Raw genomic sequence first — 72,089 nt, 5'->3', positions numbered from 1 at the left:
TACAGCAAAGACTAAACGTTGCAGGTTGTAGGAGTTGTAGTTATTTACTCAAACACCATTGCACACATACAATATTGTTCATACAGGTCTCTGACACGCACTGTTGGCAGGTACTGGTCATGCACCGGCTCCTGAATGTACCTGAACCTGCTCCAGTGTTGGTCAAGTCTGGTCTTGAAAGAGCTCACACTGGGTGCCGTCACAACACTTTCTGGCAGATTGTTCCAAGAGTTCACAACTCTCACTCCGAAAAAGTTTGCCCTCACAGTTTTCTGGACTTTGGCTTCTTCAATCTTGAGCTGTGACCCCTTGTGGGGCGAGCGTCCCCCAGCTCCAAGTAAGGACACTCAACTGAGTAGTGCTCCTTGAGATGCTTATACACCTCAGTTAGGTTGCCCCTTGCTCGTCTGTAGTATAAGCTAGGCAAGTTCAGGCGCTTGAATCTTTCAGGGTAGTTGAGGTGCCGAAGTTCAGACACCAGTCTGGTGGCCCTCCTTTGAACATTTTCAACCAACTGACAGTCCTTAGCATATCTCGAGGACCTGACGGGGTGACAGTACTCCAGATGGGGAAGCACTTCACTCTTGAAGATCGTTACAAGGGACGGATCGTCTAGATATCTGAACGACCTTCATATAACACCCAATAATTTATTTGCCTGATTTACCTTCTTCTCGCAATGGTCCGAGAACTTCAGCTCATTGTCAACATACACACCTAGGTCCTTCTCACATACAGTCTCAAATAGTGCAGTTTCTTCATCCTGTTGGGACATATGATATACTTCCTTACCGTTGATATGCCCCAGGTGCATCCTCTTACACTTGGTGACATTGAATCTCGGCAGCCATTTCTTCGACCATTCTTGCAGCCCACAGAGATCCTTCTGCAGCTCTTCACAGTCCGCTTGGTTCTTGATTTCCCGAAATAACTTGGCGTCATCAGCAAACATTTGTATGGAGGAGTGTACAACGTCAGGCATGTAATTTATGAAACAAACAAACGACAGCGGGCCAAATACACTGCCCTGTGGTACCCCGCCTGTGACAGGTACGGATGATGATTTCGTGCAATTAATCACCACAAACTGCTTGCGGTCATGTAGAAAGTCTTCTATCCATGCTAGGACATTTCCCGAATTCCGTACTCTTCCAGTTTGATTTTCAGCCTTTCGTGAGGTACACTGTCGAAAGCCTTGGCAAAATCTAGGTATACCCTGTATATTGTCGATATTACCACCCCGTTCCAGAATATGGGTCCAAATATCCAATACCTTGAGCAATTGTGTTAAGCGGGAGCGCCCCGGCATAAAACCATATTGGCAATCCTTTACAAGGTTGTTTCGTAGTATATGTTCCATCGCGGCATATCTGATAATACTCTCAAGTACTCTACATATTATGCTGGTCAGGCTCACCAGTCTATAGTTGTTCATGGAGTGATGATCGCCCTTCTTGAAGATAGGACTCACATGAGCCATTTTCCAATCACTGCCACCTTTTGTTCATCCAGGCATTTACAGAACAGGATCCTCAGGGGCTCGGCAAGCTCGTTGCACAAATCTCTTAGCACTATGGGATGCACCATGTCAGGGCTGGGACTCTTATGGACCTTTAGCTTTGACAGTTTATATCTAATACCTTGTTCTGTGAACACAATGTGGGTCAAGTGCTGTGTCAAACCGTCTGTCCTCAAATGCAGGAAAGTTAATCACATCTCTCTTGTGAAAAACGAGGAAAAGAAGCTGTTTAATGCCTCAGCTTTATCCTGGTCAGAATCTGCATAACTACCATCTTCAAACCTCAGGTCTGATACTCCTACTCGCGTTTTTTTACTTCGACTTTGCATAGCGGTAAAACGCCTTTGGATTTGACTTGACCTCGCTTGCAACCAGCCTCTGGAACACTCTTTCAGCCTTTCTACACTCTGCCTTTGCTTGGTTTCTGGCTCTTGCATACATCCTCCTGTCCTACTCATTGTTCGACCCAACCCACATTTTGAATTTCTGGGTTTTCTTCTTAACTTTGTCAATCGCCGCATGGTTAATGTGTAGGGTTCCCCTCATATTTCTAGAGGCACTGGGTTTGGTCTTGAGTATGTATTTATCGATCAAATGGGTCACTCTACCAGTTATGATATTCAGTGTAGTGTCTGCGTTCTTGTGCCTTAATGAGTCAGGCCAGTGGATACCCCTCATCTCTTCCCTCATCCCATTGTAATTTCCCTTGTAATATTTGCAACTTGGCCTGGCCTTATCTTGAACTAGGTAACAGTTAAATCTGAATGACAACATTATATGGTGACTGGTGCCAACTGGGGCAAGGTGTTCCAGTTTGGCCACCATACCCTCCTTGTTTGTTATGATGAGGTCTAGTGGCTTGGGTGTTTGCTCCCCTCTGTAATGTGTCGGGTCTCTAACATGTTGGAACAGAAAATTATATCTCAGTTTCTACAAAAAGAGTAGCAGGGTTATTCAAGTCATTTGGGGTGAACTCGCTTCTCCAGTTGATGTCGCCATAGTTAAAGTCCCCCATGATAAGGAGGTGGCTAGGGTTGAGCATCGCTGCATTGTTTATTAAGGCTCTTTTGAGTTCCTTTGATTTAGTGAGCCACAGTTTGGGGATCTGTAGATACACCTGACAATAAGTAAGTCCCCTCCCTTAAATTAAATTTTATACCACTTGGACCCCTCAAAAACATCCTCTTCCTGTACCCTCGCCTGACTGGCTCTAAGGTCTTGTCTAGCATAGATAACCACACCCCTCTTGAAAGTTTCTTGAGAAATGTTTGTAAATGAGTCATATCCAGCAATGCTGAACTCTCATTCCTCTGGGTCGATTCTCCTGTTCTTGTACAACAGTTCTACAACTTCTACAATATCGGGTTAGTGCACCTTCAGTAGTGTTTCAAACTCCTCTCTCTTATCAAGGAACGTGTCAGTATTAGTGTACATGACATTCAAGCCAGAATTTGTTCTTGGTAACGTCTCTGCTCTTAGTAGTAATTCCGGCCCCCCTCCAATCTCAGAAGCCGCAGCATTTGTTAAGTACACTGTATTTTGCAGGGTGTGGTTAGAAATGCCATTGTTTACACGGCCCTTGCCTCCTCCTGGCTGATAGGTGGAGCTGGTGCCACCTCCCTGGTGGGGGGTAGAGCGTCTGGAGGGTGCGCTGCTGCCCCCTGGCTCTGTGTTGGCACACTTGCATCCACTACCCTCCCCCCTGAATATAACCCATGTACACCCGTCCTCGTTCCTCCTTGACTCCTCCCTCTTCTGCTTCAAGCCCTGCAGGAGCTTCTTGTGCTGTTCCCTCTGCATTACCATGCGATCTGGGTGAATGAATACACTCCGATATGCCTAGCTCCTTGCTAATTTTTTTGCCTGCCGAATAACCTCCCATTTCTCCTCCTCTCACTAGTGTGATCCTGAGGGGGCGAGGATTATCCCCCTGCTTTTGTTCCAGCCTCCTCACATCCTGAGGGGTTGATGGCATCTTCAGAACCTCTGTACAAATATTTGCTGCTCCCTGATACTTGGCACCTCTTGGTATGGACCAATGCATCAAAGCTTGGAGCTAATGAGTGAGCTGCACTAACCTTCAGTATTGAATTCAGGTGTGCATCAGTAAGTTGAGAATGAAGCCGAGATTTGTTAATGTTCATTTACAGAAAAACTGTTCACAAACATGTACTTCCGAACATGGACATAATCTTTGAGGCAAAACACTTAATCCTGGGATAATTTGGTCCCACATATTGATAATATGTGCTAACATCGACTTTCAAACTTGTTCCTCAAAACAGAATCACACTGCAGCTCAGTTAATTTTAACTGAAGATATTCTGGTACCCCATTAACACTGATACAATGGGTTCTGAAAAATGGAAAAATCTTTCTCAAGGTATTTAAAGTGGCAAATCTTTCTTGGAACTCATTCCTTAAGTTGGAAATCTTGATGCGGTACTTTTCTGTGTTGGTATCAGAAGCTCACGTGTGCCTTGCAGGGACTTTAAGGTCAGAAAGAGTGAACGATTACTCTCTGCAAGTTGCCTTTCAAAGAGCTGCAGTTTCATCTCAAAGGCATGAATGCAGTCATAAAACTCTGATACCAATTTATTGCACCAATTTATTGCATCTTTGTGTTCAGGTAATTTAAGTGCTCTGTAATATCCACCATGAAAGCTAGATCTTGAACCCATTCATTATCTTTCAATTCATGCACATCCTTTCCTTTCTCTTCCATAAACATCTGTATTTCACTATGCAATTCATTAAATCGCTTTAATACGACTCCCTGACGTAACCAGCAAATATCAGTGTGATATGGTAGTCTGTGTGTTTTCTCATATTCCTCCAAAAAGCAGTTGAACTGTCGGTGGTTCAGACCTCGTGCTTGTATAAGTTCACTGTCTTTATAACCACATCCATGACTTTATCCATCTTTAATGTTTTACTGCACAACACTTCTTTATGTATTATGTTATACATATTATGAAATTGATGGTTTGGGTTTACAGCGAGTAGTTTTTCCTTTAATTTCGTTGCCACACCAGCTTTTCTACCCATCATTTGCAGTGCTCCATGTGTAGCCAGACTCACAGTTTGTACCCAGTCAACATCCATTTTATCCAGTGCCTCTACCAAACTCATGAAGATGTCATCACCTGTTGTTGTTCCTTTCATTGGTACCTGTTCCACGATCTCTTCTGTAAAAGTGTATTTTCATCCATACCACGTATAAAAACTGCAAGTTGTGCGACATCAGTTATATCAGTACTTTCATCAATTGCAACAGAAAATGCAGTAAAGTGCTTAACTTTGTAATTCATTTATTCTCTCTGCAATTGTATTTCTTGAGAAGCTGATGTTTGCAAATGTTTGACGCTTTTCCTGGCAAATATCTTCTGAAGCCATCAACATACATTTCTTTATAAAGTTCCTTTCAGAAAATGGCTTTGATCACACAGCTATTTCATGGGCAATCCTGTAACTTGGCTTAACTGCAGCATCACTGACTTGATGAACACTTAAATACTGACTGCTGCTTTTTCAATGACTGCTCTAACTGTTTAACTTTGTCTTCACGTAACTTGCCACTTTACTTATACTTCGGAGCATGGGTAGTAGGGTGTGTCATAGGAGGGAAGATCAGCTAAAACTAATGGCCCATCACTTTTTTGGTAGATTTTAGTGTATATAAACAGAAAATAATTTCAGTTTCAATATTTTGCAACCTTTTGCTAGGTAAATTTTAGCGTGAAATTTATCGAAAATCTAACGTACAGCTGCATTAGTGCATTACAATTAAATAGTGAACATTGCTTTCTGACTTCATTCTTTAACAACCCAACTAACAATATTTTTTTCTGTTTCAGATTCTGATGCATTTATAAGTTGATAATATTTGCGATGGCTGCTTGTGTCAGGACGAGGAACCAAAAATCCAGCCATCTCAGTCACTATCTTGGGTCTGGGAGAGAGCTCCTGAAGTCGGAGTTGCCTACATTGAGAGATGCTTTGAGATACGGTGTTTTAATCAGGCAAATCAGTGAAAAGAACCAAAGAACTTACACAAACAAAGACATTGCCAGTGATATGACCAAAGCTGTCTTGGCACAGTACACTCTGCTAGCTCAGTTCAAGCCTCCAGTCATAACAAGTCAGAAGAAGATTAGTGTGAGACTGCTAGCCAGTTGGGAAAGGCAAGAGATATCTATCTTGGGAGAGGAAAACTTGCAGTTAAGGACAGCTTGCCAAGCAACTGGACCAGTTATTTGACATAATTACTTGCAAGTGCCAATTGTTCTCTGTCCTGAGTTTGGATGCGATCGTGACTGTAAATCCGAGGCCCACATCTCCTGTATTTGCAAGCGTGAACTTGAAGATTCTGTGATCGAACTGGCATTTGTCAAAGCACAGAGAGAGAAGACTGGCAGTATAGGGCTCTCATGATTTCTAGCCAAGATATTCCGGAGTCCAAGAGACAGGAGGCTGCCACAGAGAGACAGAAGAGGAGAAGAGTTGCCGAGGAAAAGAGACTTGAGAAGGCCCAGGGTGAGGTAAAAAAGGCCGATGATTGGAGTCAAGCTGATTCAGAGTTTAATGACTTCCCCATGGCTGATCTGAGTGCTGACCAGGAGAATGGTGACTTGTCCCTAACCCAATAATGATCTAAACCTTCCAGGCATAAGATTCGGAAATAGAAAGATATCGAGCATAGCTCTGGCCAGCATGCGACACCACACTGGTCTCAGAGAAACTGCAGAGATAGCAACAGCTGCCTGGATTGACGGTGGTTTGATAACACCTGATGATGTTCACCTGGTGATAGATCATAACAAAGTAAGGAGAGCTCAGGAGGAACTTGTCAGTAATCTAGAAGAGGAGTTTGATATGGGGATAAGAGAAAATGGAATCAATTGTTTGTTCTTTGATGGGAGAAGGGATGACACTAAAGTGTTCATGAAAGTTGGAGATTCTGACAAGTTGTTCCCTGCCATGGTGAAGGAGGAACACTACTCCTGCTGCAGTGAACCAGGAGGGAAATATTTGTGGCATTTCACTCCAGAGAAAGATGACATCAGGAAACCAGCTGAGATAGTGGCAGATAACATTGTGAACTGGCTCAGAGAGAGGAACGTAGACCAGACCCTGCAGGCCATTGGAGGGGACAGCACCAACAGGAACACAGGGTGGCAAGGGGGGGTCATACAGTGGATAGAGCGGAAGATTGGGAGGAAGCTGGTCTGGATTGTTTGTGACCTCCACACCAACGAGTTGCCACTCAGACATCTGATCCCGGAGCTGGTTGGCAAGACTCTTTTCAAACTAGCGGATGGTCTGGTCCTCTTGGCAAGATGCTGGACTCTGCCACTGGAGTTAGAAATATATCGAGCTTTGAAAAAATCACAGTTGGCCCTCACTCGTTGAGCTTGCATACTGTCGTGGCGACCTGAGTGTGACCAGTACTGTGGTTACATATGATTTGCAGTGCCATCAAAACTGGGGTCATGCCTGATAGACTTGCTTACCTGCAGATGGAGTCCAGTCTCACATTCTGGGTGGCTCTACTAGCGGCTCTCAGGTTCTGCAGAATTTGGGTAAGCTCATTATAAACTGAAAGGAACCAGCTTCACAACCTGAGACTTATTGTCCAATTCGCCGTAGTGTCCTACTTGCCAGAATTGGTTCAACACAAGGTCAAGTCATACTACGTTCTCCGAAGGTCCAGGCATAATTTCTCTTCCAGCTTGAGCTCCTGAGGAGTCAGCCAAGGAAGGTTGTTCAGATTGTGGAACAGACTGTGAGGAGATCTTCCTGGTATGCTCATCCCGAGGCAGTTCTGCAGACAATGCTCTGCAGTAAGGATGAGGAGGAGAGAAGAGTGGCAGTCAAAAAGATCTTGGATATGAGACTTATGAGAGGATCTGGGCATGACGAATCAGTTGGTGACGATTCCTTCATGGTCAGGAAGACTCCTGAAGTCAATCTAGGTGCCAAGACCCTCCCACTGATCTCTGAGTCTGGATAACATCAGGCTGGCAGTGAGCCCCCTCTCCTGCAGCCTCACCAATGTTCAAGTCAGAGCTTTCCTGGACAACCCCATGCATGTCCCTGCCTGGCCCTCGCACACCCAGAGTATAGAGCGTTGTGTACAGCAAGTGAGCGAGGCCAGCAGTCACGTGTGCAGCCAGGAGAGGAGGGAAGGCTACATCCGAGCTCATGTGGTCAGCAGGGAGGTGATGAGTAGAAACAGAAGCAAGAAAGACATGTTCTCTATGGTGTGCAGCAACACCGGGTCGTAGTAGTAAAACCGGTTTTTGTATTTGATGTTTTTGTTTTCTAAAGGAATATTAAATTTAATAAATGTGTCAAGATCATTGGTTTCACTATTCTGGATCATTTTCATCCTAATAATTAACCTGATACATTTACTTTACTTTAAATAAGCGCTATTTAGTAGTGTTGGTAGAAAGGGTGGGAATACTGAATTTTCATAAGATTTCAAGTTAAAATTTACCTAGCAAAAAATGAAAACTTTTCAAATCTGAAGATATCACATGATTCTGCACATAGAACTACATCATTAATACCATGGGCCGATTTTTCAAACTCAAAAAAAAAAAATTCGCCTCCGTATGACACACCCTAATGGGTAGTGTCATAAAGCCTTCGAACGTTGTAATCTTTGGCAACAGCTACCTGTTGCTTACAAATCAAACATGTCGGTTTTCCATTCATTTCAACAAAAACGTACCAGATTTTCTACTTTCCTGTACTGTGCCACCCGACGCTCGTCTTTTTTTCTTTTTTTTATAACACGATTATGGGCTCAAAAGTAAAAACAATGTACACTGCATCCGATTTTTGCAATGCTCCAACTACCTTGATCGACTATGCAGGACTAGTACCCGTGTGACTGTCCAAGCGAGAGCCAGCTGCACCAGAGCAATCACGTCTAAGACTGGTACAGTGGGGTATGCTATAACGAACGTAATTGGTTCCAGAACCTCGTTCGTTATAGCATTCGTTCGTTATAGGATTAATCCGTTCCAGGCCCCCAAATACAACCGCTTAACACTGAAAAAATTCTGTGGAAAATGTAAAAAATACGGTACTTTATCTTACCTTAGTGTTATTCAGCATGCAGGTACCCCTAAACACTGGCACATCACTATCACTTCCACTGGGAGTCTTGGCTTTAAGGTCCTCAAACAATTGTTTAGCCTTCTCACAAATTATAGCTTCACTAATGTTACCTCCTGCCATTTCTTTCTCCTTTATCCACACTAAGAGTAAATTTTCCATCTCTTCAATCACATTACACCTTGCTTTGCTAAGTCTAAAGATTCCCTTAGCCACTTGCACAGTTTGTAACTCCTCTTTATTTTTCAAAATCGTACATATAGTCGATTTAGCCATCCCATATTCATCACTAAGTTTCGCAATGCTTCTTCCATTCTCACGTTTCTTTATAATTTCTTTCTTAGTTTCAAGGGTTATTAGCTTTCTCACTCGCTTTGGACGACTCATTGTTACAATTGTATACTTGTATAACAAAATAGTTATACAAATAACGCGAATTTCCACATCAAAAGACGAAATTTCAACAATAACAGTGGTGCACTGGCTACACAATGAGACAAAGATGGTGCCTGACGCTCTTGTTGTGGGTCGCAGTACAACAATATTCATGCGCCAGGCGAAATAGTCCGGTATTCATCCGCGTTCGTTGTAGGAGTTGCGTTCGTTATAGCATTCTCAATTTTATAGGTAAAACCGTTCGTTATAGGAATATTCGTAGTAGGATCCGTTCGTTATAGCATACCCCACTGTACACGGCCAGTGGTCGGCTCATCTCAATTTGTACAGTGGCATGCTTAGAGTCACAATTAACCATTAAAACTATCTCTAATTGCTCTTTCATCGGTGCTGTTGCTCGGAGTATTTTATTCTAGCAAACACCAGATTATTTTATTCAGCTGAGGGAAACCCCAACTAGTCAAAGGGCTAATAATGTATTTAGCAGGCCGTCGCTCTAGCACCAGATACATTACTGGACTGAGATTCACAAAACATCCTACAAGCACTTGCCTTTGAACAGACTCAATAGAATATATAGTCAATAGACTCAAAGAGTATTATCTGATACAAATAGTCTTAACTTTTTACTTCAAGTGCTACTGTCTTAGGCTCTTAGCTGCTCAAGGAGTAGCTGGAGCAACCAGTGAGCCGCAGGCCTCATGTTTGACACCCCTGCTCTAGTATAACTGCAGCTTGAATGAGTGCCGAGTCCAGCCTGTAACAGTGACAAACTCAAGAGCACAGTTTGGTGGAACCCTACAGGCAACTTTATCAGAAGTTTAAATGCCACTGCCAAGCTCTCATTACTGCCTATTGTACACACCAACAATTCAAGGAGAAACCAGTAATGATGAAATCTGCCACTCTGGAGATTGGTGTTGAAGCTGAAGTTGCTTTACAAGTGTCTGCTGTTGATTTTGAAGGCTTTGAATCCAACTAGCCTTCACCCCTTACCTCGGACCCCCATCGTTTCCCACACCTCCACTATTCGGTGGAGAAGGTTAATTATTGCATAATTAACTTCCTTGGATTTCTTAAAATATTTATTTAATAATGTAGAAGCAATTTATGCAATATTATTTGTCATTTTTGGAAGGTTAAGTTGGTTACCCAAAGTCGTTCTAGATTTTAACACGTTAAAGGGCATCGCTTGAGCAGATTTCCGATTCACTAACGTGTACCAGTACAATATACCCACACAAAATGAGACCCCACTCTTATATCCTGTATAATGCTCACCCCAAGTCTATGCACAAAATTAATTTATATTTTATTTACAGCATATAGATGCATATAGCCTGCAGGTAGTTTTAAGAAATATTTGTAATCATTTTCTGTATGAAATGCATAAGATGTTCACTGAAGAATCAGAAAGGTAAGCAATCACTACCGTCTGTTCGGCATCGCCATGACGCCTGTCATACCTTTATTCATTACACAAACATACTTAATCTAGTAAAATTATGATATATCAGTATTAAGTGTATTCTGTGCCATAAGTGGAATGAAATTGATTTGAGCAGTGTATGTAATGAAGCTCGAAAAAAAAATCGGATATCAGATGATTTTATTCAGCTCGGAGGGGAGCCCATACACAAGAGGGTTAAGTAGCCTTTATAAACAATTTCCTCCATCATATCAGGCAAGTGTTAAATTCTATTTAAATAGTACAATCAGCTGTTTGTTACTGCCTGCTGCCATTGTCGTAATTTGTATTTTCCTAACATAATTGTTGTACGCCTTTGCTTCTTTTGATAAATGTACTATAACAATATGACAATCTGTCTGAGTCCACAGAATAATGGTGAATACCAATACCTGTGATCTACTGTACCAACCTTTCCAAAACTAGTGGACTGACACTGCTCACAAACCACAAACTACATGGGTAACAATACCTTTTTTGGGGGACTGTACCTGTGATCAATTACTGTTAGTCAATGAATATGAAAGCTGGACATAAGTACTGGCTGCTACTCAAGACAATACTTTGTAATATATAGGTACTACAGTAGTTATTTTCAAGCTGGCTGGGTAATTTTGGGCGAAGATTCATTTTCAAATGACTAATCATACATGAAGATCTGAGTTGTCATTGATATTTTGCAGTCAGTGATAGGTTGTGTTGCTTGCAGGCACTAGTACAGCTCCATGATCTGCCTTGACTAACACTGGTCAATGCTCTCATTACATTTGATATTCAGAAACTTCGAGGTTTCATTATCTTTTCTGATCAGTTTGGAGTTATAGCTTTGTTCTTTGAAGTAAACTTCATTGGTCAGTCATTGATTAAGCAATTTAGGGGCAAGTCCTCATAAATGTGTATTTGAATCTTTTCTTTCATTTAATGCATCTGGGGGTGAGGCAAATAAGACTTTATCCATATTTTATGTCCTCTGTGGGATGGAAACATCTATTGATAATCTTGTTTGCTAGGTATCTAATGTGAAAAGAAAGGGGAAAAAAAATGTTAACCCCCCCCAGAGTATGTTCTGAAACCCACGACGAAGAATTGGGTAAATAGACAGTGAAGGTCCGAGTGAACAGGAAACTTTACCCAAATTCTTCATCATAGGTTTCAGAACATGGGAAGTGTAAAATGACATTTTTCTTCGACTGTACATGTTTGTTTATGTTTTCTTTCTACTGTTTCAACTAATTTTGTTTAAAAATTTAAAACACAATTAAGTGGTTAATTATAGTACATGGTTTACTTAGTACAGTAAATTGAAAAATGATAAGGTCAGGCATTTTTAAGGCCAAATTTGTGTGTAGAAATGAGAAAAAATAGCAATCCATACAGTACAGTACTTACAACAATGTGAATCAAGATGATTAGAAAATAGGTAAAAAAATTAGTTCAAAGGTCATAAACACAACTGCTTACCAAATTTACAACATTTAACCCTTTTATCCTTAATCAATAAGATTTGGGGGGAGGTAACATGAAAATAATTATTAGGTCACACTTTTTTTTTTTTTTTTATATAGTGGGAATGATGGATATAAGTTTAGTAGCTCAATACTAACAGCCAAATGTGACAAAACAGCATCCAGCACTTATAAAAAGTGAGTATTTAGCATTTGTATAAAAAAATTGGTTAAGTAGCCTGCTTTTAACATTCTGCAAAAATACAATATTCAAGCGTTATGAGAAGCAAGTAATTAGGAGTTGCAATTACTTTAAGGGTTATTATCAAGATTATTTACAAGACTTAAAAAGGTTTCATCCCAGAACTTTAATCAGCACAGCACATTTAGGACCTATATTGAGATTTTGAACATTATCTACTCCAAAGAAAAAAAGTGTCAGTGTAGCCAGGAGCTGCTCCGAGACATAAATCATTTACAATCACACACATACTATTTCTAAAGGAAAGACAGTGGGATACAAGCACATACCAAGTTAGATGAGTGATGTCAAATTGGTCACCTTTCTATCATAAGCAATGTGATTAGTGTTTAAAAATTTCACACCAGGGAATTCTTTCGAATTTCAACATGGGTATCCTTTAACACAAACATGAGTCTTTGTGAGCTAACTATGGTACCAAGCTAGGAAGATGATGAGAACATGCATTTAAAATTTAATTTTGCCGCAAATTTGAGTAACTGGTATGCATTTTCCATGGTGCTGTACACCCTAGTTTTACTTCAGTCGAGTACTTCTTAAATTTTCCGTACAGGTATTTTATGCCATTTTCTTCCTCTTTTTTTCCCTCGTATCTGCACTGTACAGATAATGTTTATTATGTAGTTCCAATTTCAAGTCTGCATTTAAAATTTTAATGTGCACATTAAATATTGATCTTACTGTAGGTTTGTTAAATTAAAAAAAAATCAGTAGTAATTGACTGAGTAAAGAAAAGTTATCTAAATCATTGATATTTTATTTGGTAGTACAGCAAATTTACTGTTGTTTGTGACAGTAATGTATGCAATATGAAAGAACACTTACAGGTATTTAGAAAACCTTTTCAATTGATATATTTTTTCTTTATTTTTACATTGTTTTCCGACCCATTACCCAAATATAAATAAAATCTTCGCTTGTTTGCATCTCCACAATTGTGTTCAGCTAAATATTTCACTCAAGTAGGGATTCATGAATAAACCAGAGCTTAAGAATCCAGTACAATAATGAAACCTTGAAAGTCTATATTAGCTCCGAATCCTTACTTGCATATTTATGATGACATTGAAGAGGTATACAGAAGCTCTTAGTAAACAACTGTGGCAAGCAACAGCACTATGAAAGTTTTGAGGAAAAAATTCCCACTTCAGACACAAGAGAACACCCATCAAAATGGAAGCAGGTTTCCCATACATAGAGTTATGGAGGTGATTATATATAAAAATCAAAACACTATTTGCATATCATTTATAAAAGTATATGCAAGTGGGTACAATAGATATCAATTTCTATATAAAAATCAGAAAGCTTGAAGATTATAAATTATGAGGACAGATCTTAGAAGACTGACAAATGACAACAGATCTTTTGCACTATTTGGCAATTTTCTACATTAACTGTAAGACAGTCATTTTCAAGCATGTTAGAACAAACTAAATCAACTTATAACACGATTGCATTGATACGCCTTTCACAGTTCTAATGTTAAAATTAAGGGAGGAAAATGATTCTACAGAGAACAGTAATGCAATGACTATACAGTGGAGTGGTGTATCTTGCACTGTTCCTCACCCTTGGTTGAGTTGTATGGGTGTGACAGCATTTCTGGAATTATCCATGGCATCTATGTACACAAGAGACCATGTACTTGTTATATGCCCTCAATGCTAAGCACAATCTTCAGACCAAGACAAGCAAGCAAAGGTGAGAATCAGAATTAGGGTGACCAGAGGCACAATAGCATCAACTGAGCATCTTCTCACTAGCACTAGTAATATCAGCTGGAAGTGCCAATTTCATTCAAAGTGTACCTCTTCATTCACAAAATAGTCTTTATTCTCCCTAAACCTCACAAGAATAGATTGCTGGGTTCCATTATAATATAATAGTATATTTGCTGCCAATCATAAATATTATAAAACTTTAGCAGGATAACAATTTTCACGTACTATCAAAATACCAATCGGAGCAATATAGTACATTCCCAGCACAAAATACACTGTGAAGGAAGGGAGTAGTGCACGCTTGGCCACAACACTAGGTTGGTTCTCCACTGGAATCACTCTTCGCACACTGACGAGAATACGCAGATGTCGAAGTTGGTGCAGATGCTGCAACGCACCAGTGGTTCGATGTAGCACACGAACACAGATGCACTCAGGATATCACACAATGATACTTCATTCTTACTGGGTCTTTTCCTTATTTCCAATTGGGAGAGCAGCCTTTACCCTAGAAGATAAAAATATACCTTTTAATATACTTGTACAGTATGGCAGGATACTAAAATAATAAAACCTACTTGCCTGTACTTTCAGCAGATTTGGAAATTACAAATATGAAAACTTTTGCTTTGTATCAATTTTCACCCTTGTCAAATGAACAATCACTTGTATCCATTATCTTTCCTTAAATATCATCTCGACTGCTTCCTTTTAATAATTTTCCACAATTTCCTTGTATTGTAACTATGGTCATATTCGACACTTACAAAATGTCTGTAAACTGAAAACTGTATTCAATATCTTCACTGCCAAATTCTTTCCCATTTACTCAACAATAGCAGTTTCCTTTAATTACTTACATATGAAGCCCTTTCTAAAACTTCTTGTCTGCTACATTAACCACAAATGAATTTATGAAAAATCATCAAAGAATATGTCAGTAGTTGAGCTTGGTGGCCTCAAACAGGTACTGTACTATGCTCTTTTACAGTCAATTACAGGAGTATTTGATAAATGGGCAGACAATCAGCCAAACATTCAAATGATTAATTGTACTTTTACAATCATTGGTTGAAACTTAATTGTAATTGTGTTTTACATTCACAGTTTGTACTAACTACAAACTTAACCCACTAGTCCACATAACATTTAGCATCATAGAGGTCTGTCAATTGTACACCATGCTAACTGTATGGGCCACATGCTCTCCCAACCTTCTCCGTGATACTCATTAAAATATAAATACTACTGTACAGTATATAAATAAATAAAAACAAAGTTATAGGTTCAACTTCAGTCGAGTTATAGCAATCAGAACGAGAGGATGGTGTGTTCACAGGCTGAATGTGTGTTAATTATCAAACATTAATTTGCATCCAAATTGTTTGCTGCTGTGTGAAGCATTTCATTAATGCTTATCCCAAGAGACAAGTGTCAAATAACACAACATTATAAAGGCTGGCATAAAAATTTCTTTGAGGTACAGGTAGTGTTTGTGAAAGGAAACATGCCTGGTGCCAATCAGTTTTGACAGATTGTGCACTGCTCAAAATTCAAGAAACACTGCAGCAATCACCAAAGAATTCTTTTAAAAAATTGTCTCGGCAAAGTGTTCATCGCTTGACAAAATTGCTGAAATTGCGGCCATATTAATTTCAAGCAGTGCATCAGCTGTTCAGGATGCGTTTTAAATGGTACACCCTATTGTGATTGGATTTCAATGACATATGCAGCCAGTATTTTTTTTATGAAGAGTGGGTTTGAATTTCCAATGTGGGAGTGATATGACACTGCTATCTCATATGAACCAGTCTCAGGAACATGATTTAAAATCCCATCACATACACACAATATCAAATAGGAGTCAAATTTTTTTTTCAAACAATAAGTACAATTTGGCATCATACAGGCATACATCTCACAGCAATGACCATTGAGAATTGCATGTTATTTACAAACTTTAAATATTGAATTCCATTGTATGACACACAGTATAGCTTCTCCCGTAACTCGGGTCACGGATTTAATAAGCCAAAAAACTCGCACTCTCACCGTTCATCCAAAATAAATTCAATAGCCAAGTGTATGGATATTTATATCAATAAAACAATTATTCATCATCAGATTATCCTAAGAATATGAATACTGTATACTGTAATGTATGTCCGTCCAATAATAAAAATTACAAATAATTTACTGGTTAAAATATATAAAACCTGTAACACATTTTAAAATATATACTGTACATCTAAACAGATCCTTACTTGGACATGACATCGTTGACCTGGTTCTTGACAAGGCCCATATATTGATCAACCTGGGTCTTGTTCTGTTCATACACCTTGGGGAGGGTGAAGAGTGCAACTGTAGCCAGGGTGACCAAAGTCAGTCCATTGAACCAAGACCCAACATAAGTCAGACACCACAGGAGGCAGCCAAACTGCAAATAATTTAGTGATTACTACACTACACCAAGAAAGCATGAAAAAATTAATAAATAAACATCATACTGTACAATATATTTAACAAGGGTATTTTTCTCATGAATAATTATTCTCTCTGTGGTTCAAATAGCTCTACCACACCACAGTAAATAAAATTTAAAGTACAAATTAACACTTTCTATTGCAAACCATTTCCTGCTATGCTGTAAGGTATCCATAATCGAACAAAAACATTGGTTTTTTTTTTGCGTCAACTTTTCAATAAACTACTCCCCTAACAATAATACAAACTGCTGCTTCCAGGATGTCCAACCAACTCACCTCTTAGTGTGTCCAACCCATCTTTCCATCTTATTGATCTTCCTCTCCCTCCTACCATCCACTTCTGTATTACACAAACTTTTTGCCAATATTTCACTGCTTATTCCTTCATGTCTATGTCAACTTACTGAGTCCCAATCAGTTCTGTGTGTGTGTATAACACACTCATAATAGCATGTTTAATTTCTGTATTACTTATTCTTTTAATTTATTATTCATCCAACATATTACTCTAAAGCACATGGTTTCTCTCACTTTTCATTTGCTTCTTCCTCTTGCAGCCAGAATCAATGTTATACCTGTACATAGTCATGTCAGCTCAACTGTTCCAATTATCACCAAGTCTCCAACTGTACTTCCATTGCCCAAATTCTCATTCTATTTATACATTTAAATTCAAGAAAAAAATAAATTGGGTAACTGAAAGAAATTCATTGAATACTGGTACCATCAAATACTCGACAAAATTACAAAATACTCTGCAAAACGGTGAAAATATTGTGCCGAGTTCTAATTATAAAACTTTACTTCGATAAATTTTACATGAATAATACATTTGGTGTTTTGTCAATACAATACTGTACATGCTTTTTTATGAGACTGTTGGATGTTTTTCCAACAGTGGCTTTTAGCAGCCAGTGAAAAAATTTCACCACACCCTTGTTAGTACGTATATAAGTAATATCTCCGTTAGCCGGAATCCCTCAAACCCGGAACTCTCCGATAGCCAGAATTGGAATTTTCTCGGAAAATCATTCCCAAAGCTGGATTTTTTTTTGAAAATTAGTGCTTTGGGAACGATTTTCTGGAAAATTCCGAGAAATTTTTCCCAATACCCAGAAAATTCCGGGGATGGGGGAGTTTTCTTCAAGGTTTGAGAGATTAAAATCGGGTGCATTTCCTGGAAATTCCAAGAAAATTTTTCCGGTACCTGGAAAATTCTGGGGATGAGGATTTTTTTTTCCAGCTTTGAAAAGTCATCTCATTACCCAGAAATCTCTCATTCCCGGAAGTGCTCTGCACCAATTGTTCCAGCTAATGGAGATATCACTGTATGTACTGTATTTACCAGTACAGGTATATGAATTGTAATTTTTTATTTAATTTTTAATTAAAATATCAATCTGTAACACAAGGCATAGAAGAATGAGAATGGGTTGGAAAACTCTGCCTGCATGATTCACTTTTTTCAAATTATAATGATGTGAAGGAGGCATACATAAAAGGTGTCCAGTAAAGACCACTGTAACTTTGGAAAAGTGACCTTTATTTAAGCTAAGCCTGCATCATGGATAAGAAAGATTGAGATGCAATATTTAACTGTAATCAACAGTGAATGTTTGCCATACAATTACAGATTTGAAAACTGTGTGGATGGAAAATGAGGTCAGTAGGTTATTCTATAAATGAGAAGTGCAAAGTTGGATTTAAAAATAATGTAAGTTACATAAAATAATAATGAATGGTGTCAGATGGACCCAAGAGTGAATAGGATAATAAATTTAATAACAGTGGCACATTCACCATGGTCATAGTGGTAAAAAATAAAAGCAAGAAACTAATTGCCAGACAACGGAATAAAAAAAGGGGGAAGTGTGGAAGTCTATGTTAAATAAGAAAATGGCTTTTGAACCAGGCCAAAAAGAAATTAATCTACACTTTTTTCTTGGTTTTAACAATAAAAAATATATATATTATTTACAGATGGTTTTGATGATTTAGTTATACTGTAGTAGATTAAAAAAGGAGTATGAAATAGGTGAACAGAAAAGAATTGTTGGAGGTATTACATGTGTATGAGGTAGGAGGAAGGCTGTTACATGCAGTAAAAGCATTCTATATGAGCAGAAGGGTAAGAGTAAATGGTTAAGAATGTGTAACATTTGAAATAAACATAGGTGTTAGACAGGGATGTGTCATGTCCTGTGGTTGTTCAATATAGACATGGATGTGACCTATTATATACTGGTGAAAGTGGTGATAATAAACTTTCTTATAGGACTGTAAACATCTCAAATCCTGATGTAAGGAAGCCAAGTTGCAACTGTTCAGTATAACTGTGTGAGTGGTGACTGCTTCTGTTTATGGTAGGGCTCTGAGCCTCTGATTCTATTGCTCTGCACTAAAATGAATTATTTAAAACTTTCAACTGTAAAAGTAGAATTGCATTTTTATTCATGCATCAAGATGAACTTAAATTTTGTTTTTGCCTTTAAGGATGTAGGACTAGTCTGGATGACCAATCAAAGCTTGTTTTCCAAATCTGGCCTTTTCAGTGATTTTTTAACATGGAAAAGGGTATAAATGATTGCTAAATAATTATGAATGTAAAGTCTTTGATTAATTGCATATTAAACAGTTTTAAAAAAGGGTAAAAATACTTGAAACTTATTAACACCAACATAATACCATTTAACCCCCCCACACACACAAAAAGGGTTTTGCCAACCCTGCTTTTTGTAAGATCATAAAATTGAGTGCTGCTGTAAAAGAAAACAGTTTTTTTGAAGTTTGGTGATATTTTGGACAAGGCAAAAATACGAAATGTTCTTTTTTGGATGCACTCTTTGCAGTGTTAGATATAAAGTTATTCCAAGAGAAGTTATTACAGTATTTTTTCCCATAGATTTTCGGTATTAAGTGGTGGCTGTTGTAATGGGAGTGGTTAATGAGAAGGAGAATGTAAATTTTCATGTTCCAAGAAAAACAGATATTGGAGTTGTACTATTTGGGCTATCTATCAAGACTTGAATGAGTGAGGGGAATAAAGTGGTAAGATAATCATTTGCAGGAGTGTGTTATCAGCAAAGAAATGTGTACTGTTGGAAGTACTGCAGAGGTCATCACAAAAGAGTAGGCATAGCAAGACCTGTGTCTTGATGTCTAGCACTAATGGTAAAGTAACAAAAGTGAAAAATGTCCATAACTGTACAGGAAGACCAAAGGCAATACTGTATAGCAATGAGTTTGAGGTTACATCTTGACAGAGCTTCAGAAATGTCATGGGCAACAAATTTAAATTAACTAGCAAGTCTGCTATAGAACTGCTGGAACAAAAACCAAACTGGATATCAGTGGGGGTATTTGAGCAAATGCTGTGACATTTTAATTTTTAACTTTTCACTTCTACCATTTGTCATCTTAATAGCCATTTGAGTGGTCAGTTTGTTTTTCATGACCTTCATTGTCCAGTATTAGTACAGAAGGAAACTGGAGTACAAGGGGAAAGCCTGTTATTACATTCCAGTACATGTGTGAGGTGCATAAGAATTAAAATCACATTGCACCAAAAATATTTTGTACCCTATACATCATTCTTTTAGTTAATTTTACATGCAAACCTTAATTATATGACACTAAAATATTAGCAAGTGCGTCATACTTACTTTGACAGAGTCAACAAGATCTTCAACAAGGAAAAGTCGCTTGACTTCAGTAAATTTGGGGTTCCACCAGTTCACAAAGGCATCAGAGGCATCGTGTACTTTCTCTAGGGGCAGGTCAGTATCCAATTCCAGGAGGTTCCTGAAAAGATATAATTTACAAAGTTAATATCTATGCATTTACCAATGGTATTTTCTACATGGTTAAATGAAACCAGTGCACCTAATAAAATTTTTAATAAAAGAATGAATGAAACACGAATTGGTGATATTGCACATTTTAATGGGAAAAAACTTTTTTATGGTAGCTATTAATGTAATTTTTTTAAGATTTTTATCAATTCAGTACAATATTGTATTGTAATAATATCATGTTTTTAGAGTACCGTACAGTATTGTGTAGATTAAGCTTGTAGACAATGATTTCATGCCAAGCCAGCCCAAGAGCGTGAGTGTGCACTTAAAGAGTTCATTGATTGAACCTGTCGTGTACCCCCTATGCACAGCAAGATGTGCACTTTTCAAAAATGACAGTCTGGTTTGGGAAGTGGAACAAGAAGGATAGTGTGCATGTCTGTACTTGGTGGATGGCAGACTTGTATGTGTACTGTTGGCATAATTCCTTACAGGGTTGTTTGATTTAAATCATCCATTTAAATGAAAATATTTTTTTTAAATCATAATTCGATTTTTACATGTAAATATAAAGGGAAGGAAGAAAAAAATCAACAAAACTGCTTACATAGCCTACTGTACTGTATTGTTAATCGGACACAAAAAACAGAATGTACTCTCAACACAGAAGTCTATATAATTAACCAAAAGATACGTCCACTTTTGTAATGTTCACTATTCAGTGTTCTCACAACAAAAGTTACAATATTTGCTTTGTAACTGAAACAAACAAATTTCAGAGGAGTATCGTCACTTTTTTTACCTTAGCCTACATGTTCCCATGGATAGTCCTTATGCTCCATACAAATAGGAGTTGTAGGTAAATATTAAAATCACTAATAACTACTTCCCAATTTGCATATAAAAAATAAAGCAAAACCAACTGAATGACAATACTTTTGGATAAAACATATTTAATACATATAAAAATGCATTTGTTACAATGCACAACAATTTCTGACTTGTGCATCTTCATTATCATAACAATGAGCAATGTGTGCATTCGTGGATGATGCAATACTCCTAGGACTTTGATGATGTAATACTGTATACTCATTTTGGACTGGATGGTGACTATCACGGTGCAATAATATTTTAGGGGGGTTCTGGTTAATACAATCTGATTTAAATCAAGTAAATCAGATTTTTTTTTATAAAAGAAAAAAAATTCTTAAAGAGCACTTTGTCAACGAAGTTGAAACATCCATTGGACAATTATAAACAAGTGAAACTAAATTAGTATAAACCCAACTGTATGGAACGGAATCTCGAACACAAATGTGTTAAATAGTGAGTCACGGGTAGCAAGTAACCCATATCTCACACATTTCCTCTATTATTCCAGTTATTACCGTACATTTTCCCCTATTCCTACATTTTGTGTGATGGAATGAATTAGCAAGCAGTAACCCCACTCTTCCATATCATCCCAATACCTCTAGTCATTATCCCCCATTCAGTGGTTAAAAATCGAGCTACCAAAATTCTGGTACAATTTGGAAGCACACATGTCTGTGAAGCAGCTTTCTGGTCAATGGTATTTATATAAAATTATTACCATTACCATATAACTTCAACTTGGAAAATTGTATGCTATGTTGCTTAACCTCTGGCCCAAGGGCCACCTAGGTGTGAATTTGTTTAAAGTGTAGAAACTGTCGCCAACACGACAACCACACCCTAAGTTAACGAGCTGCTTGACCCAGTGTCAAGGAATAGTCCGAGAAGACCGTACAACTCGCCAACTGCACTGGCTAACCATTACCTCGAAATACGATCCGCAAATCGATTAACATCCAGGTTCCCAATTACTGCTGGGTAGACAGAGGCAAATGGCGTCAAGAAACTTGCTCATAGTTTCGCCCTACCCGGGTATGAAATCCAGGTCCGCTCGCTTGCGAGGCGAGCCTGCTGACCATTACACCACAGATGTTTTTCTCTCCTTCCTCATTACAGTAGGGTCAGGATATATCGTGAGATAGGGTCCAAGGATGTTCGCTATATACTAAATCGCAATATGTAATATTACATGTAATAAAAGGGGAAAATAGGGTTAGGTTCTGGAGGCCAATAAAAGTGACTGAACTTGACAAAATGTCACAGACTAAAGTTAGCAGAATATAAATTACATTGCTGGAATCCTTGCAAGACAGCGAATAATTTGAATATAAACGTCATATATTATGCACAAGAGATAAAAATTAATCACCTCTTGATTTATGGGTTCTAGTGTATATGTACATGTACCGGGTATACATATAGTGAATTAGAGCGATTTAGAGGTGTTTCTGACTTTACACGAGGTCCAAGGAACGTAATCCTAGCGTAAGTTGCGAGTCTTCTGTATATATTGGAAAATTTTGATACTTTTGGTTGTAGTGATAAATTTGAAATATTTCCTGCACGATTTCCCCAGCGAAATAAAAAAAATATCGCTATATACTGTATAGGAAAATGTCAATAATTTTGGTAGCTGCGATATAAAATCGTCATATAAAGTCGCTATATATCCCGACCCTACTGTATTAACAGTCACTTACACTGCTTACAAATATCTGTGGCATTTGATCCAGCTCATACCTTGATGTGTATTTGTTTTAAATTACCCAAAACTTCAGATGCATCAAATGCCATTCAGACCATCACCTGATCCTCCCCATCTACCCTTGTTCACTTTCTTGGCTGAGTTCAATATCTCTCAAACTTTTTATAAACTACCCTACTATAATCATAAAGTAGTAAAATACCCACCGAATCATTGTAAAGTCAACAGCAGAAGTTCATCCTGAACTAATCTGGTAATACTATTTGGGGAGGAGTTGACAAATATGCTTTAAAAGGCTAGTTATTTAAGATTTATGAATGGAGTTTGACCAAGAATACATTTCTTGTACAAAACTTAATTAGTATCAATGTGTAAAATGTGAGAAAATAATGTTATTGAGAAATATATGACATTGCTGCGGGATGATTCATAACTGGAGATCCAGATGAATATGATTGTTTGTATTGCTGATGTCAATGAGTATTTTGCATGCTTAATGGAACATTTATTACAAATCATTTTCAGCACTACTGTAAGTCTGAAGCTGTAAGAAAGCACTTGCATAAGATGTCACTTATACACAAAAGTGCAACGATTTCTCTTATATTCAAATCATTAAATATCACAACTACTGTAGAAACTACAAATATCATTATCAGTATGGGAACTACAATGAATTTAATGGATAAAAGGAGAAACTCCGAATTAGTTTTACCTAAAGTTGCTTTTGTAACTTACTATGGTTATGATGGTAAATTTAATCTTTAAAATTATACCTGCAACAACCATAACAAGCAAGAACTACAAACTACCACGTGGAATAATGTCCAGTATTTACAGGTTGAAGCATGTTGACCATCCATATGGACAACATAGCATATAGCCATGACTCAGTTCAAATTTAGGCAGAGGGCAGACGGTTCTATGATAATACTGTACTTCATATTTGGTGTGAGAATAAGTTTCCTAGGGAAGGAAGAGAGGAATGGTGGGGTAGAGAAGGGTAGGGAGGTAGTGACAGAAAGGACATTAGAGATGCACGGATTGTTGTTTAGTTCAGCTTTCACAATTAATATCTATCGACTGTCATGGTCATTAGAGCAAACGTCATTAAAGAAAACATCCTATGAATAAGACCTCACTCACTTTATTGCTCGGTTCCTGGGAGCAAAAGAAGGGAAAGAAGATAGACAATTGGAATGGGGAGGGGGAGGAGTAGTGTTTTAAACACTGACATAATGATGGATATACAGTAGTTGTGTAAGTATTGTAGTAAATTGTGGTTAGAATCTGTGATAGTAAATGGTCATGAATAATGTCTATTAACACTAGTATGATGATGACTTTCAGTTATTCTGGTTAATGACAGACAATTTTATTCAGCTTAGAAATGATATCTCGTAGTGACGGAGTTAAAAACAAACGGATTGAGGGCAGAGTGGAAAGAGGTGGAGGGAGGACAGGATTAAGAGAAATGTAATAGCGGAGAAACGTACACTGCCAATACAGTACAGTACTCTATATATTATTATTTTTTTGTATGTGACATATTATGCAAATGATTTCTTGCAGCTTCAGTTTTTGTGCCGAGATGAATGTGCCATTAAGCATGAAAAATACTTGTTGACATCAGCAGTATGAATAATTATATTCATCTGCATCTCCAGTTATGAATCATCCTGCAAGAATGTCATAATTTTCAATAACATCATTTTCCCCACATTGATATTAATCAAGCTTCACTGAGTATGCAAGAAATGTATTCTTGGGCAATATCTGATCATAAATCTTAAATAACTAGCCATTTAAAGCATATCTGTCAACTTTTCCCCACATAGTATTATACTAGATCACCTGCCTCATATTATGAAGGTTGGTTTGGGACAAACTTCTACTGTTGACTGTACTTTGTACTTACCAGAGATAGTGATAATATAAGGCACAGGTAAACAATCTCAAACAACTCCAAGGAGACTGTTTGGTGCGAGATGGGGACTATTATTTATTTATTTTTTTTTTTTTTTAATGGGGATATGCATTTATAAATCAAGTCTTTTGCCATCTAATTTATATTTTACTTTAACATTGTGTACAAAGAACTTTAATAAAATAAGGGATAAATGTATAATTTCTGTAAATATCTGCCAACATATTGTTGTGGATAAATTTACAGCTCTATTCCCCAGTGGCCCTGGAGGTACAGTACATATAGTATTTCTGAGAGGGTAGACAACCCAAGTGGTTCCAAAGGGATTTGAACTCTGGTTCATAGAAAACTTGTGGACATAGAATACTTATAAGTGGTAATCACCTCAAGTACACTACAACAACAGGTAATTATAAACTTATTTAAACAATATTCAACTACATTACAAAACAATAACTGGAGTAAAACAATTCATTAGGTTACATCACAGCTATATATCTCACAAGCACATTCACCAGGAGTAACTACACCCATCACTCACTCTTAGGAAGAAAATCCAATAAAGCTTACTTGAATGGGTGTCCATCCTGTGACTTCTGAATCGCCTGCATGATGTTCTTATACACTCGGTAGATGATGGTTACAGAGAGGACGGTCAGCGACGTGTAGGACAGCACAGAGATGAAGGACACGTAGGCCAGGGAGATAAACAGTGCCAGGAATCCACCAAACACCACACCAGTCTTCTTGACATCTTTCCAGTAGATCAGGTCAACCACTGCAAAGCACAACCATTTTAATACTATGATGATCATTATGCATGCAGGATTGTTTCCTGTCAAAATACTGTATAGATAAAAAAAATATATACTGTATAGATCTGGTACACTGTATACAAAACACTAGACTTAAATGAATAAGTTACTTCATCATGAATCAATGCTAAGTGCAATTAAATTAAACAGCTGTAAAAACTATTTGCAAAAATTACAATGCAAAAATATTTAAACAATATTTACATACATACTAAACTACATCGCTTGAGTGTAAAAATTTATTAATTTTTATAAATCTTAATAATACTGTCCAACACATTTTTCACAAGAATAATTAACTTTTATCCAAACAACACTTCTGCTGCTTTATAGGAGCCATTTTACAAATACAATATATTCACGATAAAAACATATACAGCTACAGTACGTGTGTTCATTCAAAATACAAAATCACAATCAGCTGTGGTGCATCTCGTGCAACAGCATATGGGAAGCCTTGCAGGACTGAGTACTGTACCATCAATTTTCCACACATTTTACAATAATTCGGAGGACTGTGAGAAGTCAGTCACACACATATGGGTATGATTAACACTTTACTCCTCGAGGAGTTAACCCTATCACGCACCTGGTCCTCGGGTGACAGGTGGTTCTTCTATATCATCTGGACTGTCTCTTCCATTTTTCTCTTTGCTGTTTCTACGACCCATGGCTAATAACGCCAAGTAATTATATTCACAAACAATCTGGTGAGGCTAACAAGGGTGATGGCGGGGCAGTGAGGGTGCTGGTGCACGTACAGTTTGTGATTGGATGAAGTCGGCTGGTGAAATGGAATGGGTCAGGCCTCCCAGCCAGCCATCCACGACCCACCCGGCCACGGGCACATTCACCCGCCACCACTATCAACCTTCACCTCCACACTGGAGCTCTCTACGCTCACAGTACATTTCAACCGGTAACATTAACGCGAACAAACTTAATTTACTCCCAGTTTCATCGAGCTTTGGCAAATTGTAGAATTAATAGCTTTTATTCTCTAACGAGCTACAATGTCCTGAAGAATACCCAGCAATTGCCCAAGTTCCCAAATGTTTTCATCTTTTTTTAACTTGTGACCAAAACTATCTTCTAAAAAGGTATAACTAAGTTTATATTAGAAGCGCTTATATCTTTATAAAACTAAGTTGTGTCTTACAGTAAGTAATTACCAACTTCCGTCAAAAGTATACATCGCTAATTCCATCCTACGTTTTTGTTACTAGTACGCCTCCGTTTTTTGTACTTTCAGTTGGTCAAGTCTCTCCCGGGTGCCCTTCCATAACGAACAGGGACGTACTACACTCTTCCAGCAGGATTAATCCTCAGTCACCCATTACTCGTTAAGTTAAAGAAAGTCTGCTCATAGGTACACATTGTAAGAGGAAAAATAAAGGTGAGGTAGCGAGGTAAGAGATCAAGGCAGACTATCAAACATCACAAGTTTCCTCTGGATACTCCGGTTTCCTTCTGTACTAACACTGGGCAATAAAGGTCACAGTAAAGTAAAAAAGAACATATCAACCGTCATTCGGCTAGTAAGCTGAAATACAAAATAAAAAGTGGCCGACAGAGATCAAACACATCACTACCTCGCCCATTCACTTGACTTTATCCAATAAGAACATACACAAGGATATAAAATATATGAAAAATTAAACCACATCACAAACTGGAGTCTTGTTACTGTGAGTGCATGGTAATGTAAGAGTAACACTGTCGGACCAGCACCCAAATTTCCTTATATACTGATGAGAACACGCATCTAAGAGGCACGTCTAAGCCAAGGTATAGATATATCTTAGCTAGACAAGCTTGGCGGTCAATATGCCGTATAAATTACTGTAGGAGATTTCACAAACGGATATGTCAAAACTGGGGTCGTATATCAAAACTGGGACAGTCAAACCAGGGCGCCAAACGTATTTATTCAAATTCATTACCTAACAGATAATTATCATTAGTCACCAGAGGAGCGCTATTAGTGTCAGGAAGGATGGAGCAACTGAAGGTGTCATCAGAGGCAACGTTTGTGCGAAACAGCTGACGACAGAAAGGTGGCACCCCCCTCCCCCCCTCTATGATAACAAACGAACCACAAAATGACTAACATACACAATGTAGTGATCAAATTCACCGTTTAAAAACGCTTCAATTATTATTTTAGACATTAAAAAAATTGATTGAAGTTGAGACAAGAGGCTGGCTTCTGAGGTGCTCACACTTAAGGTTAGGCCACGTTCTTAAAGGCAACTCCGGCGATGACATCACGAGCACCAAAGTTACATCCGCCCGCTCAAATAAAAACACCAAGGTTTCGTTTCGGCATGAGCAGTGTCACGTGACTAATGTGGTATACAGTATACATAATACTAAGTCAACAAAGTTAAGGGAAGGTCACCGTGGACACTCAAATCAGATTATCACCAACGAAGGATTTACGTAGAGATCATTAAGAAAAATAAACAAATGAACTTAACCAATTACACTATAAGCGCAATACTTAAAACCAACGAGTCAAGCAAGTGTAAGCTTCATGACTAAAATTATACGTAATACTAGGGAAGGGAGAAGCAGTACGGTAGTCATAAAAACAGAGGAACGTGAACCAAGTATATTTGGAAAGATCCACAATAACGCTAATGTCAACTTAGAAATCAAACATACATTAATAAAGAAATTTTTATGAATAGGCTACACACCATGTATATTCTCGTTTAATATAAAGCATTAAAGAAAGTGGTGAAGATTATATACTACGGTGGTGGTGAAGGCTGTGGTATGGTAATGATGAATGTATGGTGGTGCAGGCTGTGGTATAGTGGTGGAGGTATTGGCTGTGGTGTGGTAGTGATGATGAATGTATGGCGGTGGTGCAGACTGTAGTGTGGTGGTGTGAGAATGATGGGGGGGTAGTGAAAATGGTTGGTGTGTGACTTCAGTCGGCGCCACCCTCCCCCTCCCCTCCACACAACTATTTTGGTGCGGCCACAACCTCGTCACCCCCCCACCACCACACACACTTCATAATGATCAACAGAAATACCCAGCAGCGCTATCCTCCCTCGTTCGTTGGGTATCACCTTACCAACTCAAACCTACAAACACCCCCCCCCCCCATTAAATATCAACCGGAATAGCTAAGGTAACTTTCTCTAGTGACTAATCATTACCACTAAAATCACTTATTATTGACAAGTTGTATTTCGGTTACGTTTCCCTTTATCCCCAGGCCAAGGCGCCTTCAAGGTAGGAATTACTCTAAACTTGTTTTTGTGAGTAAAGGTTTTTTAAAATTATTATAATGAAACGTAATATTATAATGTTCATACTTCTGGGTAAATTTCATTTCTTGATCATAAGTCATCAGTATTTTTATCACTACGACTATTACTAATGGTAATATTTTTTGCATTTTATTATTTTCCTTGATAAATTTCCAGAATTAACATGATTTCCATTGCTGGTAATAAATTTATTTTCATTTATACTTGTGAATAAAGTTCCAAAATTAATATTATCACTACCCGGTACCGGTAACGTTATTAACCATATACTTCAGAATATACTGTAGTTCCTCTATTATCACACTTAATATTATTACAAATATCAATATAATTACGAATACCAGTGAATAAAAGTGAATATAGTATGAAAAGTGCTCACAGAAGTAGCAACACTGAGGAAGCTGCAACGCGGGGGATTGCAACACGGTGACTACTTGGCTACATAGCGACGAGGCCCAACTGGCAGTGTGGAGGCTGCTAAGAATACGTACACCTTCACCAGTAACCAAGCAATACTACTGAAAGTGTGAGGGCCCAGGAGCTTAGCACACCACCACCACACTTAACCTAACCAAGCTGTAACTTAATCTAACTAACCAAGCCTATTTAATCTAACCTAACCAGCCAAGCTAAGCTAAATAAACAATTTAAATGAACCTAACCTAACCAACTAAGCTTATTTAACCAAAACAAATATACATACAAAGTGTCTAATCTAAACAACCTACTAATCTAGTATGCGAAATTAACCTACCCAAACTGTTAACTTATGCAACCAATCTAACCAAGAGATCGGCAACCTAAAATCCAAGAGCCCAAATCTTCAAATCTTGTAGAAAAGGCAGTGCTTCTTGAGCCGCAGTGTAAAAAAATAAATAAATAAATGTAAATTGCGAAAGTGTAAAACACTTCTACCACCTTATACAACTGCATAACGTTGAAGCAGCCGTCACCTAGAAAGCCATGGGACTGTAGTGAAGGTGAAGATCTGAACACTGTACTGACAATCAACGTCTTCCAGAAGTTCGCGAAACTGTCTCTGGTTTAAGCCTTTTGCTATTATTTTATTTAACCATTTTCACTACTTATGTGAACTCTGGTGGGAAAGACTGTACAAACCGTACCTCTTGATGAATGTTGCAGAGAATCTTTTTTTTCTTTTTTTAATAGATAAATAAAAGCCTTTTACGTCTCTATCATACTCGGTGTACCACCAGTCGCAACAAAAATAATGTTTCAATGAGCTGCTCTTGAAGCTGCCAAGGACAACTTGCAATAGAAAAGTCCTGGGCTGAATATATTAATGTCCTCAATTTGCCTACTGGTAATATCTTCGGCCAGCTTTAATGTGTGGACAATAGCAGGTCCCCAATTTTCTTAATTATTTCGTCTTTGTTTTGAAATCACTGAACAGATGCTCTGATGCTTTAATGAAACAACGCTTCGTGTATTCACCATCTGTAAACGGCTTCCCTTGTATTATTATCTATTGGCTTCTCACAAAACTGGCTGCAGTTGTGTTACTTGATTTCAGCTGGCATCTCCAGCTGGATACTTCTCAACGAAGGCGCTGTGCTTCCCGTGAAAATGTCTTTCGAGATCAGACTTTTTGTGGTTGGAACAATTCCTCATTACATTTAAGACAGGAAAGAAGCACTCTAGAGCTTTGTATGAATGCAAAACATTCGTTCTAGTCATTTTTTCCCTTTATTCGTCGTCTATTTACAGTCACTGCCAACTTCAATATATTTTTTTTTGACAGTAAACCTTTTTTTTTTTTTTTTTTTAGCAGGCGGCTCTGGAACCGCAGGTTGCCGACCACTCTTCTAACATAACCAACCACTATCAAATTTAACCAACCTATCTACCAAATCTAATCAAAGTATCTACCTAACCATTCAAGCCATTTAACCTAATACAGCCCAGACATCACCACTTACAACATGAGATGGACGGCAGTAGGATAACCGTTACCGGTACCTAATATCAATTAACTGGCTCAGGAAGGGGAACTACCGCTTGAGATAATCTGACGTGGTAAGGTTGTTATTTTTCTGTTATTTGGAATAAGGGATTTTATACGGCAGGAAGTTGCCAGGAAGGAATTTGCATGCTACAAAATAATAATAATAAATAGCTCGGTGCCGTTTTGTCTGTGGACCGAGGCAGTCACCGGGCAGGGCAGCACTGCTAAACGCTCGGAGTCAGCCACATATTCCACACCTGTCTAAAAATGACCACCGATGCCAGCCGCCTTTGTGTCCACACGTGACGGTTGCAACACATGACGGCCCCCCCAACTCCAATCCCCGTATACCCAGTCACGTTGCACACCGAGCAACTCATTACCTACGACCCAACATAAACCTACATCACATACGATATAATAAAAATACACTATAGATACTAGTTAATTATCATTAATCATACGCAGTAGAGACAGCTTAATGCTCCAGTACAATCAAGGTGGTGTGGTCGGGCGGACATCTTGACCCCCTGCTGGAGTAATGGGTCCCATGGCCCACACGTCAGCAGATCAATACACCCGCACGCTGACTTGTGACTAAAGTCTCCGTGGTGCTCTGCTGCTTCCATGCTTGTTACCAGGACAAAAGCGTATTTATATGGAGGTATCAGACCCACCTGAACACCATGAGGATAGTCACACACACGCACCCCCATCCCCTCCCCACACACACACACACACTATAAGAAATACGAGGTGCAGCTAGAGGGCGTACAACCAAACTCACAAGAAAACGCGCACGCCCACACATACAGGATCCGGTACCTGTCTCCAGAGCAATCCAATAATTAGTGGGGACACATGGGAGGCATCTGGTATTTCCCTTTGCTGTCTTCACCTCCGGGATGTCAGGCCTCATCCACCGTCGCCTGCATCACCTCCACACACTGAGTGACGGTCCAGCACACGCAAGCACACTCATCCACACAACCCTGCAGCTCCTATCGACGATCCAAACACTTACCCACACCACACCCCGACTTCTATCCACACCACACACAACCACACCTCTTTCTTGCTATTTACCTTTGAATATTACACCCAAAAAAACGCCTGCCAATCTTAAAGTATTACTATTGTTACACATCTTACTATCGCCGCCACATCAATATAATTAATTAAAAAATAAAAAATAATAATAATCGGTGAATAAATCAGTTAAGCTAATTCACCAAGTGAGCTCATTCCCCCAGTGAGGATATACTTATTTTGACCCATCCGTCAGCTACTTCAGCAACGAAAACGGCTTATAATCGTGAGAGGGGTAGACGAGGCCGTGGAGGTCTTGATCACCACCTAGCCAGTCATACCAGTATTTCTTAATGTTGTAAGATGCTCGAGGAATGCGACGGCAGGGAAGGAGTCACAAGGATGAATTAAGTAGATTTTTAATGATTTCGTTAAGTAACCGATCTCTGCGTGCGTGTGTGAGGAGCAGTTGGAGGAAGCACTGCACGTCATTTGCCTGGCCCGTGTGCTGCAGGAAGCGTCATCACCTAACTAATTTACAGTACCCACTAGCCTCTCTGATCCCATGTTAAAAATCCCACCCCAGTCGTCACTACTGTATGAAGCCCACACACGGTCTAAAACTTACAGGTGTATGGCACAGCAACCGACTACATTATAGCCTAACCTTGTACTCTGACACCACAGATTAACGGGACTTCCCCGCCACAACACACAATGGAGACTGCTGCAGTTCTCTTAAGTTTTTTGTAAAAAAACAGCTGTAGCTGCACCACCGAGATCTGCAGCATCCTAACCAACAGCAGTAACAGCACATGCGTGTCTAGCTAGGAGAGGCAGAGACTTCGGGAGTAAACTGTGCCAGTTGTGGGCAGCACAGAGCAAATGTTGTCATGCACACCACCACTGGCACATACCACCTAAATACCACCACCACCACTAATCATCTCATTACGTCTAACCTACTCGTGTCCCTCCCTTTAACACACACTGACGATATTTAGAAGAACAGCAACAACAACAACAAAAAAGTTAGGCGAGATTTTTGCCAAACACCCTTTCAAGATATTTGGCCACCACCGACCTCGTCCCCGACACAACTCCTCCTCTACACGTAGCTACCTCACAACACCTCCCAGCCTTGCATACTAATCATCACCTTCATTATGGCTGACGCTCCACGCTTGCATATGTTTACTGCCCTCATTCCGGGTCTACATACCTGCTTACCTATGCATAGTGCAATTAAACGATAGGAAATATTAGGTCAGTTCTGGTAATGACAAATTTCGAGTTTAGATCAAGCGCTGAGAGGAGCAGCTGTTAAAGTGAATCGGCAGTTAAGTTTAAATTTATTATCAGCTGATGGGTGAATCAGCCGTTGAGGGAAGTACAGCACGTCAGTTTGGTCTGTAAAGGGACTTGGATAACACAGATGAGGTCTTGAGCTGGTAGAACTTAATTAAACGAAGCTACATCTGGACTTTTGCAAGTGGTACCCGTGTTAGTAGGACTTAAAGGGGATTTGAACAAGTACCTGTGTTAGTGAAACTAGTAACACTGTAACATGAATTAGGATGCTGGTGGGACTAATACTGTACTAGGACTGTATTATTGGGACTCCTTTGAGGTAAGGGGTGTGACCCAGGAGCAGGGCGAACAGGTTGAGGTAAGCGTGAAGGCCGAGAGTGAGAGAGTAGCGTGGGGAGCGTCAACCATCATTAATGCAGGGCTTCAAGGGGACAACTCCAAACATTAGTCTGTAATGACGAGTCTTGCACTCCATTCCTCCCTCACCTCCGTACAGGGCCGCAGTAACACACTTTCATCACTGCACCGCCGCGCTATACTATCTACCTCCTTCATATACCAACTAGAGTACAACCATGTCACAATCATCACTAACCGATAGTTCACCATCACATAATAGGCCGACTCCGTATCATTCATTATAATCCATTGAATGCACTGTTAACATAACCACGTCAACCAACACATCCAACAACCCCTTCATCCATCCATCCAGGAACACCAGCATCGGGCCATAACACTGGGGGCACCAAGATGTCTGCCAGGTACTGTACTAAGAACCACCAGTAGAGGTGGCAGTACTGTGGTAGTGCCAAGAATAGCCGTGACACAGAGACCCGCACCTGTACCACGAAGCACATCGTCATCTGCCCACCTGAACACCACTTGTGGCGCCATGTTCAACGCCACCACAGGGCCTGAATACTCACCCTCGTACAGGTAACACTCATCAACAACACTCCAGATCCACCCAGCTTCCGGTGATGTTTCTTCTAAATAGTGAAGTGCAACTTTAATTACATCTTGATTTAATTTGTTAGAGAGGGGTGGTGGTGTTAACCAGACTCAGCAGGACTGGGTAGCCGGTTAAGGGGGACGGGCGACAGGGCGGGGAGGGGCAGTCTCAACAGGTAGTAAGTGTGTTGATAAGACTGGTGGGTGGCGGGCGTGGTGCTGGGGGTCAAGTACTCACTGGTGGCGGCGCTGGAGGGTGACGACCACTGTAGGAGGGAGACGAGGTGGGGCCAGGGAACAACCGGCGGAGAAGGGTGGGAGACACAAGAAGCACCGTGCCCTCTACACGGCACGACTGGTGCAGTGCCAAACCGTGTCTGGCCTGGAGGTGGGTGGGAGGGCGGGCGGCTTGCCCAAGCTATACTCAGCATCACCTGGGTAACCCACGCTATATTTACTGAGCTTTCTTACGCCTACTGTCAACCTTCGCCTCACATTTGTCAAGCACTTGCCACTCCCTTGTCTCCCTCACAGGTGCATTACTACCTGGGCAGCGTCCAGCCACCTCCTTCCCACCTACACCTCCTTCATCGCTAAACAAAAACTGAGAAAACCAACACCCTAACTACCACTCCTCCCTACCACACCAATTACTACATAAAGTAGAGTGGTAGTGGTGACAAAAACCGGGTGGTGGCGTCGCTCGTGCTAAGGTTTACCAAAAAAAAACTCCACACCCTTCTCCCCAAGGCAAGCACTATACCCCCATACACAACGTACCTGTTCCTTCCCACCATTACCCATAACCTGCACCAACAAATACTACACCACGCAGGCTCCACCACAAGGCCAACACCAAACAACAACAATGAAGGAATAAGACCAACAAAAACATGCAAAAGGATGACAACTAACACACCAGACAAACAAGGAAACTGACGAATATTGTACGCGAGTAAACATGACAACATACGAAACATGTCAAACATACACAAAACATAACTTAAAGTCAGGCACACACATCATGGACGAATACACTTATACTTGTATGACATTACACACAGACTTCGATACATACTGCATTACATTACATTACATTACACACTCGAAGGGCAGCTTTGGATTCCAGAGGAACATTTGGCAGCCAATTACACAGACACAAGTCTTCCCACGCTGCAGATAAACTAGGCTAAGATCCATACACACCAATTACACACAAACGCGCGCGCGCAGTATATGGCCAAGGTGCATCGTACAGTAATTCGAATTAAAGTTGTACACATGGTAAAAAAAACATCCTCTTAGTACATGTGTATAACTGGAGGCACTAACGTTAGACGCACACACGAACAAGACACCTCACGTGCACACATATACACATTAAAGGAGTAAACCATTTTGACATACACGTACACATCTAGGCGAACGAGGCACACTCCAAATACACACACCCATGTACACATGGGCTAGACACACCATGCACACGAGGGGCGAGGCGCACACGGAGCCGCCCTAGTCAGCGATCAATACTCTGACTGGCACACCCACCACTGCCCCGTCCCACCACCACAACCACCATCCTCTCACTAGCTAGAAACTTCTACCATTAACCCACCATACCACTGAATGATACTAACTACTCCACCCACCACCACCACCATTAAATAGTAATTCTTAAAAGTAAAAACTAACCCCTCACCTATCCATCGGTCCCCAGCCCCACCCTTTCATCAGTTCTTCTCCCTACCTCCCACATTATAATCTATCCACCCATTTCCATAACCCATACACCTATCCATCCATCTATTCACCAATCACCATCTACGTATCCTGCAATTCCAACCAACCAACCAATCCACCACTATCCTTTCCTGGGCATTTCATCACATAAACAATAATATGAACACTAATAATTTACTTTCATCGTTAACAAGAATTTCTCTCTCCTGAACCACACACACACACACACCAGCTCGGAACTCCCTCAACATCCTCGCCCATAGACTAGTGTGTTAGGCAAAATTACCAGACAGCCTCCCGAACTATTTTTTTGCACCACGCTTTTCATCAAGGCATCTTACTGTATCACCGAGTGTTTTATTTGGCGAACCTGTTGCAAACCCTTACCATCACCTACAGGAGTCGCTATACACACACACACACACCTATTCATTCCCTCTCCTCAAAATCACCTCGTTTAGACATCATTTATAGCCAATTTGAAGACCATAAATGAGAGGCAGGCGGACCACTAAACATACACCACCGCCACCATGCATGATCACACAACTCAAATATCCCTCATTTAGGTTTATTGTCACCGTTGTACATTAAGACTCCTTTAAACAAATTAATGAAAAAAACCCCCATTATCAAGAATTAGCAACGTTTACCAAGACTCCGAGACATTACACCACCTATAACTGATTTACTGTAGAGAAACAGAAAACACCTCTTAGAAAACTACAGTATAGACAGTATACTACAAGACAGACTTTCAACCACAACCAACTCCGTCTAACTTGACCAGGAGCTTCGACCAGGCCAACACTTACTAGTCTACCTTGACCCAGAGTATGTAAAGACCACTATTAGTGATGCAAGTGAAGGAGGGTGACATGCTGACATCACACACTTCTCGTCAGGTTACAGCCCATCAACATGGCACCCCGCCCCCCTCCTCCGTCACCCTGGGCACCTCAAATCTATTCACTCACGAGACAGGACGCCCTTACGATTATAGTGTCTAGACTACATCGGCCCAAGAGCAGGTCAGATCGGAGCCGCTCACCACCACCACTACACCCTGTCCTACCACCACGACCACCACTATACCCTCTCCTACCACCACCTGCACCACACAATCTCCACCACCTGCACCACACAATCTCTACCACCCACACCACACAATTCCCCACCAACACACCAAGCTACAGTACCTACACTCCCTCGCACATCCTCACACACCAAACTCTCTAAAACACCAAAATTTATTTTCATGACATCCATCACCAGAAGTTATCTGAAGTACACGCAGTACATTAAAATTATATATATATATATATATATATATATATATATATATATATATATATATATATATATATATATATATATATATATATATATATATATATATATATATATATATATATATATATATATATATATATATATATATATATATACATATATACATATACATATATATATACATATATATATATACATATATATATACATATATATACATATATATATATACATATATATATATATATATATATATATATATATATATATATATATACATATATATATATATATATATATATATATATATATATATATATATATATATATATATATATATATATATATATATATATATATATATATATATATATATATATATATATATATATATATATCTGAGTTTCCCGGGAGAATATGGTAACAATACGATATATCAAACTATTTCAGTGAACTGGTTTATAAGTAAAGATCGGTTTGTCTTAAAATTTTAACCTTAACTACAGCTACTCTCACAATATTAATTACTGACTGTATATCACTTTACTGCTCCTAACAGCAGACACAGATGTTCAACATATAAACCAGCGTCAAGACCTTACGGGGAATGGTCAAACCTTTACCTGCTATTGATCTTATATGTAATACATAATACACGTGGGCTAACATGCACTACTCTACTGTACACGTGAGGACACCTGAGGTACACTACACCGTCTCACCAACAACAACAACAACAACAACAACAACACCGGAGAGAGATGATGCTAGCTATAAAATCTCCGGTCATCTCACTCCTCTCTGTTTACACAATCTTGCACGTGGAAGAAACAATAATTCAACATCTAGATATTTGGTTATAAAAAATACTGGGTTTTTATAAATGGACATGGAAGATGATTAGTTTACAGAACAATACAAATAATAAGAAGCATGGAAGCTTGATACGGGCAGAGGTCCAAGTGATGTATCGAGTCTTACCTCTAGGGTCCAGTTGATCTTTGTTGAACCAGGCGCCTGTGTGCGTGCGAGAAGAGGGAAAGAGAAGGCAGAGAGTTAAGAGCTGTTGGGCTCACACTACACCATCAGTAGCAGCAGCAGCAGCAGTAGTAGTAGTAGTAGTAGTAGCAGTAGTAGTAATAAAAGCCACACCGCCATCACCAACCACTACCACCCCACACACCCAAACTCTCTCACTACCCTCTCAGTCTCAACCAACGGGTCACACCATCTACAGCTGACCATTAACTACTGCACTGTAGAACAAGTTATACGAGTCAGGAGGATGGATGAAGTGTTCTGGCAGTATATGGTCAGCTGTAGAGGATAAACAACCTTGGTGAGGTGCACCTTAGAGTTCTTATGGTGCAGCCAGTCACCTCACCATACGCACCCTCATACACACGTGCACCTGCATACAAACACCTACAATGAAAAAATAACTCATAGGAGCACACACGCACACACGTAGAGACAGACAAGATGAAGCAGGAGTGTTTGACAGTACGTAAGAGCTGGATATTAACAAGAGAGTAAAAAGAGAGAGCCACGTGACAGAGAAGGTTATCTTTACTTCATAACGGGGTAAACAGGTAAACACTTTTTCCTTGGCGGTGCTGGGTGTGTGTGCAGGGGCACCAACACAACACAGGGTTGTTGGTTTTTTTTTCGTCACCAGCACACGATACTTGGGGCGGGTCTTAATCATCAGAATAAGGGATTTGATACGAGTACTCAACATGTTCGTATTCAGAGGGGAAGGCGTCAAGTAAAAAGTTTAATGCGTGATAAAGACTACGGGTCTGACTGTTAACTACGAGCTGAACAATACGGGTTTATGTTAACGTTTGGACGGGGAGAGAATGATGGGAGTAATGAAGGTTAATTCATGATAACAGGTCACAAGATACCTCTACAGCACCGAGGAAGAAGATAAAAGTGAAATACAGGAAAAGATAACCAAGACACAGAAATAAATGGTAAGTAAACATACAAGTACACAATGTATAAACTCTGGACAAACTCAGCCACACAACTGTGGTGCCATGTGACGCCCCTCACCACCACCACCACAACTACACTGTCTTCCACTATATCAAACCATACCACCAACACCATAACCACACTATGTCATTAAAACACACACACACTTATTACAGAATTACACAATTAACATAACTCATTCAGCACAATTTTCTATCACAACCCACCACCAAATCCCCCCCCCCCCCACACTAAACCCAGTGGAGTGAAGAATAAAGTTATCAAAAAACCCAAGTACTGTACCTCATGTAAACTCGGTAAGACTCGCCGAGATGTCACACAGGTTTTTCAAAACTCCCCTGAATTAATATCCACGGACACAAGTTCCCCTTGTTCATACTAGTCATACACTTACCCGTTAAATTGTGATACAAAACACACACACACACACACCTAGATTCTTAATACACTTAAGGCTCTGTGCAGAGAACTGATTGGCCGCAGATAGAACGCAAGGAACCGTCTACAGCCAGTCAGTATAAAACACTGGAGCCGTTAAGTGTCGTCAAACCAAACCCACGACATTTTTTATTAGTATAAGAATGAAAATATTAAACTCCAGAAACGTAATTTTTTTTTCAAAGGAAAAATTCTACTAGTTATTAGATTTTGAAAATTTTTAACTTCTGAAATGGTGCAAGAATTTTGGCTGAAGAGAAATTGAGAAATCGTTGAAGATAGCGTCAAATGGTGAAACCAGAAGTTATCTCAATAACTATAAAAATGGATGCACAGAAACCAGCTACATAAAGAAATTTATTTTTTGGAGTTAAGAGAGGAAGCATCACACCTCTGCTACCTACAAGTGTTACAAGAGAGGGGAAGGAGAGATAATTTTGGAGGGCAAAGAAAGGCACTCAGTTAAGATCAGGCTGGTTGATAGTGAAATTAGTTAAGATCAGTGCTGAAAATGGAAGTGTTACAAGGTTAATCTGAACCTCAAAATGGATTAATAAATAACGGTTATTCTCCGGTCCTTCTGTTATGTTGTTAATGAGTGGCGGTGTGCGAGGGCACGTACACCACCAATAACTACTTCAGGTGTTTGTGTTTTTAAGAATATCGGATTTTAGAGTTAACAGGATTAATGCAAATGAAGCATTACGACCAACCATACAGGGCGTCCATAAATCATCAGATTATTTCAAAACTAACATAAAAAAATTTGAAGATAGAGCTTAGGAGTTGTTCGTCAAGTTCCCATCTATATTTTTGGAGTTATTTTTTTTTTTTGGCTGAGATAATCTATTGACTCCTGAATGGATACACGAGCTTCTTCCAAACACCAATTAACGTCAACTTAATTTAAAGTAATTTTCACACTCCCACAAAATTTCTTAGGGCATTGTGTACTTGATGTTTACACTGTTCCTAGTTGATGTGAAGTATGTTCCTCTGTAGACATTCTCGTGAATTACCAACACCACTCTTCCTTGCGTCTTGGGAAACAAATACAGGTAGTATATATATATTTTTTCCTTAATAAATTCGGGTAAGAGAACACATCAGGATGGAGTTTTGAATGTAATCAGCTGGGTATTTCCTCTTCCATCCTAGTGCCAATGCTTAAATGAGCCAGGTAGGTCCGTGCGTACAACACCAGCTGGGGCGAACTTCGGATTCTTCGAGAATGTGAAGATGACCCCCTCCCTGAACCACCCCAGTATCGACTCCTCATCGACACAAGCTGACCTCCACAACCCGCCAGACCCATCCCACATGCTCGTACACTCACCTCTCACAATAAGCCCAATACTGTACTGGTCCATTACATTACACAACCCAAGCCCTGTTGTTTCCTGCCTCTCCCACCACACCACCACAAAAAAATCATCCTCTTCCCGCCCAACCACACATCTTCCCCAACCCAACGCCACCACTAGCCACACCGGACACACCTTCCCTACCACCACCACACACCTTAGCCATCCACAGCAACCCCCATCACCATCTCAACCACTACATCCAGATACGAGTTAACGAGGCGACCTCACAACTTACACAAGCCACCCTGTGTATTCAAAACCCTTGAAAACAATGCAACAAAGAGACTCTCCCCTTCTCTCTCCTCTCTCCCCCAGCAAGCGGGTGCCGGTGGCTACGATCGATGCCACAGTGAGCCACATACTGGGTACCCCCGCTACCTGCCTGCCTCCCTACCTGCCTGCCTCCCTGCCTGCCTGCCTCCCTACACATTCCCTCCTTCTCCCTTCCTCAATTTCCCTGTAGCTGACTAATACTCCATGTGTCCCTTTAACTCGCCCCCTCCTCTGGTGTGCTTGATGGCAGGTCAGCTGACCCCCAATAGCGATACTTCCCAACAACTGTTACCAGATAAACTTGACAGTTTGACCATATTCTCTCCTATTGGAAACCAAGGTCCAGTTCTCAAAGGTTCTTACGATAAATAATCCTTCTAAGTGAAGATGTAAGAATACATCGACCCTGTTAACACTGACTAAAGCAGAATATAAACGTTCATAAAAACGTCTAAGTTATGTGGAGAGACTACCACTCCCTTAACTAGATACGTTCACTTACCACCTCACAAAATGCCCAACTGGTAAATGAAGTAAAAGCCCACATTTGGAGAAAAAAATATGAAATCCGTTAATTGGCTGAAGAGTGTAAAATTCCAGCTCCAAGATTTCGTCTTTTATTCCTCCAGTGTGGGCTTTAACTACACACATTATATATATATATATATATATATATATATATATATATATATATATATATATATATATATATATATATATATATATATATATATATATATATATATATACAGTTTCTCGGTATAAATTTGATATTTTCAATGTCATTGCAATATTTTAGTTTGAGTCAACCGTTAGTAGCATTCTAACGTCTTCTTTTAAAAGGAATACTAATTTTATCATTTGAACCTTTAATAATTTGGATGCAGGCCTCATCACACGTCTCCTACGTAAAAAAATTGAATGCAATACAACATAATTAAGCAGAGCGAGAGTGGAAGAACCAGCTGCTGAGTAATGATCGACTACTGACTGCACGTGACACTGGCAGCCGGCGAGTGTTGCTCACACCGGCAATTGCTTCAGTTTTCCTGGTACAAGTCTGCATGAACCCGTTTGTTTTGTCAGTGTAACCTGGTGTTGGTGGTGTTGTAGCGGGTTATATCGGTAGTACCTTCTGCTAGTGGTGAAGTTACTGGTCAAGAGCAGTGGTAGGGGTGTGTAAGTGAAACTGTGGTGTGGTGTGGTGGTAGAGGGGTAGGAATGGTGGTAGTGGTGGAGTCGGGATGGTGGTAGTGGTGGAGTCGGGATGGTGGTAGTGGTGGAGTCGGGATGGTGGTAGTGGTGGAGTCGGGATGGTGGTGGCACAGTGCAGAAGCAGCAGCGAACGGAGAACAGCAGCACACGATAGCCACCCACAAAGGTCATGTCTATAATGCAGCAGCACAGCCACCCTGATAACTGGTGGATAAAGCCGCCTCACCCAGTACCTCCACTACTGTATCCTCCACGACCACCATTCACCACCACTACAACCATCAACACCACTACCACCATCAACACCACTACCACCATCAAAACCACTACCACCACAACCACCATCAACACCACTACCATCATTACCACCACAACCACCATCAACACCACTACCATCATTACCACCACTACCCCATCACCACCACTACCACCATCAACGCCACTACCCCCATCAACACGACTACCGCCGCCATCACCACCACTACCCCCATCACCACCATCACCACCACTACCACCATCAACACCACTACCCCCATCAACACGACTACCGCCGCCATCACCACCACTACCCCCATCACCACCACTACAACCATCAACACCATTACCATCAACACCACTACCACCATCAAAACCACTACCACCACCCCTACCCCACCACAACCACCATCAACACCACTACCATCATTACCACCATCACCACCACCACTACCCCCATCACCACCACTACCCCCATCACCACCACTACCGCCATCAACACCACCAACCTCCCCCTCACATATCTCTTCATACGAGTAACTGAATATTTATCTAAAAAAAAATTAATCATAACATAATTCGATGAGGAGAACTCGCTCAGGTGACACCATCATCATCAGCCTTACCGGTGTCCTCAACAGGTAACGAAGACATCAGTAACCCAAACAAGAGAGTAGGGTATCACCGCGACCTTTCATCAACAACAAATGATCCTCGATTTAATATCCACCAGATGACCTTCCAACAGTTGTCGCAGGTAATTAATTAATAAAAAAATTATATATATATATATATATATATATATATATATATATATATATATATATATATATATATATATATTGAAAAACTCTACAAAAGTCTCTTTATACCGTAAAAAAAATATAGATATATATAATTTCGGATTCGTGTTGGGATCACAAAAAGTGCCACTGTCATTGTCAGAAAAATACTCGGTCCTCACCAAAACTATCGTCATTATTTTTTTTATCTTCTTCCTAGTTATCCCCCTAGAAGTATAATTAAAGTGATTCGTATTTATTCCCCATAAATTACAAAGTTGTTGATGAACAATATTAATGGTGTAGTGGGGGGGGGGGCGCCGTCAGGTAGAGGTGGTGGTGGGTGTAGGCAGGCCCGGATTATCCATTAGGCACAGTAGGCACAGTGCCTAGGGCCTACGAGATATTGGGGGCCTACGAAAAATAAAACGAGAACTTTTCTTCCCCTTTTACTACAGGTTATTATTAAATTGATACTGAGGTACTTTTTTTCCATTTGTCCACCAGCTAGCTGTGCTTCTTGTAAACAAAACTATTTCTGTACTGTACAAGAACAGCTGATCTAACCCATTTTCTTTTACTCAATTCATGGCAAACATCACTGAATCTTATTCTTTCGACATCACATTTTATAATTAGGTACTAGCTTGTGTTATTAGTGAATATGCTGTCAAATGGGGCCCCATATCTTGGAGGTGCCTAAGGCCTACGAAAGTCTTAACCCGGCACTGGGTGTAGGCAGGGAAGCAAGCCCCTCCTCCCGCCTCACCACCGCCGACACCACCCACTAACGACCTGCGTCCGGCCAACACCGCTACGGAGGGTGAGGTGGCGGAGGGAGGGAGGGTACAGCACGGGGAGAGACCACCCCACAAAACAAATGGATGACCAGCAACAGCCTATTAACATGTAAACTCTGGATCAAAATAAACCATCATCTTAAAGTGTTACATCAAGGATCTAAGTTTTGTACACGATGCTTCAACGTCCAAGGTTTGTTTATTAGTGATGAACAACTGTTTTAAAAATTAAGGAAGGTGTTTCTTCTGGTTCTATCAAGATGAATATCATATCATCGCGATATACAATCCGCAAGAGCATCCTTATCGACTGTTTTTTTTTTAATATGAAATGACACGAGCTAGAGGCACCGGGCCCTCGAGATGTGTGATAATGATAAAACTGGAGACATGATAAGTCCAATGATACAGATAACAGTATCGTAGACATGATAATACAGTAATCAAATAAATAGATAACAAATCCTGCCGCCAATTGATTAGAAGACTTGATTCATGTTGTGTTAGTTCTTACCTGTGATAAAACTTAACCTTATCACGTAAAAAGCAGCCAAGTGTGTAGAGCAGCACCAACTCATAATCATCGTCGTGATAACCAACAAATAGTAAGCTGTGATTTTGCTATTCAAAAACGCAAATGCAAATAACAACTCATAACAAGCTGACCACTGTAGAGGTGAAGCCCAAAGCTTTGTCTCAAGGGGGTACAAACAGGCACATCAACCCATAACAAACCTCATCCAGTTGCACCAGCAGCAGCTGCCAACATTCAGCGGTTGGTTCAACATCCAGGTTCCTTTTACGAGTCAACAACAGACGGAGGTTACGTGAAGCAGCGTGGTGTTGGGGCATTGTGGGAGCTCGGGCCGAGTTGGGTTACATAATCCAGTTTGTGCCCGACATGCGTGCAAGATTTACGCTTACACATTTATGTAAGTCGACGTCGCTCCTCCAAACTGATAAAACTAAACACTTAAAACAACGGGGTAAGGGGAGGGGTAGTAACGACGGTGGCGAGTGGTGGAAGCTGCATGGGCCGGACAGCCGACGGCTGGAGCGAGGCGGGGAAGGGGTTCGAAGGGGGGAAGGGGGGTGGAGGGGGAGTAGCAGGCATCCTCACCATGGCAACACCAGTGTGTGGTGGTCAAGGTGAAGTTGGAGGGATGCGGGAGATTCGCCGGGGGGGAGGGTTATGAGGGAGAGAGGAAGGGGTTGGGGGTGAAGGGCATGGGCTGCCTGCACCACCCAACACACCTTCCTGACAGCCACTCTCACTCAAACAGGTTGGATAACACTCCTCTCTACCTGTTCAATCATGGAATAGACATGCCACCACAGGAGACGAGGACTGTGCAACTCTCACAAGAGAACACAACAACCCCCATACTAAGTCACAGCATTGGGGCAAAAGCAGCAACACAAGAGGTACCACACTCGCTGCTTAAGCGCCTACCATGCACCAAAACAACCTCTTTGTTTACAAAACAATATATATAGCCGTCATCAAGAACTACTCGACCGAGAAATATCCTTGATTAACATGTTGATCTGCATGAGTGTTGTAGGCACAGAGGGTTGAGTGAGGGTATGGTTGCGTGCGGCACCTGAGCAGCACTGGGGTGAAACGAGATGCCCTGACTGAAGCAGCAGCAGCATCAGTAGTGAAGTTCACCTCCACTACGCAGGTTAGCCACAATGTCATCGCCCCAAGGTTCCTCGACGGGGATCTCAGCAGCTACTGGTTCGACCACTTCTGGTTCAGCAACTGGCTCTCCCTTGACAGGGAAGTCCTCTATAAGGGCTTCCACAGGTTCCTCGATATGATTTCCATTTACAATGGGTGTCTTGACAAGAAAGTCAACCACTGGAGGAGGAATCTCGACTGGGAGGTCGGCTACAATCATTTTCTTATCGTTTGAACCTTTCTTGTAAAAAAAGTCACCTTCAAGGAGTTTTTTATGTTTCTTCGTTGGAACTTCAGCAGTAGTAGAATCGCCTGAAGGAAGATCATCATTATAAGCAAAAGCAGAAAAAAGGAGAAGATCAAGGAAAATACCCCCCCCCCCCACTAGTTGACACTTGCACCTCACACAAAAAGGTTGGTGGGCGTGTGTTGTGTTGTGTCTCAAAGTAAAGGAACTCCAGTGATTAGTGATCTGTAAGGTGTCGCAGGAATGGTCTTATAGGTGTCTGAAAACATCTTAAGATCTCCCGAGCAATAGAATAAAGTCCCAAATTAACTTTATAAACATGACATAAGAGGGGGATTTATTAAGATCTCCCTTACCGACTTCATTTACTCTGTACAGATCTCACATCAACTTTATAAAGGCTTCCAACAAGTGGCCTTATAAAGCTCTGGACCTCATGGTTCTCCTAATAATTATGACCTTTGGAGAATGACTTACAAAAATAGACACTTTTAGCGCGTGTGGCTAAATATAGTACAGCAGCAGAACTAGCCCTCAGGAGGCGAGGTAGACACGAGCCAACAGGAGCACGACCAACCATAACGTCTTCGCCAAGAGCACCGGCAACCAACCGTATAAACAAGACTTCTGGCACTCGCTGGTACGATCCCAACCTCGACTTCAAGATCCAACACCCAGCACACGAATTCTCTTTTAGTGCTACTCGGTATTCTAACAGGCCATAGGATAATCCAAACCACCTTATGATCCAATACTCTATATTATTGATCCAACACGAGACAACCCTATCCTCTATACAGCCATTGTAATGAGCCAACTGAACATAATAATCTCAAACCAAAATACAAGAATCAGGGGGAACTTTATTTTTTTTTTACCTCTAATACCATCACCATTACTAACCACACACAATATTTTGCTTCCTCTTCCTGCACTACCTCACACACCCAATGATTGACAATTTTCCCCCACCAACTACAGGCAAAACTTAACGATTTCTTTTAGCATTCCATACAACCACGACAAAATCCTATGAAAACCAAAATCAACAGTGACAATAATAACCACAGCAACATGAAGTGAGTGGTTCCCTTGTACGGCTGACAGAAGTAACCGCCAAGCTCACCAGGTGGGAGGCGGCACAGTAAACCGCTCGATCAAAGTGTGTGTGTGTGTGTAGCACGCCGGCAGTAGGTGAAGAGCTGAGAGTAGTAGAGAGCAAGAAGCGGAGGTATGTTGGCTAAATATACTCCCACTAATCTCTCACTGCTGTACCTCCAACACAACAGTGGCAGCAAAAAACAACGTTCATATACACCATAGTTACCTCACGCCAGGTGGGAAATGAAGCTAATTAGAACTTTGGGTAAGATACATTGAAACCCATGTTACGAAAGGCCTCTACCCATAATTAATTGTACTGCATTTAGCGAGTAAAACATTTCCTAATATAAGATGTGAATATGAAGATAATTAATAAGACCCTTTGAGACACACAAGACACGAGGATAAGAGGTCACAGAGATCACGAGGATGAAAGGTCACAGAGATCACGAGGATAAAAGGTCACAGAGATCACGAGGACAAGAGGTCACAGAGATCACGAGGATAAGAGGTCACAGAGATCACGAGGACAAGAGGTCACAGAGATCACGAGGATAAGGTCACAGAGATCACGAGGATAAGAGGTCACAGAGATCACGAGGATAAGGTCACAGAGATCACGAGGATAAGAGGTCACAGAGATCACGAGGATAAAAGGTCACAGAGGTCACGAGGACAAGAGGTCGGAGAGATCACGAGGATAAGAGGTCACAGAGATCACGAGGATACACAGAGGTCACGAGGACAAGAGGTAAGAGAGTCACAAGAGAGGATAAGAGGTCAAAGAGATCACGAGGATAAGAGGTCAAAGAGATCACGAGGATAAGAGGTCACAGAGATCACGAGGACAAGAGGTCGGAGAGATCACGAGGATAAGAGGTCACAGAGATCACGAGGACAAGAGGTCACAGAGATCACGAGGATAAGAGGTCACAGAGATCACGAGGACAAGAGGTCGGAGAGATCACGAGGATAAGAGGTCACAGAGATCACGAGGATAAAAGGTCACAGAGGTCACGAGGACAAGAGGTCGGAGAGATCACGAGGACAAGAGGTCGGAGAGATCACGAGGATAAGAGGTCACAGAGATCACGAGGATAAAAGGTCACAGAGGTCACGAGGACAAGAGGTCGGAGAGATCACGAGGATAAGAGGTCACAGAGACCACGAGGATAAGAGGTCAAAGAGATCACGAGGATAAGAGGTCAAAGAGATCACGAGGATAAGAGGTCACAGAGATCACGAGGACAAGAGGTCGGAGAGATCACGAGGATAAGAGGTCACAGAGATCACGAGGACAAGAGGTCACAGAGATCACGAGGATAAGAGGTCACAGAGATCACGAGGACAAGAGGTCGGAGAGATCACGAGGATAAGAGGTCACAGAGATCACGAGGATAAAAGGTCACAGAGGTCACGAGGACAAGAGGTCGGAGAGATCACGAGGACAAGAGGTCGGAGAGATCACGAGGATAAGAGGTCACAGAGATCACGAGGATAAAAGGTCACAGAGGTCACGAGGACAAGAGGTCGGAGAGATCACGAGGATAAGAGGTCACAGAGACCACGAGGATAAGAGGTCAAAGAGATCACGAGGATAAGAGGTCAAAGAGATCACGAGGATAAGAGGTCACAGAGATCACGAGGACAAGAGGTCGGAGAGATCACGAGGATAAGAGGTCACAGAGATCACGAGACAAGAGGTCACAGAGATCATGAGATAAGAGGTCACAGAGATCACGAGACTTTAGTGTCACAGAGATCACGAGGACAGAGGTCATACAGAGATCACGAGGTGACGAGGTCACAGAGATCACGAGGATAAGAGGCCTACAGAGATCACGAGGACAAGAGGTCACAGAGATCACGAGAGGACAAGAGGTGGGGTCAGCAGAGATCACGAGGACGAGGTCACAGAGAGATCACGAGGATAGAGGTCACAGAGATCACGAGGACAAGGGTCACAGAGATCACGAGAGGATAAAAGGTCACAGAGATCACGAGGACAAGAGGTCGGAGAGATCACTTGAGACAAGAGTGCCCATGAGGACAAGAGGTCACAGAGGTGGTGCTGGCTGTGAGAGAGAGAGAGAGAGAGAGGAGAGAGAGAGAGAGAGAGAAAGACGACCTGAACCAAGACACAGGGAGAGGCACCAGCATTCCTCCAACTATCTAAAATGGGACGTAATGCCATCATCAGCTGGCAGACACCAAAACACCACCCGAACATTCAATATGCTGTGACTCCACATTCACACCCCACAATCTACTTCACACAATCTACACAACAATCAGCTAAGTTCTGTTTCTACCCTCCCAGCTCACAGACAATATCAACCAAGCTCTGTACCTCCCAGCTCACAGACAACCACCCAAGCTGTGCACCCATCTCTCAGACACAACTCGCCTAGCACTGAGCCTCCTCTCACAGACACAAGCGGGCGGGCTCTGTTTAAGGTCACCTCCCCACAGCGACTCAAGTCCCCGCGAAATGCCAAGACGCTTTGTAAGGAAGCAATAAATGGTATGCAAGAGGTGTGTATAATGCCGCCCATTCCCTCCCCCCATGAGAGAGAGAGAGAGAGAGCACCTGTACGTCACATCAACAGAAGCAGTCGAGACCCTCCCCAGCAGGTGCCCCCACACAAACACGTCCCGCCTTCATGACAAGAGACATGAACCTAGGAGGGGCGATGTGTAGCTCACAACTAACACATCCCTACCTACCCCCCCCCCCATGATGAAATGAATAAAAGTGAGCAGGGATGACAAAAACAGTGATCATGTTCCACTCTCCCAGGCTCCTACTACTGTACTGTATATAGCAGGGTGGCGGCGTTTGGGGTGGGGAAATTAACTCTCCCTTCATCCTATGACAGCGATTTACTCTTACTGTTGTTAATGAGGAGTGTGTTTGAGGGTGATGTGTGAAAAATATGAAGAAGGGAAGGGGTGATGAGAGAGAGAGAGAGAGAGAGAGAGAGCAGAAAAAGGAAACAGGAAGAAAAATTATGAATAATCCAGATTAAAGAACAAAGGGTTCATATAAAAGTCAAGAGAGATAGGGAGGAGGTGAAGGGCGTGGAGGTGTCCGGGGAGGAGGTGAAGGGCGGAGTTGTTCGGGGAGGTGGTGAAGGGCGTGGAGGTGCCCGGGGAGGAGGTGAAGGGCGTGGAGGTGTCCGGGGAGGAGGTGAGGGGCGTGGAGTTGTCCGGGGAGGTGGTGAAGGGCGTGGAGGTGTCCGGGGGAGAAGGTGAGGGGCGGAGTTGTCCGGGAGGAGGTGAGGGGCGTGGAGTTGTCCGGGAGGAGGTGAGGGGTGTGGAGGTGCCCGGGGAGGCGAGAAAGGAGGTGAGGGGCGTGGAGGTGTCTGGGGAGGAGTGAGGGCGTGGAGGTGTCTGGGGAGGAGGAGTGAGGGCGTGGAAGTGTCCGGGGAGGTGGTGAGGGGCAGAGGTGGACTACATCAGAGGTTGGTGGGTAGTCGGGTTACATCAGGTGGAGAACAACCAACAGGTGTGACGAAGTACAACACGCAGCTCTGGAGCCCCTCACACACACACCAGAAGGCTTGCGGGCCATGCGTGTAGAATACTCGTTTACCAGTCCAGGAGTTGAAAGCATTTGGGCAATATATGGAGTAGCAGGGCCCGTGGGTCATGCCTGGAGTAGACCCGTAGGCCATGCGTGGAGCACATTCGTCCACCAGGCAGAGAAGTAAATTTTCGGGCTATACGTGGATCAAACAAGTCCATTATAACTGGAGTAGACTAGTAGGCCGTGGCACACTTGTATGGTGGTGACGGAGAACTGTGTCTTACCATCCACGGGTTCACGACACCTCACACTACACGCAGGGGTAAAAATAACAACGCACGCCACACCAGCACAGTCATCCAGGTCTTCAGGTGTTATTCATGTGTGTTTCAGTGATGCCTACGTCACTAACGTACTTCAGCATATACAATCCCACCTTTACGTTTCTTCTCACTATGGCAAAGTTTATTTTTAGATTGTAGTAATCGAGTTGTAGAGAAGAAAAACCTTCCAAGGGTTCTTTTTCTAGACCCACAGACCGCCTATTATCTTTCCACTACACCATATTTTGCATTATTATTACACCATGAAGCAGAATTTTCTCAGTTTAAACAGCTTATGACTGATCCACCTGACGTCCGGACTACCTGTAATACAAATTATTCCTACAACACTTATTTAATATGATTGCAGAGAAATTTATGAACTAGAGTTTAGTTTAATTTAGTTCATCGGTATTAGTAGTTTAAGAATGTCCAATACTGCGGTGCTGGACCTATTCGCCCGCAGCCTCTTCACTTGTTAAGCATTACCGTAATTTTCTCGGGACTCGGCCGATGTTGTCTGGCGGCGCACGAGCCTCACCAGACACGGAAAACCCCAGTCATGTTCCCTTCACAACCAAAAACAAGTTTATCACTTATTCTGACGGCCTCACTGATAAAGGAGACTTCGTTCCCACGCATCCTACAGCTACAAGTTTAACAGGTGACCGAGACCAAATAGCGGACACAAGCAAGGCGCCGCACTAACACACTTTAATACTACACACACACTGATCACATGACCAGTGCCCCATGACATTTGAGATTCATCCACAAAATGCAAAAAAATATATAAATAAATACATAAAAAATACTAAGCAACAAACGCGATTACATTTCTTGAACAGCATACCAATCAAGTTATACACGTCTGAAATAGATACATTGATGCGCTGTGTCCTTCATGTAGAAACTGGTTAAGATATTCAAAAGTTCAAGTCGTACAGTAGTAAGTGTGAGACAACATTTCCGTGGATTTATCTTAGACGTTCAGTCACACCTCCATAACTGCAGCAGTCCAAGTCGCTGAAGTATTTGAAGGTGAGAAAGAACACTTTTTACAAGTGTACACAAGTCCTACCTCATGTAAATATCACCAATTATCACAGCAATGAAGATTCACTTAAATGTCTGTTACTCCCCAGTACAGGTGAGGGGGTTCGGTAGGAGAGTGGAGGTGTTTGTGGGACCCTCCTGGCCAAACCTACCACTACCAGGGTACAGGAAGGCGCAGCTGTCCTCACCCATCATACCTCTACTAAACACTAACACGTCTCGCTACTTTTTGGCGTCCACAAATACACGTCACTTAACCCCCCCCCCCCTCTCCTTCCGCCATTTAAATAGTAAATTAAGTCGAAATCTGAAAAATAGTAAAAAATCAAACGGATCAATAGCCTCGCTCCCCACACTGCACCTCTCCACCACCACAACTGTCTACAATATATCCCCTTAACACCCTTTACTTTATAAGTATACCGAGCCAGGCTATACACTATACGCTATCTGGAGTTCCATTAAAAAGTCCTATTTTGTACCCGAGTTGAGAAGAGTAGCCAACACCTTCTCCCTCGTTGTTGTTTTTTAATGTGACGTACAGTATATGAATGAAGTTTAAGGTTATATGGGCGCCTGAAAACAACTTATTTTTATCATCTAATTATACTCTTTTGTACTCATTGTTCGGCCTCTAAAGGGAATTACATCAGCTCAAGCAGCCAGACCTTCATCAACTCCGTGACCATAACAGAGGCAGCGACAAAATACACCATGGGAGTTAAACCAGTAATACCTAGATGAATAACACAACAATAATAGTATCGACATGGCTGAACCCTTCGTGTGTTGCAGCTCTCTTGACGGCTCCTGATAAGCACTATACATTTATGACAGAAAAAGATAAAAATAACAGCACAGCATCTGTCAGGTTCTAATGACAACCCTACGCTATGCCACTCCCCGAACTATGACACACGGAGCTATGACGCCCCTGTGCTGATGTCGCTGAGCTACCATGTAACGGCGTCTTACAGTAATACACAAAGCACATATTTAGACCCCTTAAGGTTGGATTCTCAAAGGTTCGTCCGTAAAATCCCCCATCGTAATGCAGGGGTAAGACTGTATATAAATGGCCCACTCACGGAAGCTACGGGTGCCAAGAAGACAGCTAAAACGACCACAAAGAAACCGCATTCAGATTATACCTTAACGGAATATACTGCTAGGTCAAAGGTCTCAAGTTCTCCAGGTGAGATTTAACGGAGGAGCTCAGATTCAGATTTGCCCCCGAGGGGGCTAGTTTATTGGGCACCCCCTTACATCCTGTGCAAGGTGAAGCGCAGAAGCGTTTACAGCGCCCAACTGGGAAGTATGAAAAGTTCATACTTGCCTTTATGACTCGTACATTAAGGGCGTAAAAGCCTGAAGGGTCATAGGTTCTGTCAAGTTACATAAAGTGAGAGAATGATGAGTGTGTGGGGGAAAGTTCCCGGTACATTTTATCTGTTTATGGCAAAGAGTGGCAGGTCCCTAATAATGTCAAATGCCAGGCCTGTGACTAGGAGAACGGAGGAGCTGTTGAGAATGAGATCACGGGGCGACCATCCCCTCCCCCGTCAGCGCCACTACTTCATCCGGGCCGACGAGCACTTGAAGGGGCTCTCGGGAAATGGGTCAAGTCGCGGGATACACGAGAGGAGCTGCCCAAGCCTGACGGGGGTGTATGGTGGTGGAGGGGTGGGGAAAGATGGTGGTGATGGAGGGGAAAGGTGGTAACAATGGTGGTGGAGATTGTGGTGCAAAAGGTTAGTGAGGAGATGATGGTCGCTGTAAGAGTGAAGATTATGAGACTGGTGGTGGTGAGGATAATGGTGTGTGTGTGTGATGTGACAGCAGCAGTAGTGGTAGTCAGTGAGGCGGCAGACCTCAGCCAGGTGAGTCATAATCAATAGTAGTCCAGCCCACCCACAACACCCTCGCAACACCTCACCGTCACACTGCGTCACTCACACCTCACTATCTGTGTTATTGCCATAAGTACCAGCAATCAATAAATATCATTACAATAAACTCATTATTCCTACTACCGTACTAACTGCCCGTCACCACCATCAAATATCACCTCACCCAAGCAGTCGCCGCCACCACAACCATTAACACAACAACCAACAAAACAACGACTGTCATCAACCATAACCACTCACACAACATCAGTGAGGGTCGACCAAGTGTTCAGTACAGGTGCTAGGCGCTACATGTCTCTATCACATGTGACGCTCTCACACACCAGAAACTCCATCTTCAACAACCCTTCAGTGGATATTACAAGACAAGGATTCACCATCAAGCATGTCACTTACAGCCAAGAGCAACAATTTAACACGAGACGCGAAATAAAACACCAGAATTAAATACACATGAAATGTCCACAACGACGAGGATGACGGGAGGTGCGCCACAGTTTACGTCATGTCGACGCCGTCCATCCTCAATGATGGTGACTCACTCCCCCTCACCCACCACCACCACCACCCAGCTACCACTACTTGTCTTAATATATACTTTACCAGCAACCCTATCACCACCACCAATATGAGTTCCTCACCATCGCCACCACCATTACCAGTATCTTCACCTTCACCACTACCAGTATCTCTACCAGCACCACTATCAGTACCTCCTCCACCAGCACCACTATCAGTCCCTCCTCCACCAGCACCACTATCAGCAGTATCAAGGTAGATGAAGCTGCCAAGTGTCAGATACAGTAACACGACACAGCCAGGACCGGGTGTTCCCACTTCCTCCTGGGACGAAGACTCCCCGGGGTGATAAGAATTATTTCGGCTGCTGCACACTGATCACAACTTGTAAACAGACCTAAATTCCCCACTTATTCTATTAGCCGCCACTGTGTTGCCATCACAGCTATCGTCCCCTTTTGCATGTTTGTCTCCATTCTTTAAAGAGCATTTGTAAACTTTAATAAACTGCTGACAGTTTGTGAGAATACTGTATGTCGAGTCCACGAGATCTTCCCTTCACTGTAAAACTGGGTGTAAGGGGGAGTAGCCTTTATAAGACCACCAGATGCTGACTGAAGATGGTAAGAGTAATGTTAATCCACCTATAAAATAATCGACTGATAAGACTTTACTTCTCGTTTATACATTAACAAGTATTACCCAGTCACCCAACCATATTCATTTACACTCGGGGGGTGCTCGCTGAAATACAACCACGGGGGTAGTTTTACATAATACTTTATTCACCCAGTTCAACGACTAACATTTAAACAAACTCTCTAATACCTTTCAGAACTCTTGATACCAATATTTGGAAAGTCGAGCCCAGTGTGCTGTGTGTGTGTGTGTTAACTCCCCCTCATCACGACACAGTGATCCTTTACCATCGCGAACCTCACTTATAGACTGCGGGGGAAAGGAAGGGGAAGAGGGCGGGGAAGGGAAAGATGAATGAGGATGAAGAAAGGGTGTACCCTGGTTATGAAGGAAGAGATGGTAGACAGGGTGAGTGATGGGATGGTGGGGTTCAAACACCTGCCATCCACCCCTAACCCCACACGTTAACGTGGAAGTTGTCCTCATTGTATCAGTCTTCCCGAGACATTAAAGCCCACAAATTAGACAGGCACTTAGCGTGAAAGCGTCGATAGAGAAGAAATTTGTCGACCGGAAGAAAACGAATGTTGACAGGAATAGTGAAGCGAGTCGACAGAAGGAAGAGTGAAGTGAGTCGACAGAAGGAAGAGTGAAGTGCGTCGACAGAAGGAATAATGAAGTGAGTAGACTGGAAGAAAATGAAGATGGTGGTGCAGGAGGAAACAACATCTGCCTGCCATTAGAGAAACTGTGGGAGGTAAGGGGTTGTGTACAAGGGGCCTGGGAGTCCCTACACGGCGCTGAGCAGCAGGTAAAGACATGCTCCCAGTGGTCACCCCGGGATAAAATATGCTCTTGAACCCCCTCAAAACATTACCCCCAGTTCTTAAATACCCAACCTCCAAGCATTACCTCTATATCCAGCCTCCAAACATTATCCCAAATTATTCAATATTTAGAATTAACAAAATCAAACTTCTCCGTGGTTTAAGGTTAGAATTCAGAGTCAATATGTTTCAATGATCAGAGATGTAACATGACACCACAGATCAGTCAGCTTACAGTTAATGGCATCATCTCCGTCCCCATAGTGCACCATCATTACCATACAGTAATAGAATTCTGTGAAGGACGCAGCACTTACACACACAGGTGGGAGAGTGAAAATTGGTGGAAGGAAGGAAGAGAGAGAGAGAGGAGCATCACGATGAGGGGGCGCTCGGGTGCTGCAGGATAGGACAGCCCCGCTAGAATCAATAACATCTTGCTCCGAGCTGCTGCTGCTGCTCTCTGCTCTCACCCCCCCCCCCCCGCTAACTAACTAACGTAAAAACACATTTCCTCCCAGTTAACTGCTTTCATCCACGTATTGACGCGTCTTTAAATCTAAAATCAAATTGGGATATTGCACTACCAAGGAACACGTCCATGCATGTCTCCTTGGGGACTTCCAGACACTAGGGTGTGGTTACTTATTATGTTCGTCCGATAAATTTTGTTCCCCAACTGGGATATGAGACCGCAACGAGTTCGGGTACAGTCCCAGAGCCATTTCGAAGTCAGTATGGCCAAAGTTACCCAATTAGCCGTGTTCTCATATCCAGTTAGAGAATTAATAGTAGTTACCTTAAAAGGATTCCAGATAGGCAGCGTCCTAAGTGACTGCCGGCTGTCAAAAGCAAGCACACGACGGTGAAGGTGCAAGATAGTGACCACACCAACGGGTCTGAGGCTGGTGGTAGTGGTCAATACTTGCCACAACCAAAAACCAACTCTAAAGACAAGAGGGCGCCAAGCACGTGCCTCAACCACGCAACAACCATAAAGCCTCGCCCACCCGTCCACTCCGCCATCAATAATAGATTACCTCAACCCTGTAGCTACCTTTATAAAGCAGGCAAATAGACGCCGCCGCTTACACGACCCACGCAAAATCATTATGGCGGTACTTCTGCTAATACGATTACTTTTCTGAGTCAACTATTCCTAAAGTTCTAGTGTCTGCTTGACACGTCAATTTGTCACCATTCCTTCAACTCCCTAGTTTCGATTTGACGGACACATCAATCATGCTGTTAACTCTTGAAAAGTTCTCTCAATGAAAGGTTGCGCTATATACGTCGACATTCCCACAAGCAACAATATCACTACAGTTAACACACACTCACATCTGCCCGAGCCACCTATAGAGTGCAATCCTATTATCCTATCACACTCGGACCAATACACCAGTAGCCTCTCCTCTCTATCCTCTGGCTAGTGAGGTGGCGGGGCGTCAGTAGCGTGTTACAGGTAGGTAGGTAGGTAGGTAGGTATGTATGTATGTCTGTATGTATGTCTGTATGTGTGTGTGTGTGTGGATCAATAGCAACCACTGGGGTTCGCAAGTGTAGCCTGACTACTACAACTGTCTCTTCCCTCACCACCTTTTATCATCGTTCACCACCAACTGCCGAGGCCACCGCGACACTTACCAAACAGGATTTTGAGCGAACTGTTCCACATCCCCCCTCATTTTTTTATAAGATTAAGGAATATAAAAATTAAAGAGCTTTTTGTGATGATAATTATTATTATTATTATTATTATAGAATAGCGCATGGCAGGTTTCGGATTTGAAAACAATCCTGATTCAATGTAAAGTTTAAACAAAGCGCCATTCTACGTTACTCGACGAATTGCTGCAGATACTTGGCGAAAACACCCGAAGAATAGATCGTAAATGTTTCCCCCGTTACATGGAGCAGTTACCATCTACTACCGGAAGTTAGTAGAGGGAGGCAGCTCTGTGGGTCAGCTGCTGGCGCTGTCAGTCCCTAACTTATGACTCAATAAACTTTCACGATACTGTTCTGTTGAAGCCTGATGACGTACTCATTGTATTTTCTTAAGTTTATCTTAACATGAAGGAATTACCCTAAACTGATCAAAAACTACAACCGAACACACCATTCAGTAAAACGGTAAACTGTTGGCCTGGGATCCGTTGGTCATGCACAGTTTTGTTACAGCAGTCGCCCCAACCCCCCCCACCATGTACACATGAGTCAGGTGCACGATGTTGGTGTGGCTTCTCTTTCATAATAATTTTCTGGGGTCTTCGGAGCTTCACTTAAGCATCACCAGGTTCTCTCAGTCACGCCTCAACACTGAACAACATCCCTTTCCTGTTTCACTAACGCCACAGCCTTATACAGTCCACCAACAGGAAGGATGAGTAAGAAAGGGAAAAAGAATGATGAGAAGGAAGACGTGGTAAGGCAGAAATGGCGTGGTTAGGCAAGGTGTGGAGCTGACGCACACATTTCAACATATTCCACTAATCTGAGTTTGCTATCAGCAGCCACGACACAGCTCTAACACTAATACAGGTTAGGCCCCAAGTCACCCGGCCACCTCTCGCATGACTTGCACGTTCTGAGGATCTAAGTCATTCACAAAGGACATACCTGTATGTTACGCAAGCCTTCACTACTCGCACGGTGAGAAGGACGGTGTATATGTGATCTTTCATGTAACATTACTAATCTTGGGCTCACGGTGATAGTGAAGCTTTAATTAGATATGAGTATAGTGATGGGGGCGACCGACGTGCTCAAGGACAGGTAAGTGGTATGGCCTGAGGGCTCGACGGTGTGGTGTGGTGCAGGTGTTAGGCCGAACTGGCTCCCTCCCCCCTGCCTGCATATCTTGTCCCCTCCCAGGTTGGTCCCCCCTTACCCGCCCCCCTCACATCAGGGTGGAGACAACCAAATTGAGGCCCTCGGCCCCTCACACGCACCATGATACTCATACCAACACTCCGACATCCCTCGTCCGTGAGACCACGCGTCCTGGTGGGGAAAACGCAGGGAGGGAGGGAAGGTAAGAGCCGGTGGTATTGGTAGTGATGGTTATCTTGATAACAACAAAATGGAAACGCTTGAAGAAAAAAGTAAGAAAGGTGAATGACAAAATAGATGTACTTGGGTGGGTGGACCAATGATAAGGAGAGGAAAGATGAATGGGAACGAGACTAAAATGCACTAATGAATAAGGAAGTGAGTGACAAAACACGTCCAGATCAAAAGAATTAGCTTCGGTATTATTATACATTCTAGACAACCGACAACGAGATCCTCCAGGGTTCAATTAAAATATCTGACACGCACGCACACACCATTTTCCTCCTGACGAATCACAATTTTCGATGGAGGACGTGAGCAAGTTTCCCTGAGGATATATTTAGTTCTCAAATCTGTTAGCCCACGTGGCGAGCAGCTGCAAGAAAAGGGGGGGGGGGGTGCTTCAAACACCCCGCCTCCCTCCTTCCATACGTCATAACCACAGGGCCAGCCACCGGAAATGACTCGTACATACAATAATATAACATTCTTCACACTGTACAGGTTACTTCAACTAAGCACAACTATCGGGTTTAAAATTACAGTATATCACCAAATGCATACAAACGCCCCCAAAAAACAAAACCCATTAATGCCCTTAATGTCGGCCGCCTGTTGTTAATAACTATAAACACTACGCTATCACGGGTTCATAGTCCACATGATACAGCTTTTCTTGTGTGTGTGTGTGTGTGTCAATGGGGGCTAAAAAGGCAGCATCACAACAGCCGAACCTGCGACATGACCCTTCAGGTGGCGGCGGTACATCTCACCCTCGAGGACAGGAGTCAGTGACCCCCCCAAGCACGCAACATTAATATAGGAGTCGGTGCCAACACTGACATCTGTGTTCATCTGATTTTATGTTCGTAAGTAAATCTCTCTCTCTCTCTCTCTCTCTCTCTCTCTCTCTCTCTCTCTCTCTCTCTCTGTGTTCATTAAATATATCAGATTTTGTTTTTAAATATATCAGATTTTGTTTTAATATTCTATGTAGTTATTGCATTTTCTTTTAATATGTCTATTCATTTACGTGAGTGTGAGGGAGAGAGGTAATCATCACGTTACAACAACCTGTGTACTGTACCCTCAACATAAACCGGTTCTCAACTTACACCCCTTCAACACCACTAACCAACTCACCCACTACCTTCTTACAACCGGGTCACCCAATCCCTGCCTGGCGCCTTTTGCGTGTGTGTGTTTGTTTATGATTGTGTGTGTGTGCGTATGTATGTGTGTGCGTATGTATGTGTGTGCATGTATGTATGTATATATGGGTCTGTGTGTGTAGTAGTACTACTGGCCCAGGACCACGTGTGGCCCCCCACTAAGCTCCACCCACACCATGACAACAGCTGGTGGTCGTGGTGATCTGATAGTCTGGTTATCATCCTTATGCCTACCACTCGTGTGTGTGTGTGTGTGGGAGGCTTTGTGTGTGTGTGTGTGTGTGTGTGTGTGGGGAGAGAGTGTGTGTGTGTGTGTGTGTGTGTGTGTGGGGAGGACTTTGTGTGTATGTGTGTGGAGGACTTTGTGTGCATGTGTGTGGAGTGTGTGTATGAGTGAGAGAGCACACCTACAACTGTTGCTACCAGGATGAACCCATTACACGCTACGGTACCTGTCTGACCTCGGCTCTTTCCTTCTGCATCTTACCAACAATCCTTCTACTTCTACAGGCTAAACGTCGTTATCTGAGTCACTCGTCGTGGAGGTCGTGACAGGGGTCGTTCGCCGCGGTGGTGGTGCCGGTAGTAACCATCAGCTGCCAAGTCGAGAGAGGTTGGTGGTGGAAATAACCAGCCTTTGTCTCCCTCACCCAACTACTACTGCTGCTACTACTACTACTAACCTACTATCACCACCATACTGCACCACCACCACCATACTGCACCACTACTACCACCACCATACAACACCATCACAATCATATTGCACCACTTCTACGACTTCCATCACCACCACCATACTGCACAACTAACACCATCATACCCGGTTAACCACCACACTACCAACATCTGTGTACGTACGCCACACTACTATCAACCACTCACCACCACAGTATCAACTCATACAGGGTTATTCACCACCATTCTACTCACTAACCACAGACCTCCACTTGTTATACCTGATAAGCCAACTTGCCCAAATAATAAACAAGTTACTCCACCAATCATGTGTTACAATTTGAATGTTTGCGGTAGATGACAAACCGAGAGAGGGTTGTTACCTCACACCCATATATTGTACATAATGTACAGTCAGGGTCAAAAGTTCGCTCCCGCCCAAAATGAAGCAGCATCGACCCAAAATGAGAAGAAAAAGTCAGGTAAGTCAGTTCGGAGACTCGTTCCCGTGACTCGGATTCACCACGGGGAGCGAACTTTTGTCTGACTGTACAGTGTACATGACGCCTGCCTGACCTGACCCCCACTTGGTTTACTAGCCACTCGGTGAGGATGATTTAGTGGCCACTCAGAGAGCATTTGTATCATGTGCACGAGACGAGTTAAATTTTATATCCAGGTTTATGGTGGCAACTATTTTATGGTGAAAGGTAAACAATAGAACACCGAGCTATCACAGTATGGTGAACCATATCTTGAATAATGCTACACACAATGGGAATCACTACACAGGCATTGATGTCTCATTAGGAAGCAATGACTGACTGAATGACTGACTGAAAGAATTTAGAAGTAGACCCCGCCATGTAGACCCGGCGTCCCACATCCCGCAGGCAGGATGAGAGAACACAGGATGTGGTAAGGGAAGCATGAAACCGATAAGATTGTTTGGCAAGTATCTGGTCTCTGGTTACTGGCACAAGTCACTCAAGTGTCACTACTCTTAATAAGTATCCAGCTCTATCCCTCCCTCCAGATGCCTCCCGTACACGCCAACTGCGTACCTTCCCCACACACGTATCAATGGAAGCGTATAGGAGCGACGAACAAAACTGAACCCCTTGCTTTACCAACACAAATACCGGTATAAACATACACACAACACCTGGTACTTCTATGAGCCACAGGAATCTTTTAACACTTGCATGACCCGGATGTGGGTTAGAGCCAGGTGACGCCACGTTTCAGTAATACAACTGTTCCCAACAATACCAGAGCTTTCCTTATTAAAATTACTTTCGGGGCAACATCACAACCACCACCCTCCACCTAATGCAGAGCAGCACATGCAACGAGGAAGAGCAGGCGTGTGACCAAGTGGCTGTGAATGTGATGGGACAGGTGGTGGGTCATGATGGGACGGGTGGTGGGTCATGATGGGACGGTGGATGATGGGACGGGTGGTGGTCATGATGGGACGGGTGGTGGGTCATGATGGGACGGGTGGTGGGTCATGATGGGACGGGTGGTGGGTCATGATGGGACAGGTGGTGGGTCATGATGGGACGGGTGGTGGGTCATGATGGGAATTACTATCTTTATTTCTGTAGCATAACTTACACATACTTTTCACAGTACAATGCCAGCTAAACAAAACACAAGGCAAAATCAAACGAGTTATACACAAAAACGATTGACATCCTTTAGAAATAAATGCTGGTGACACGCGAGCTCTGGGTCTGGATCTCGCACTCAACATTCACGATGACACACCACCAACCCATTCTAAATCTCCACCACCATTAATTGCCAAGGAAAGGTTAAGTTTCATCCTAAAATCACGTCAAGAGTTTGTAATGAGCATCAATGTTAAAATATAGATAATGAGCTCTGAAGTATAATGACCCTCATGACCAATATAACCACCAGCTTAAATTCCGACGTCAAGTTTAATCTGTGCCATGATTTTGTTGAACTAAAAAAACACTACTGTTCATCACTCCCAAAATCCGCTAAAAATAACTGGCACATAGTCCCCCTCCGTCACGGGGCGGCCCATGATGAATTAATCACACTTAAAATAATTTCCCGACCTGCGTACACGGCCGCCCACCAATATACCAGAGGCACAAACACGCGCACATACACCAACAGTTACCCATTCATACACACAAACAACACGTTATGCAATCACACATACTAAAAACATCCAAATGCGCATTTAATACACCTAAAAACTCAAGACACTCAAACAAATGCAAATACACACACACACACAGTCGCACATTAATATACACCAACAAACCGAGACCCATATACAAACACACGCACAGGGACACAAACCTTCCTGGGCACGAAGTGATAACACCTGTCCATGAGAGGGGCGCTACAATAAGGTAGACCAGCAGGAGAGACGAAGGCTGGCAACAGTAGTAACTAGAGGCCTTTGTGAGGTGAGGGACAAAAACCTGTTTCTTATAGCACGGTCGCAGCTGCCGAGATATGACTCGACACACGACACATTATAGGGCTATCAGGTCATTGTATGCACCAGCAAACCAAAGCGTAGTCCGTGACCAACCTACGGTGTTATGATCGCCCACCGTGATGACTGGGCGTAGGTACGTTCATGTGCACTTTATTACCTCCTGCTCTCTTCTTATTTAGATTTACAATACCAGTACGGTACATGATAAACCAAAGCTTTAATGGCACTATGATTAGTTGGGTGACGTGGTGAAAGTCTGTAAAAAGTTCTAACATTATTACCCCTGTTTACTTTGATTGTTTGGTTATTGGTGATTGTTGTGGTAGTGTTCGGAAGTGCTAGTGACCGTCAGGGTGGTGGTAACTTGTAGGTGGTAGACATTGTGTCATGTACAGGTGCGGGCGTGAAGTAGGATACTGAAGGCTGGCTGTTGTGATCACACGAGACAAAATATCTTGAGGGATTATCTCGCGTGAACATCTCCATCTCCTGGTAATAACTTATATCCAACTCGCTAAATATACCAATTGTTCTCCATAACCCAAATTATTGAACATCTGTACTCAAATTTCCTCACTTCATGAGAAAAAATATATCACTAAAGCTCCAGGACAATGGTGAAAACCATTGTCAAAATTGCACCAAAAATCCCGAACTAGACACAAGATGGTCAAAACACATTGAAATCAGGTTGTGGAACCTGGGCCCTCCTTGACCCGTACCACCACTGCTCTCCACCTCTACGCATATTACCTCCCACATCCTGTCAGTATGTGACTTGCCGACATAATCTATGGTCCTTCAGGCACTTATGCCCTTAAATGCAAGTCAATAAGGCGAGCTTCCCTATTGGGCGCTGTAAACGTTTTTGTGCTTCGCCTTGCACAGGATGCAAGAGGGTGCCCAATAAACTAGCCCTCTCGCGAAAAAAGAAACATCCCCTACGCAACATCCTGCATCCCCCTTTCTTCTATCCAGTTGGCCACTACCACACCTTTACTTCACGGGAGCTAGTAATCCTCCCTAACAAAATTTTCAGACGAGCAATGTACCCTTAAGCAACAGTACAAGTGCCTTCGAACAATATAGAGACCTTCATAGACACCTCTTCCAATAATCACCCAAACAGAAGGGAAATCTCATACTATTTCACCAAAAATCCTTACCTAATACACCTAATAGAGGATACCCTTACTTTTACTAGAAACCTCTTAGTCCCTACTGATATAAAAGTATATCGTGAAGATAACAGACGGAAAAACAAGCAAACTAATTAATGTAAAATTATCTTGGTTTTGGTGGCTGTCAGAAGAGCAGTTTTACAACACTACACGGCAGCAGCTAGTAGCCCACTCCCCCTACACAGCAGCAGCTAGTAGCCCACTCCCCCTACACAGCAGCAGCTAGTAGCCCACTCCCCCTACACAGCAGCAGCTAGTAGCCCACTCCCCCTACACAGCAGGAGATAATAACGCTCCCCACTCAACAGCAGCTAATAACCCCCAAACAGCAGAATCCTCCCTTACAGAGCACCTGGAAGTACCGAGCTTGTGAGGACTCTGCTCCGTAATCACGAGAGCAAGGCATGACACGCCGAGCATCCGGGAAGAACACATCACCACCCAGCCCATCTACTACACCAGTCTCTGAAATATCTGAACGCATTCACCCTCACAGTCAAAGTGCAAATTCATTTACTTCACACCCATAAATACATCGGTCGAATGTAAAACTCCAATTCCAGTCATTAGTGTACAACCTTAACCCAACCTTATTAGATCAAATATAAGTACAGTATTCAACCCAGACACCAAAGTACTGCACGGCCCACAAGTTGTTAGGTTTACTGGGACAAGCAAACACGTTAAGGCACGTTATTTAACAAGGGCCATGATGTTCTAACCTTGCAGATGCTCTTGAAGAACACAACTGTGGTTTAGCCACGGAGAACATTAAAATCGATATTAGTTTCTTAACGCACAAGTTCGGTTAAGTGATCATTACTACTACCTGTGTGACCAAGTAGCTAAGACTATACTGTATACCTTAAATACATAAAGTATATGATAACTATTCCTGAACAATAGAGCATTACCTATATACTTGCCGGGATATGAAGTTTTACGTCTGAGAACCTTACCTAACTAAACCTACATCATCTTTTAAACCAACACATAAATGTAAACCAAAGTTCCACCTGCTCCTAAAACACACATTCTGAAGAACAACCAGATGCACACAGAAAATACAGATCTAAAAAGTTAAAATGCAAGACTGCGCACTAAGCCTGTACCTGCACGGCATCACGTCACCTTCAGTAGAATAATTCGTACTTTCTATGATACGCCTCCATCAGTGAGCTACTGTACGTCAAGAAGACTTACTGGTATTATATATCCCAGATACTTATATGACAGACGGAATGAGTGGACAAGTCAGGTAAGAGTAGTGACAGTAGTGACGTTGCCTGAGGGTTGGGAGGGGAAGAGGGGGGATAGGGGGGAGTGGCCGGGGCGTGTCAGGCAGCAGGCCTGCAGGGCTCTACGCCGGCCTCCCCCCCTTTCTCCTCCCACTTCCCCCACACTCAACAATACTCACTGTAAATGGTATCCGTTAAAAAAAAGGTACTACCAAACTAAACATTTTGGAGAGTTTAAATAACTTTTGTTACTTGCTTGTACTTTATGGAGACGGTAGTACTGCAAAAAAGAACGTTTAATATCCTTATAAAGCGGAACGTAAATTGAGAAAACTAACAATGAACAGCATCTGATTTTAGTCCATTCTTAACATTTATCCTATTAATATCATAAACCTTCTTTGAATTGAGTATTGTCTTACGTTAGGATCGTCGACATCAATAACTTGCGATAAAATACTACGCTTCAAGCTAAATAAGACTGCGCGTGTCAGCACCAAAGAAACCCAATTGGTTCTCTTTTGACAATATCCTATAGCCTTTTCACTTGATGTAACCCCCCCACCCCCCCCTGTTGGGTCGTTTTAAGTTTTGCTACTACCTCATAACTTTATATAATGAAATGTGAGAAGATAATTTTGTCGTTACTTAAGAGTAACCTGTATACTGACTTGTTAGCGCTGGGGTGGGTACCTGGAGCAGCAGCCTGGGGAATGCAATATACCGTCAAGCCTCGCACACCCATCTATACTAAACCATAGGGTGAACCAGCCATCAGTGAACTGGACTGGGATTAGACACGGTTATGTGACAGTTAAGCATTACCGGGACAAAGCAGGGAGGTGCTGAGCTCCAGTTAGTAGCTTTCAAGGTGTAATTCATGCCTGACCGTGGGATAACATGTTAGATGTGTGGTAGATAAGCCTCGCACAGGAGTTATCTACGTGCACAGCATAGCAGTGAGAATGTCAGTACTTTTATAAATATGTAACTCACAGGGGTTTATGATGGAGCGCAGGTCGATTCCCCCTGAGCTAGGGGCGTCAGCAGAAGTGTCACACTCCAGGCTTGAGCCACCGTTGGCCTGGATTCCTGATACTGGTGCTTCAGACTCCATTGTAGCAAGTATATCCTCGGTAAACCACCGCACAAGAGGTAAGGAATCACTTTCACACAGAGACACTCCACAACACTCCGTTGTCGCCGACCGTTGAGCGACCAGTGCCTGACATAAAGAGTGAGCGGTCAACTCAAATGGCGCAGTTTAGGTTTCCGCCGACAGAGGGCTGGGGGCCGGGTGGCTGCGCACTGGAGCTGCGCACTTTCAAAATCCATCTTTAGGGCGTCTCTACTAAAATGTCAGACCTTTTCGCCACTTTTACAACAGCTACAGTAAATACTGTAATAAACACCTCTTCATTTTCATGATTATATTTACCTATTAAATGTTAACAATAATAATAATACGTTTCCAAGGCCAAGGACGGTGCTCCAGTGGAACAGAGGACAGGCTCCCGGTGACGTCACACACCAGGGGGAGATGGGCGAGCAGGAGGAATCCTTACCAAGTATATCAGAATGTGCCACCATTGCCAACTTTGCTAACCTAAAGAACCGGCAAATTCTGAAGACAATTCCACCACCGGAAGGTTAACAATGTTACCCAATGCATACTGGAAAATCTGGCATCGTATTCATCACCATGGAAACGTTTGTATGAAGAATGGAGAAACAAGAGCTTCACATATTACTGGCATGAAGGTAGCCAGACGAAGATATTATTTTGATTTAATTAAAAACAATGGAATTTTAGACTGATAAGTATAACAAATTCTGAGAACTGAGTATCATGTAAGTTCCGATATTTCCAATATTTACATAAAAAATATTAGCTTTTGGAATACCGTCCTAAATTATTACTAATTCACAAAATGAATAATTAAATGTTAAAGGGAATACAACGATGTAAGACGAATTATTGGGAATTAAAATCGCATTCGCTTTAACTGGGGACAAAAATATACAATCCGTACTCTTGTTACCATCGCGAATAAGACAACACCGCAAGTTTCACAATCATCCTCTGAAAAGTGGAATAGCTAATCACATAACCAGGAGAAAATAGAAAATAGAAAAATACTGGGCTGTGGCAACGCTTCCTAAACACCCAGGCTCCGGTGACAACGGCAGCCACAACTGTCAAACGTTGCATAATTGAGGTTATCTATGGTTACCAGGACACCTCCAATGACTAAGAAAAGATGCCCAGGAGTGTGTGACCTACACTAGCAACAGCATACTGGGCACTGGCCAAACTTGCCGCCAAAGACACCAGGCACTTGCACTAGGCAACAACAATCACTTCACTTCACTCGCGCACAAGACTCCCAATTCCCTAACTAACCTACTGGTAGGGTGGCCAGACGTAAGGCTTTTGAGCACTGTCCTCCGTCCGGCGCTACCTCGAGCCGGACATTACTTTGTCCTCCCTTTTTGTTGTCTGACTAAAAAGAATTATATAAATTACCTTAGGTATACTTAAAACAGCGGGAACTGAAGGCCATAATAACCGTTAACGTATTTTTATTATATGTAGTTGCCGCAGTGTACGACAGTACGAGTCAAGTTGTCAACACCGTCAACACGTCCAAGATGGTCACTTGGTCAGTCTGCCCAAGGTCGCAGTGGAGAGTGGTTGACTTTTTTGTTCTTGCTTCAATTTGGTTAGCATATGCTGTTTCAGCAGGAGTAAAAATGAATATTCATTTTTTTCAGTTCTTTATTTATACTGTGTGAATGCATGTATGTAATATATACAGTGGATTCCCCCCAAAAATGAAATTTAAGAAAAATTACAAAATAGCATTCATCACATTATACTGTAGTGATATTTGACAAATCAACAATTGTTCTAAGTATATTCTGTATAATCTTTACAACTTGTTTTTATATATTTTCAACTCATTATTAAACACGCTTAATTTAGGTTAAAATATAGGCTTCGCGAAAAAAAATAGAAAAAATTTCCTCCTTTTTGGAAATGACCACCCTACTACTGGTACATACTGCACTCAAAGGGAGCCTCTGTTACCTACCCTAGACAACAGGTGACAACGGTAACCTGCACTAGAGAACAGCAGACAACAGTGACCTACAACACACATTAACCTGCACTAGACAACAACGGATAACAATAACCTAACACTAGACAACAGTAACCTACGCTTGACTACAATGACCAACACTAAAGATAGCAAATACTCAATACACTATCCTCTACTACTACTATTATTATATACCAATATATCCACCAATGCAGATAGACATGGGTATAAATCTATTGGCTAAAAGCGCTAATAGGAAAAAAAGGTATAAGAATGGGAGAAAGAAGAGGAGGCTAAGACAGAGATGAAACTAAACATTAAGTGCTAATTATGATGACTGTTGGGGTGCGGCTCCAGGGTGTCTTGTGCATGGTCGACTTTTCCTGCAAAACCATCCACACGTGATCTCGATTTAGTTTCAACGTATATTTTATTATTATTATTATTATTATTAGTGTTACTTTTATTGTTATTATTATTATTATATTATTATTATTACGGTATTATTATTATTATTATTATTATTATTATTACTATTATTATTGCAGTATTATTATTATTAGTGTTACTTCTATCATTATTATTAATAAAGCTCGCATGAATTACAATTTTCATTAATGTAATTATAATCACTTCGGTAATTATTATCACTATTGTACGATATTCCTCAAAACTCGCAAGAATTTTTGTATTTACATGATCTTAACTCGTATCTGAAAACTACCGAGAAACTACAATTTACAAAACCAACATTAATATCGAATTATCCTACTCTTTAATACTGTACGCAGACTTTTTTTTCAACATTTTGCCCTTCTAAATATCAACGTACAATGGCTGTAAATCTTTCGTAACTACAATTCAAATAGAGACTAAATATGTATCGGTATTCTATGAGGATTATAATTAGGCTATACTAACTATAGTAAATCGCTGTTTACCCGCCATGTCAGGGGTTGTTTTAACGAATGAAAGTCCTAAACCAAACCCACGACAAATAATCCAACAAAAATTCAACCACTCCTAATTTTAACCTCACCCTAACCTAACAAAACCAAACCAAATATAACATTACCGAACCAAACCTAATCTAACTTAATTTCTGATATTAAAAAATGTGTCCCCGATAAATTTTCCTAACTAAATTTGTAACTACTTTTCCGGTGTCATGGTTTATCTGCTAGCCCAATCCAAAACATCCTCTTCACCAAGACACCACTGTGCATGCATCAATTTCCATATAAGCTTCCGCCCAGACTAGTTGCTCCTTTTTCGTGCAGTTTCATCACGAAGGGCAAGAAGCATCTGATATTGTATATACTGTAACATATTTGGATAAAAGTAATTTCTGATAAAGAAATATTAACTCGCCGATATACTTGAAATCAGCGTTGCGTCAGTTATTGGCCACGGGCACCACCCCCACCCTTACCACGTAACCAACTTTATTGTCTCAGAGTAATCCCCACAATTCTCTCATTCTGCAACACACACACACACACACACACCTGAATTTTCACTTGACTAAAGTCTGCCAAGTATGTTGATCTTCTTGAGCTCCGAAAAGTTCCTTGTGTTTCGTTGAGTTACTCATTTCTTCCTCTTTACCTTCATCTACCGTGAATATCTTGTCTCTCTCCTCCTCAGTATTCTATTCATTTATCCCTGTTCTCTTGTTTATTATCTTCCTCTCCCTCCTAGTTATTATCTACTTCCGTCTGCTGTCTTTATTCAACATCATGTTATCTCCTACTGCGCCTACCTCTTCTATTTACTCTATTCCAGTATATTTACACCCCACCTCCTCCTCCTCCTCCCGTCTTCCCGCCACACAGTTTCCCCGCATCACCTTCACTTGTTTGTACCCGTCACCCTCACCCTCCCTGCAAACTTAAGTTTCTCGCCGGAAGTTGTGGCATCCGACAGGTGTGAATTCCTTGTTCCCACCAACTTGTAGCTCATGTCCCCCCCCTCACACACACACATACAACCAGTTTACGTAAATTGAAGCTGAAAATCATTTCTACAAAAACGTCCAGAAACAATAACATTACGCATTAAGCTCACTTTAATCTAAATACAAGACTCAAAATATTGGAACTCAGTCCGCTACACAATACGAAAAAATCCAACTGTTTCAGCCGCACAGAACAGAAAGGCGTAGGTAAATGTGTTAATCTCGTGTAATTCAAGAGGACTCTACAACAGGTGATCTCTGGGACCTTTTTTTTTCTACAACAAAGTAACGTAAAATTCCTACACCCGATCATCCCTAAATAATGTATATGTTTACATTGTTAGATAACTAATAATTTAAATGTCTAATGTTGTAAATATCATTCACCAAGACTTAGATCTTTTAAATCAATGTTCGAAAATATAGTAAAATATCCTTTACTATTAATTTTAATTGTATTGACTTTGTGCTGTTCCAAGGTGATATTTTCTGGAGAGAGAAATTTACAAATAACAAGACAGCTTTGAAAAAAAACGTAATGTTTTCAGGTACGTGAGTGGCAGCACAAGTCATCGTCTCCTTGAAGGAGTGGACAGGGATCCCGTTATAAGTAGCCAACGTGGATGAACATTACTAATGTCTTCACTTACATTACAGTTACTTGAATCCTGACGCTGATAGAAGGTAACTCCGGTACTTCTATGATCCAATTGACAGCATTCTGCACCCAAACAATTAAAATCTAAAATATATAAAAAATCTTCTGAGTATTTTTATAAGCTAAGTTTTCGCATACATAAACACCAAGTCAACGTGCAACCCTTCATTTATTTCTGGGGATACCTTCCAACGCAATCTACTTCTGCCTCCATTACAGTATTTGGATCACCTGAAGACTTGCTCCCTCCACCTTATTTCACCTGATGATTAAACACCCTAACACTACCTGGGGGGATTAAGTTTTATGTTCTTTAACCATTACGTGAAATAAGCTGGGTGTGTGGGGATTTTTAGGTTATTCCAGAATTTTGTTTGTTCCCTTTTCTTCGACTTTGCTACAAAAAAATCTGAATTTACTATTTTATAATAATTCTATGATGACCACACCCGC

At 41.7% G+C, this 72,089-nt stretch overlaps 1 protein-coding gene across 5 annotated transcripts; it reads right to left on the bottom strand.

Moving 5' to 3' along the window:
* Positions 1 to 12,959: 12,959 nt before the first annotated feature.
* LOC121868840 (reticulon-1-A-like) lies at positions 12,960 to 67,176 on the bottom strand. 5 transcript variants are annotated; one of them, XM_042369820.1, is made up of 6 exons: positions 66,914 to 67,176; positions 38,113 to 38,148; positions 25,307 to 25,514; positions 20,094 to 20,232; positions 16,207 to 16,382; positions 12,960 to 14,450 (listed from the first exon to the last, which is right to left on the bottom strand). In XM_042369820.1, the coding sequence occupies exons 1-6, from the start codon at positions 67,032 to 67,034 to the stop codon at positions 14,405 to 14,407; spliced, it is 726 nt and encodes a 241-aa protein (XP_042225754.1). In that variant the 5' UTR covers positions 67,035 to 67,176; the 3' UTR covers positions 12,960 to 14,404. The 5 variants fall into 5 exon arrangements, with proteins under 5 accessions (XP_042225754.1, XP_042225755.1, XP_042225752.1 ...); XM_042369821.1 differs by lacking the exon at positions 38,113 to 38,148 and having other exon boundaries at positions 66,914 to 67,173; XM_042369818.1 differs by lacking the exons at positions 38,113 to 38,148; positions 66,914 to 67,176 and adding an exon at positions 45,938 to 46,184.
* Between the last annotated feature and the right edge of the window lie 4,913 nt (positions 67,177 to 72,089).

Source organism: Homarus americanus, unplaced genomic scaffold (assembly GCF_018991925.1).
Source record: "Homarus americanus isolate GMGI-L3 unplaced genomic scaffold, GMGI_Hamer_2.0 scaffold30535, whole genome shotgun sequence".
In the NCBI taxonomy this organism is placed as follows: domain Eukaryota; kingdom Metazoa; phylum Arthropoda; class Malacostraca; order Decapoda; family Nephropidae; genus Homarus; species Homarus americanus.
The sequence above is the reverse complement of the archived record's forward strand: the minus strand, read 5'-3'. Positions and strand labels throughout refer to the sequence as shown.

Bases quoted from the DNA above. Each gene is read 5' to 3' on its own strand.
- LOC121868840 (XM_042369818.1), bottom strand. From the start codon at position 46,169: ATGATTGTAGCCGACCTCCCAGTCGAGATTCCTCCTCCAGTGGTTGAC. The intron at 20,233-25,306 runs GTAAGCTTTATT...ATATCTTTTCAG, and splicing joins CAGGATGGACACCCATTCAA to GAACCTCCTGGAATTGGATA. The intron at 14,451-16,206 runs GTAAGGATCTGT...TTTATCTTCTAG, and splicing joins GTCAACGATGTCATGTCCAA to GGTAAAGGCTGCTCTCCCAA.